Source organism: Tasmannia lanceolata, unplaced genomic scaffold (genome assembly GCF_043159265.1).
Source record: "Tasmannia lanceolata isolate RefF3 unplaced genomic scaffold, GAP_Taslan_0.1 ptg000020l, whole genome shotgun sequence".
Taxonomy (NCBI): domain Eukaryota; kingdom Viridiplantae; phylum Streptophyta; class Magnoliopsida; order Canellales; family Winteraceae; genus Tasmannia; species Tasmannia lanceolata.
The window spans coordinates 19,850,040-19,922,128 of record NW_027518697.1 but is presented as its reverse complement, the minus strand read 5'-3'; the positions used below and the strand labels follow the sequence as shown (position 1 = coordinate 19,922,128).

The 72,089-nt window shown below is 39.5% G+C and overlaps 4 protein-coding genes across 4 annotated transcripts; all 4 read right to left on the bottom strand.

Annotated features, from left to right (window-relative positions):
• Window positions 1–10,298: 10,298 nt before the first annotated feature.
• Window positions 10,299–10,924, bottom strand: LOC143854188 (SAUR-like auxin-responsive protein family). The gene has a single exon (XM_077364026.1). The coding sequence runs from the start codon at window positions 10,841–10,843 to the stop codon at window positions 10,523–10,525; it is 321 nt and encodes a 106-aa protein (XP_077220141.1). The 5' UTR covers window positions 10,844–10,924; the 3' UTR covers window positions 10,299–10,522.
• A 5,419-nt stretch (window positions 10,925–16,343) lies between these two features.
• On the bottom strand, window positions 16,344–44,844 carry LOC143854630 (transcription initiation factor TFIID subunit 14b-like). Its single transcript, XM_077364679.1, has 7 exons — window positions 44,678–44,844; window positions 35,124–35,251; window positions 27,065–27,153; window positions 26,684–26,905; window positions 26,037–26,224; window positions 25,835–25,956; window positions 16,344–16,769 (listed from the first exon to the last, which is right to left on the bottom strand). The coding sequence occupies exons 2-7, from the start codon at window positions 35,235–35,237 to the stop codon at window positions 16,680–16,682; spliced, it is 825 nt and encodes a 274-aa protein (XP_077220794.1). The 5' UTR covers window positions 35,238–35,251; window positions 44,678–44,844; the 3' UTR covers window positions 16,344–16,679.
• A 1,485-nt stretch (window positions 44,845–46,329) lies between these two features.
• LOC143854607 (putative pentatricopeptide repeat-containing protein At3g13770, mitochondrial) lies at window positions 46,330–48,085 on the bottom strand. Its single transcript, XM_077364646.1, has one exon. It carries the CDS (start codon window positions 47,950–47,952, stop codon window positions 46,531–46,533), a length of 1,422 nt encoding a protein of 473 aa, XP_077220761.1. The 5' UTR covers window positions 47,953–48,085; the 3' UTR covers window positions 46,330–46,530.
• Window positions 48,086–50,412: 2,327 nt separating this feature from the next.
• On the bottom strand, window positions 50,413–52,921 carry LOC143855118 (heavy metal-associated isoprenylated plant protein 45-like). Its single transcript, XM_077365310.1, has 3 exons — window positions 52,491–52,921; window positions 52,257–52,332; window positions 50,413–50,831 (listed from the first exon to the last, which is right to left on the bottom strand). Exons 1-3 carry the CDS (start codon window positions 52,536–52,538, stop codon window positions 50,509–50,511), a joined length of 447 nt encoding a protein of 148 aa, XP_077221425.1. The 5' UTR covers window positions 52,539–52,921; the 3' UTR covers window positions 50,413–50,508.
• Window positions 52,922–72,089: the final 19,168 nt, after the last annotated feature.

Here is a 72,089-nt window from a genome sequence, read left to right as displayed (position 1 = left end):
ATCTTAAAGAAAGCTAGTCATAAACCTAATCATGCACATTATGATAGGACTAGTTTATCTAACCCTCATGTTAGATGCCATTATTGTGGAATTAATGGTCATTACCAATTCCAATGTGCATCTAAGATTAGGGATTATGGTGGAACCAAGAAATCTTGGGTTCCCAAAGCCCCCATATGATTATCTTCATATGTGCTTAGATTAGGGGCTTTTGCTTAAAATTGAATATCTTTTTAAAGGTTAGTTTATTATCCCCTCTTATCTTGAATAAAAATTCTAAATAGGGGGAGTTCTAGGTTTGTCTTTTTCCTTGAAAAAGGTGGAACTTTAAATTGAATATTTCATCCCTTTCTTTCTCTTTTACGCCAATCTTTTTGATTGATGCCAAAGGGGGAGAGAATTCTAGTATAAGAAAAAATATATGTGCTTTTTATTGGAAAATCTCTTGTGCTTGTCATCATAAAAAAGGGGGAGATTGTAAGCCCAATGGTTTCCACCTTGGCATTCCCATCTTATTTTGATGATTCCAATACACAAGTGATTTATGATCACTAATGTGTTTGATTGTCTAAGTTGTAGATCACATTGGTGCTAAGATAAGATTGCTTGGATTGAGGCCAAAGAAGCTCTCATTGGACCACATCATGAAGGCCAAAGACATCGAAGTCCAAGACTAATGAAGACTTAAAGAATCGCATTGAACATCGAAATCAATTTAGATTGTAAAAGATCCAATCTTAAGTTAGATTTTAGAGGCATAAATTAGTTTAACTCACACACCCTAAATGTATAAGTGATTGTCCTTGTGGTGTTCCAATACTTCGGAACCCTCATAACAATCACAACTTGGTGTAGAGTTAGAAGCCCAAAAACAGAATTGAAAATCTGCTTGACATAGGCTTCTCGGAACTCCGAGAGAATTCTCGGAGCTCCGAGCTCGGAACTCTGAGACATTCCTCGGAGCTCCGAGAAATGGTCCAGTAGCCTTTTTTTCAATTCTGTTTGTATTCCCGGAACTCCGAGAAATATTCTCAGAACTCCGAGAATTTCTCGGAATTCTGAGAAATATTCTCGGAACTCCGAGAACACTATAACAGTCAGTAAAAGAGCCGTCGGTAATTTTTGCCAGAATACGACAATGCCCTTGAACGGTCATATTTGACTTTTCCTATATATATGGGTATTCCTAACATACCAAACATCAATCCTAACACTCTAAAAACATACTTGAACATCCTAAGAGTGATCAATACTTGTTTATGCCTCTCATCATCCAATATTAGGATTTGGATCATTAGGCTCAATTTGTACATCTTCTACAAAGTTGTAAACCCTTGTGAGGGATTTTGTTTCTTTCTTTCTTATTCAAGAAACGTGTATTGGGCGAGTGTTCGGAGAAGTGTAGCCCACTCTCCGTGGTGAAGATTGCCACCAAGGTTAAAGGCGGTCGGAATTGTAAACGGCATTGATCTTCGCCGAAGTTAAGAAGATCACATAGTGAAGCCATCAACGTGTTTGGTTGGTGGAGTGGAGTAAGCCTCGCGTTTTGAGAACCGAACCACATTAAATCTCGGGTGCACACTCTCTTAAACTCTTGCTCTTTATTTGCATTGCACCTTTAGATTTAACTTGTGTGTTCGAATTTCATTGTTGATCTCTTAATCTTCTAAATTAGGTTTGAGTTTTCAAAAGATTAAAACTTGCTAAGCAACCTAATAATTTTCACTCCTCATTGTTGCCATTTCGGGACCACCCTTGGAATTTCAACTTTTTTGGCTTCGACCAAGAGTTTTGATTTCTAGTAACTTTTATGCTTTCGGGCAACAGTTTTTTGGCTTCGAGTAACACCTTTTTGGCTTCGAATAACACATTTTTGGCTTCGACCAAGACAAAATGATTTCAGGTAACATTTTGCATTCGAGCAACATATTTTTTTGGCTTCGAGTAACACCTTTTTTGCTTCGACCAAGACTTAAATTTCCAGTAACATTTTGCCTTCGGACAAGAGATTTTTTTGGCTTTGAGTAACATCTTTTTGGCTTCAACACATTTTTAGCTTCGAGTAACACCTTTTGGCTCCGAATAACATCTTTCGAGTAACAACTTTTGAGTTTTTTACTGCAATTCGGCGTGAGTAGGAAAAAACGAGGTGAAGCGGGATTTCTCTTTTGCATCCAAGATTCAGAGTAAACGAGGAGGATTTGCCAGAGAAAAGAGAAGATTTCACAGGAGATAAGCGGAGTTTCACTCGTCTTCACTTGTTCAGCGTTTGATTCAAGTAGGAAAATTTTAGGGTTCGAGTTAGATAGGTAAAACGAATGGGTAAAGTAAGCTAGGGGCATTTCAGTCCTTAAATTCTGTTTCTTTTAAAAAAATGGCATTTATTCGAGTATTTTCGAAAAGCAACATTTTCTTGTCATATTTTTAACTCTCTAACGTGTAACAGTCATTAACCCATTTTTTTAATCAAACTCTTATTTAATACAGAAGTGAAAGCTGGCGTCCCCCTTCAGTGGTCAAACTATTTTAGGTTGTGAGTCTTATTAAAACTTTAGTGGGTATGAGCCCTTATATCCAAAAGCTGTTTGGTCGTTAGCTAGAATCTGAAGGGCATGGAAAACCAGAAAATTACCCCGAGGAGGAGATAAACTACCCAAACAAAAGGAAAATGATGTATTCATCCCTCTTTTTCCCTGGGCCACCCCCTTCTACTGTAAAACGAGTAGTCATAACCAAGTTGTAACTTGAGTTGGGTTTTACAGACCCACATCTATCTCGGGTCAGTTTGGGTTTAAAGGTAAAAAAGTCATAATAATTTCTTACATGGGTTAAGGTTCTTCTTAAAAACGTACCTAACCCGCTCGACCCGACCCATAGTTTCTTCTGTAGGGTAGGGTTGTGGAAAATCTAACCTATCTGACCCAAACAAACCCGAGAGTTGCAACCTTAGTCATAACTCATAAATACATATGGGTGCCACACCCCCAAACCACACACACGAGGCTGGGGACATGACAACGCCATACACCTGCAAAGCAAGCTCTATAGGCGTACAAGGCCAGCAAAACAATACCAAAAACCATGCTAAATCAAATATGAAACTAAAAGGTCATACATAATCCAAATAATCAAATCCTGAACTCTCTCATTTCTCCCCAAATCCCCAAATCCTCACTGTCTATGAATATTAAGAAGAACCAAAAAGAGGTAGTAATCAAGTAATCACGCCTCAGCTCCCTTGTCCACACCTCGAGGGTCACAATCTGAGAAGGTTAAACCATAGTCAACCAAATCCCAGTACATAAAATCGTACTACAAGAGTGGGGTCATGCATGCTAGTAAAAGAAAAATCAATAGGAGAACAAATAGGGTACGAAACTGCACGCGAAATTGCTAACACAAGTACAATAAATAAGAAGCAAAGTACATAAAGACATATCTCAAAAGTGTCACAACAAAGAGAGTTACAAATCTTGAGAGATCACTGAAAGCAATCACGCTGGGTACGATACCACCCCAAGGTCAGCGGGTTAGTCCAAATAGTGTTTTATTGCTTATATCGACCGCCCACGGTGTCAGAACTAGTTCCTGATCAACACACTTGTCGACAGGGTCAGCTTATCGACCAACTGACGGGACCCAAAAGCCAACATACTAGCCCCATTGGTATGTGCCCTCATAGTCCACATATAAACCTAAGCCTCCACAAAAGGTGTCCATAGATACACAAAGTCCAAAAGATAAACAAAGTTCCACAGATAGTGATTCACATGGGTTCTAAAAAGATTTTCATTATAGTTTGGTGCACAGTGGCTGAAAAGTTAATATATCTGAGAGGGTCACAAAGGTTTCACAAAAAGTCCCATGTCATGGGGCACACTTTCAATAAGAGTATCATAAGATGTCAATGAGAATAAAGATCAATGGATTTCAAACAATAACGGGGTGAGCATGTAGGAGCCGAACCAAAGTTAGGGGTACGCCAAAGGTTCCAAATATTCAATGAGGTTAGGGAGTTTTTAGACTGAAAAATGGCACATCATCGAATTGTAGATCATTTCACTAAAGTAGTACGCAATTACATTCCTCAAATGTTCCTCTCTGAACTCTTCCGAACTCAAGATCAATCACCTAATATCACAATCATTCCAATTAATTTTTCAATAAGTAACTACAAAGTAGGAACCAAAACACAAATACCTAATTTCCCATAACCAAACGGGGTCAAACGAGAGTAGAATGGTAAGCCAAACTAGGGTCCCTCTAAGTATTTAGAAAATACAACATTATAGAGTTTCCAAACATTTTTGTAATCATTTTTAACAGAAATAATGCGTTTCCGACATGTCCGTAGAGTACAAGAACGTAAAAAACGGACGAGAAACGAAGAACTTATGAAATTCCAATGTTTGAGCTGCCGGGAGGAAACTGTCGTGCCAGACATCTGGGATTTTTGCTGGATATCCGTCTGAAAGCAAACCTACCTCGGGTTGATTTGGGCCAGACGTCCGCAGTTTTGGTTTTTCACAGTTTTGCACAAAATTGGCTTTAACTTGATCGTTTCACATCAGAATTGGGCACGACTGGGCTCGTTGGAAAGCTCAGAGCGAGGACCTTCCAAAGAGGCTGAAATCCTCACTAGAATCCCGCCGGAAAGTGATTGGAAGAGAAAATCAATGTCTAGGTCAAAATCGCAACTATTCACTTCTAATAGTCAAAATATGATGATCTAGGGTTCGATGGGGATCCAAAGACATGATTAAACACATGGAACTCTAGATCCATCAAAGGGACTCTCCCTAACACGATTGAAGATCCAAAATCACATCTCTCCATTCTATAGTATTAGATTTTTAAGGTTTTCAAAGATCTAAGCTCACTACGGACATGATTCATACATTGGTTCACAATCCATGGCTTGCAAATCCCTTTCTCGTCTCTCCTCCTCATGCACTCCACGTTAGGGACCGTAGAAAACATTTAGTTTTAGGTTTTCTCTACACAAAACTAACAAAAGAATGTATTTATAGCCTCTCAAAAGAAGCCCTAACCCATGTTTAACTCGAAGGACAAAAACGCCCTCACTAACTAAGACGAGAAGACGAAAAGGCTTAGGTGTATTTTTTGGATATTTCAAGGGGGTGGCCCGGGTAGAAAAGGAGGCATATATATCACTTCCCAAGACAAAATAGGGCAGAATAAAACATGGCAGACTTACGAGGTGACATGTGGATGTTTGTCATGTGCTCATTCTGGGAATACTAAGAAAACTATACAGTTGCGTTTGGATCGCCGAAATCAGAAATCAGTATCAGTATCACGTTCCAATCCAAATCCAATTCCCCCTGTAAACGGATATTGATTCCAATTTTTGTGTTTGTGTAAGCACTAGAATTTATCTAGGGAATCAATCATGTTCCAATTCTAGTGTTTGGTACTGTCCAGACCAATGCCGGAATGGAATCAAATTTTCAATAATTATTACTTGTTTTTTTTTCCTAATAAAATGTAAAATCATATATATGTGTGTCTAAAACATTGGGTATTGCAATCTCTCTCATGATACTTAAAGCAATCTCTCAGATGAAGATCCCAAACAATTTCTCGTCAGATCCACTTTTTTTAAACAATTTAGTCTAGATAATAATAGATGCAATAAAACAGCAAAAGGACATAAAGAAAGGTATAAAAACCAGATTCATAACTGTACTTTAGAGGGGAAATGGAAAATCTGATCACCTGCATGAAAAGGATATGTGGAAAAAGAACATAAATAATAATATCACATACTTGGGCATGAAGAACATACTGGTAAGTTCAATTTCTTCAAAAAATGTTAGGAAAAAAATTCAATAGGATATCTACATAAAAAAAGAAGAAAAGAAACAAACCGTAATACAAATACTGAAACAGATCCTAAAAATTTTTGTCGGCTGAAACAGATCCTAATTACAAGCAACCAAAGTTGTGTCTCTGAGACCATCATCTTCAACCCTCGGCGGTCAGATGGACTTACAAACCTTCTTCTGTTGCTTTTGCCTCTATCATTCATACAATATTCAAACCCTAACCAAGTAGCCCTATTTTCTTTCTGTTGGGGAGAGAGAGAGAGAGAGAGAGAGAGAGAGAGAGAGAGAGACCCAGATTCCCTACTCTGGGTTTCGAACAAAAACAGAGATGAGAGGGAGAGAGACAGAGAGACCTTGTTCCTTGGTATAGATTTGCAGAGCCGGGTAGAGAAGAAGAGGAGATGAGATGAGGGATATCAGTTTAGGAAAGGAAATATGGGGACGCAACAATAGAAGCAAAAAATGAGCTAAGATTTGACGCTTTTTTTTCCATTCGTTTCTAGGAATCAGAATACTACCCCTCTGCGCGGGTATGAAAATGCTCTTAATATTCCACTGTTTATTCTGAGGGGAATAAAAAATCGTTTCCCATTCCATTTGGCAAATGCAACCAAACAAGGGAATCGCCTAAATCAGTATCAAATATCGATAACGATTCCCAATTCCGGCGATCCAAACGCACCCTACATGCTTTAGTCTATATGGGTATGAAGCCTAGATGAAGCCTGGTTTCAGGTATGGATACCTTCAAAAAGTATAACTTGGAACTCAAGTTCGCATATTTTCTTAAGGCTGAAGACATTTAACTAAAGGGGAATGATATCCCCCCCCCCCCCAACGTTTTCCGTGAGAATGGTTCACTACTTGAGGACAAATTCACCCCCTTCAACGTTTTTCCTTACCTTTGAAAGTTAGCAGATAACGTTAAAGAGGGGAGGGGGAGGGATATCATTTCCCTTAACTAAATCCTTTAGATAGGCTGTTGATATTTGCACTACCATATTTTAATAATTGCACAAATTTAGCATGTCCTTTTTTTTAATTTTCTTATAAGAGCTTTTTGGAGACTCTAATATCCTCCGACAACTGTTTAAATAATAAAATAAGGTAGTGCCCATATCAGTAGCCATTAGATATTGTGGTTTCTTTTGTGGGTTTGCCTGTCAAGTATACAATAGAAGTAGCCGTGTTTTGCTTTCATGTTCTCCAAATGCCAGACAATTAAGGATCACCTTTTAATGAGAATGAGGGTGAGCAGCTCAAGAACATAAAATATGCATTTATATTTTTGGGAGAGGCATCAACACAAACCAAGGAGAAGGGAGATAATAGGAAGGTATTTTTTTCTGAGAAGGGATTCTGTTTGGATTTTGCAGTAAAAGATGCAACAGATAAAATATTCTTTTTTTTTTTTTGGGGGGGGGGGGGTAGGGGTGGCAACGGGGCGGGTCGGGGCCGGATGTTGGGGTCCCCTTCCCCTTCCCCTCTGCGGGGAATTTTCCCCCTCCCCTTCCCCTTCCCCTCTGCGGGGATGGTGGGGAATCCCCCTCCCCTCCCCGCGGGGAATATCTAATCCCCTTCCCCTTCCCCTTCCCCTCCCCGCATCCTTCGGAGACAAAATCCCTGCCCCGCCCCCTCTTTGGAACCCAATCAAACCAGCAAACAGAGCTTCTTTCTTCTACGTCCATTACAGACAATATTGTGATGAATGCTATGATTCTATTCATGTGATCAACAAACAGATGGACAAAATCAGAAATGCATGGATGAGACAACAAACATAAATAACAACAGGACCTCATCTTTCAGCAATTTTCTGCATAAATTATGGAATGATAAATAGGAAATGAGCACCAGGATTACCTTCATTAACAGACAGCCAATGTGCAAAAAGTAACTATTTCAGTAGTCACAATGAACTTTAAAAGTCCATAAGTGGGCGCTCACACACGCAAAATAATGTTCATTAGTTCATTCTGTATAGCATGTTAACCCCCAGATGAGCATGAGAAATGAGAATGGAGAAGAGAACAAAATCAACAAATGACTTATTTCTTTAACTGCAATTCAGTCTAGTGCTGACATGAAACAAATTTCTAGTAGCTAAATTTTTTTTGTTGAAAATTAAAACCTGCAATCCAACCCTAAAATTTTGTTGGCACTACGATTTTTTGATAATTGCATACACTCAGCGTCTCAGGCTCTCAGCTTGTCTTTATTATTTCAACATCTGTGAAAAGGTTATTATAGTTCCCAAAATGCTCTCAGAAGCTAATTAAAAGGAAAAGACAAACTAAGTTTATGTTTGGGGGAATCTTGTAGCCGATCCACAGAGTTTCTAGTAGTTTTCCTTAAAAAAAACACTTAAAAATTTACAAAAAAATGGCATTGATTAGCGGGGCGTAGCGGGGCGGGTCGGGGTGGGGCGGGGCGGGGCGGGGACAACTCCATCCCCTTCCCCTTCCCCTTTCAAATCGGGGAATCCCCTCCCCAAACGGGGCGGGGCGGGGCGGATCCCCGCTTTTTCGGGTGAAATTGCCAGCCCTAGGGGGGGGGGGGGCGCTGAGAGAAGTTGAAAACTTGGCAAAAGCAGTTATGTGAAAGAGCTGAAGTCTTGTGGTTAGAAGCAAAAGAGGGCAAAGGGGTTTTATCACAAGAGAGGAACAAACAACTACTAGAGACAGCCTTTCTTTTCTGGTCCTACAAAGAAAAAGACAAAGCAAGGGAAAGAAATTGTCGGTTATTGTTGTAAGAAAATGAGGGGAGAAGAGGGATTTAAGGAGAAACATGAAAATTCAGCCATGGGTTAGGTTTTATGCCCAAAATTATGTCAGTTTTTTTTTTTTTTTTTTCTACTTTCACTTTTTTTTCTTTTTGAAAAATGAAATTTATGTAAGATGGTTGTTATGTTTTCTCTTGTGGGTATGAATATAAGTTGAAATTAGTGCAAGCTAGGAGAACAAAAAAGAACAAGACCATGTGTGTTACGTTAATTTTGATATGTTAAAAAGTTTCCCTTTTTTCATCACGAAACATGAAATTTATGTAAGATGATTGTTAGGTTTTCTCTTTTTGCGTATGAAAAAAAGTTGAAATTATTGCCAGCTAGAGAACAGAAAAGAACAAGGCCATGTGTGTTATGTTGATTTTGATATGTTAAAAGCAGTTGCAGTCTTGATTGTCTATATGATAAATAAATGTGGGACCACTGGCTGCTTTTCTTCTTCTTTATCATGGACAGCAGATTTTTGGGGTGCAACTCGGGTCAGGTTGGGTTGGGTTGAGGCCTACCCGAGGAACCCATTTTTCCAACCCAACCAGAGTTCCAACCCGGCTGGGTTCAACTTGACCCAACCCGAGGAACAATTTCCTCAACCCGATCCAACCCGATTTCCATATTGTATAGTGTTTAGATCATCTAAATATGTTGGCCCCACTTGTAATTCTGCAGCGACTATTTTTTCCTCATAAAATATGCACGGATGTCATATAATTCATCTAATTAAGACACTAATGGATCCAATATAGAAAGTTAGAAATGAAGGGTCATGATGCACAATTTTCTAGTTAAGACACTAATGGATGTAGAAAGTCAGAAATTAAGTGCATAAATGTCGAAAGTTAGAAAAGGTCGAGTTACAATTCGGGTCGGGCTGCCCAATACCCCAACCCGACCCAACCCGATTTTCAGTTGGGTGATAAATTCCCAACCCGCAACCCAACCCACCCAAAAATCTAGTTGAGCCATTCGGGTTCAGGTTGAACCCAACCCGAGTTGCAGCCCTAACCATCAATAGTTTCAGATATTTTAGGGCATTTTAATCTTTTTCTCATTGTTGTTTCCATGTCTTTTCAAGAAAGCAAGATGAAGAAAAATATAACAAGACAGAAGCATTAAATACAATAAAACTTGAAGATAGCAAATGGTTTATCAAAAAAAAAAAAAAAAAAACTAAATTCAGTATAGTAGCTGCTTTATTTGTTTTAGCTTTCTGCAATTTCTCTGCTTTGGCCTGTGGGTTATTTTACTATCTTGTAATTAGATCTTTGTAAGATATTCTATTAGTCACCTAAATTTTAGTATTCATCACTTGACCATTGTTCTACTGTTAAAACTCCCTTTTCTTTTTCTGCTGGGATTAGATTGCTTTAGGCAATATGATTTCATTTCAATCTTGTATTTGTTACAACTGCATTTGGTTGAACCTATAACTCATGGAACCACAAAGACTGAAAGGACAATCTGAAACATTTCTGAACGAATAAATGGATTACTATTACTAGTTTTTGACATACCCAAAGCTGAAATCCAGTGATGAGTACACAATTTATTCATGTTGATTGAAGATTTCATGAAAGAATGAAGACTTACTGTATTATTTTTCTGGTTTAGTCTGATAAACCAAGGATATAATCAGATAATAAATTTTGTCAATGGACTGATAATCAGAGCCCTGAAACCACACATACCAAAATATATAGAGAAAGAAATCATTTTCAAAACAGGGAATTAACCACCTTCCTCCATTAATCAGCTCTCACAGGGCGCAACAACGCACCACTGCAAGTAATCTCATGCTTAAAATATACAAAACCAACCCAGAAAATTTTCGCGGGGTTTGGGTCAGAATCATTACAAAATTACAAAAAATGACTAGAACATAATGATCTCTCTATCTGAGCATGGATGTTAGAGATCGAAAAACGACCTCTTCGCAAGGGATCGTTAGACCCATATCATGATCGAAGCCGAATTCCTCTTCTGCTCTTTGGAGAAGAGTCTGAAACTCAGGATGAGTTAAGTATGAGATTGGGACAATGAATCTGCTCCTATTCTCTCCAACATATACTGCAAAATGGCCCTTTGGGACATCCATAGGAAGCCCTTGTTCATCTGAATCATAGCCTTGTTTTCTTCCCAAGCTAGAGCATCTCTTGAGGATTTGTTTTAGGGCAGCTGCTTGGGGTAGTTTGTTTGATTTTCTGAGAGCCATTTGAGTATTCTGCAAAGGTGAAAGGTGGGGAGATATTGAGTAGTTTGGTGGAGAGATAGAGGAAGAGGAGAGTTGTGGTGAGGGGAAGGTTGAGATGCATATTTATAGAGAGATTGAGAACAGAGTCATGTGGGGTGTGGGGGCAAAGGACAGACCACGGGTGTTTTGGGGTGTGTGTAAGGAAGGACATGTTGGGAGCTGACCCCATTGGTCTTAATCTCTCTGCTGCCCCTCCAAAGGACAACATGGGTCCTCTCTCTCTCTCTCTCTCTCTATGGAATTTTCATGTCTTGCTTGTTTTATCTCTTTTGGTCTTTTTTGGGTTCTGATTCAAGTTCCAAGTTTCTTAACACCTTGGTTTTTTCATTTTTTCAAGTTGATAACACACCCACTTTCTTTGCCCATTTTTTAGGCTATTGATATTTGCACTATCATGTTTTGATAATGACACAGACTGACCTTGTCTTTTATTGTTTAACTTTTAAACAGATGTCAAGAGCTATTACAATTCTCCTAATGCTCTCACCAGCCCATCAAAAAGGAAAAGACTAGGTGTGGTTTTTTATCATTATCAAAATATGGTAGTGAAAATATCAGCAGCCTTTTTTTAAGGCTATTGATAATGTCACTACCATGTTTTGATAATTGCACTAACCTATTTTGTCTTTTGACAGTGATAAATCGACTCCCAAATATCTTAAATCGACCCCCATGTACCTTATTTTCCTGTTTCTCTCTCTAACCCAGGGGAGAGATAAAGACACATGGGGAGTCGATTTAAGATATATGGGGGTCGATTTGTCACTCCCCTTATTATTTAAACAGTTGTCAAGGGTTATTAGAGTTCCCAAAAAGCTCTTAGAAGCCAATTAAAGAAGAAAAGACAAGCTGAGTTTGTGCAGTTATTTAAACACGCATGTGCCAATATCATTAGCCTTTTTAACCTCTCCCTCTCTCTCTTCAGAAATCCACTGATAATGAGAAACTGTACCGCAGAGTACTAGTCTAGTGTTGTTTGGTTGTTTCTGAATGTGTTGTGATTCTATGGATTGTATCGCTGAAAAAGATTACCTTTCTGAGGTTCCACAGCATACCCAAGACCACAACATAGCAGAAACCATGTGTCTTTGTTACTGCTGGCAGGTATTGACCCAGACCCCTGAATGCCTAGTTAAAGTTGTCATTAATGACCTGAATTAAACTACAACACATTTTTTCATGTAGTATGTATTTTAATTTTAATTTTTTTTTGCCAATGTATGGTTTTGAATTTATAAATTAAAAATAAAAGGGGAGTTACTGTATCATATCTTTAGGTTGTTTTTATCCACATATACACTACCCAGCATACTTTAGTGTTAAGTTTATTGAATAACAATTGAAAGCTGTACTTTGTATGTATGGGAGAAAAAGGTGATCGTAATTTTGTAAAGGAGAGAGAGAGAGAGAGAGTTGGGGGGGGGGGGGGGGGGGGGGGGGGGGGATCCTTGAAAAGTGTAGGGAGGTGAGCCAGATATCCATGTGGCCCTGCTGAAAGTAGCACCACACACAGAAGGAAAGGTTTCAATCAGTTATTAACTCCAATACTGGGGGCCACGTATTCCTCTAGCCTTTGCTATGATGGCTCATAGTTATTCCCATGTTCTATAGCCCAGAAAATAATCCCAATAGTAAATGCCAACCTTTGTGTTTTCCTACTCTCTCTGACTCTCTCTCTCTCTCTCTCTCTCTCTCTCTCTCATATTTTACCATTTAAATTTGAAAAGTTGTTGAAAATATCAATCAGGTTGCTTGTTAAATTTTTGACAGAGGTTTGTTGTACTAAAAAAAGAACCAAAAACCCTTAATATGAGCAAGTTAACAATTTTTTATGTCTAACACTCTCTTCTATCTCTTTTCTATTCATTTTCTCTATTTTTTATGTTTGTTTCTTTTTTTAGGATTTTTACCTTTCATTCTGTTATTCATCTATGGAAAAATTGCCAATGGGGGACACCAAAATACAAGAATCGTCAACGGGGACACAATGTTGAAAAATTGTAGAGAGGGTTGATAACCCCCTTTTGAGAGTTTGATAACCCCATTTAGAGGGTTGATAATCCCCTTTTAGAGACTTGATAACACCCCATTTCGTCCCTCTCTAACAATTTTTCAAAAGTGTGTCCCCTGTTGGCAATTCTCGAATTTTAATGTCCCCCAATGGCAATATTTCCTTCATCTATTCTTTTTCATTTTCCTCTTTTTCTTCCTTGTATTCTAATATTGATTCTTCACCCAAACGGACGTACATGCACCACACATGCATGGGTGGAATTACACTATCAGCTGTGCAGCCGTGTTTTGATAATAGACACGAACTCAACTTGTCCCGTATGCTTTAACCACTTGTCAAATGCTGCTGATAGTGTTTTGGGTATTGTAACATCTGGCAAAGCATATAGGACAAAGTGAGTTCGCTCCTATTATCAAAGCATGGTTGTGCACTTGTGCCTCTATGACTATATCGTAGGCATGTGTCTAAGGAATTGATATCCACATGCTAATGATGATTCCTTTTGCTAAGTATGAAAATAGATAAATAAATATTATCCTGCCCTTATCTTTCGTAGTTACTAAATCTCTCATTGAAGTCAAATCTCACGAGATCTGTGCTCCTTTTTTTCAATAATGTTATTCTTGTCCTTAATTTGTACCTTTTTTGTATAAGCTTTAAATTGTTACAATTTGTAAGATGATATCAATGACTAACAGAGAGTAGTTGATAAAGTATAGAGTGTCATTATCAAAACAAGTGGGGATATCATTTCCCAATGCAGATGATTAGAGAGAGAGAGAGAGAGAGACCCCAAACGGATAATGTTAGCACTTAGCACTTGCTTGATTGGAGGATTCCCGAGGACTGCAACGGTAGACTGAAGAGGAAAATCAATGGCTGAAATTCAATTGCTAAAAGTCCAACAATGAAGTAGACCTTACTGTACAATAGGTACATTTTCTGGATTGTACAATCCTTGCAGGCCCACAAGTACTACATGTGCGGGGATATATTTCATTATTTCCTAACAAATACGTACATGTATGTTAGAGGGAGAGCTCTATATCACGTGTAAAAGTGTTGCTTTTGAAGTGTAGTAAAATGGGGGGAGCACTTTATCTTGTGAAAAAAGTTGCTTTTGAAGTGAAGTAAAATAGGGGTGAATTTGGGGAGGTTGGGACATGAGTCACAGTCAGAATGGTGAGAGGCAACAACCCTTCATTTCGTCCCATGTTCTGTGACTGTAGTTCTTTGGCAGAATGGGTGATGGAAACAGAGGAATAGGTGGTGGGGAGGGGTGGCCCAACTACACCCTACTAAAAATGCAATGACAGTTACATAGGAGCTAATGAACAAAGGTATTCTGTTGGGGTTTGATGCTGACTTTGCCCTTTTTAGCACATGGAATGCCATGTTACTTTTGCCTCCAAAAACCCATATAAAAAGCATTTCTGATATCACCCCTCAACTGTCTAATTCTTTTCAAAGGGCTATGTGACACTCCCACATCAGCATTAATAAGCATCCTGTGTTAAATTGAAAGATATGATGATCCATGATCGTTTTGTCTTATTTCTTTTAGTATGTAAATGATGATTATCTTTGCTCTTAAAAGATGAAATGATTATGGTGTTAGGAAGTAGGTCTCTCTCTCTCTCTCTACTTTTACTAGTGATATGCAAAGGCTAATTAAAGAAATCGTCAATTTGATGAGACCATCATGATAATTGGAAATGGGCCTCTCTCTCTCTCAATAGGAGAATATTTATTAGGATGTCTATCAGCACAACTAAGTATGGATAGAAGATGAGGTTGATGAGGAAGAGAGTGACACCATCCAAAGCAAATAAGTCAATAAAACTAATGAGGGGGCACGTGGGTTGCACATTAAATGAACAGACTGAAAAACCAACGACAATTAGGGTACTTATATATTTGTATAGAAGAAATTTAGGATTTTGCATAGATAAAAGAAATGGGTGAGATGGCTGAATTTTAACGGTGAAGAATCAAAGAACATGACCAACACAGCTATAAACGCCCAATTCAAAACCAACCTCCATTTAGTTATTCTCAGTTTGAAATCTGGTGTTCATTAAAAGCTTAACAAAAGATAGCCTACACAGACTATTGCAACCTTTGGGGGTCGGCCCATTTTCATCAGTGGCTGATTTTATTTCTTTAAAAAAAAAAAATTGAATCGCATGCTCTCAGTCTGAAATGTGGTGTTCCTCGAAAGCTTACCAAAAGATAGCCTACACAGGCTATTGCAAGCTTTGGGGGTCTGCCCATTTTCATCAGTGGCTAATTTTTATTATTATTATTATTTAATGGCAGTCAGTGGCAGATTTTGTTTCTTTTTTTTTCATTGAATCACACTCTTATATGTTCAATTTGAGAATAAATATTAGGTAGATGGATCTGAATAAAAGAGTTCAACATGTAAAAATAGAAGATTTGAGATGTGAACTTGACTTGGGGCAACAAAGCTGATGGCTAGAGAGATGAACATAGTTCAAAATCTAGGAGAACGTCTTTTCAAAATGTCAATTCTAGACTTTGGAGTCTTAAGTGGGTCAGTTTATTAATTGGTGGTGTAGGAAATTTAGTAGAGATTTTGTTATTGGTCCTTACTCTCTCCTTTGTAACATATGTTCAATTTCAGAATCAAGATTAGGTAGATGGATCTGGAAAAAAAGAGTTCAACATGTGAAAATAGAGCACATAATGAAACAACTTGACTTGGGCAACAAAGCTGATGGCTAGAGAGATGGAAGATCGTTCACAATCTAGGAAGCTGTCTTCTCAAACTGTCAGCTCTAGACTTTGGACTCTAAGTGGGTCAGTTTATTTATTTGTATTGTGCAGAAAATTTAGTCTAGAGATCTGTTATTGGGTTAGTTGCTGATTTTGAGTCCATGTGCAAAAGATGTAGGAAATTTAGTCTAGAGATTTTGTTATTGGGTTAGTTGCTGACTTTGGGTCAACATGCAAAATAAAATCATCTTGATTAACGAAAATAGCCATAACGTCATAACGTACGCACGGCACACATGTTTGGTGACTGGTGCCTTGAATCTTTTTGTTTATGAGCAGCACCAGGCGACCTATTGGTGTAAGCCCACGGTCAAAAGAGATGCAATTCGTAAAATCTAGGAATTAAAAAACATCAATGGCTTTGAGACATCTTAAAATAATGTTTGTTTACCCAACCTTGATCAAGGGCCTAAGAAAATTGCATATAACTGAGAAATTTGATTGAAATAGGAAATATAGCAATTAGGATTTAAGTAGTAGTAGTAGTAGTACATTGCTCTATAGAGTATATTTGGTTGCATTAGAGATTGGACATCCCTAAGGGATATAAGTGCTGTTGTTGATTCTAATAGGTGAATTTAATTAATTTTCTTCTTTTCTTTCATTTTTCTCTGTTCCTGTTCATATTCTTACTGCACTTCCAATATGTGCTTTTATTAATTTCTAAGGGTTTTTTTTATTGACTACAGAAAAGAGAGCTCAGCATTCAACATATTTGCTCAAGTACAAGGATTCCCCAAAAGCAATTGGATAGTTTAAAATATTCATTATTAGTCACTCCTTCACTTTACTGGGAAATGCTATCACAAGTACATTTATCAAATAGAAAGAAACCTTCTTCCTCTCTAAACTGTGGCCCAAGTGATCAGGGATCATGTGGATCACCTATGCAAGATCATGTGCAAGATCATGTGGTCAATCATGTCCCATAGCGAGCAGATAATCCACATCGTTGTTTCTAACCATGAAGTGTTTTGAGTAGAATCATTGACCAGAAGCAGTAGATTTTAGCGGCTGCGATTGACCATCCATCACATTCAACTGCCTTCTAAGCTTAACAACACGAGCCTGCACCTGACACCAAGAACAAAAAATATCTGAAAAGTGCTCTTATCATTTGCATGTGTTTACTTAAAAGTGAGATAATTTGATTTCTTTCATCCTAGTGAATAAAAAAACCAAGAAAAGAAAATGACAAAGCATGGGGGTATCCACAAATATAGGTGGGATATTTAAAAAAATACTGATAAAAAAGGCGTTAATCATATGAACCTAGAGCAGTTCATCATGCATACATGGATATACAGTATACTCACACGCATAGCAGTGCACATCTATAGTATATATGTAGAAGCAAGCATTTTGTCATGCATGTACTCTTGTTTGTAAATGTGGTCGTAGAAGCTCCCCAAAGGATACTCACATTTTCCAAATCCTGCAATGTTATGTTCGGAGTTTTCTGACTATGACCTGCATAGTCCACATGCCATTCAAGTAATCCCCCAATGCTCATACTGTAATCACTAATCATCTGTCCCATTAATCATGGTTTTAAAACCATGATTGAAGGGACTGAAATTTAAAACCGAAACCGAAAATTTTCAATTATAAGAGTTTCACCGAAATTTCCACCGAAACCGAAATTGCCACCGAAATTTCAAACCTTGCCTTCAATAAGAGCATGGATGCTGCATCGAAACTACCTATGCCACTTTTGTCCAAGGACTCATGAGATCACTGAAATGTTAGGTCATCTCAACAGTCGTTAATACCTATGATCTCTCTTGTGGTTGAACTCGTAAGTTCTCCACGTCCTACTAAATGAATTGATTCATATGGTTCTGATTTTCATTTGTTTAAGGTTTTGATTCAACATTTGGGTTTGATACAAATTTGGTTTTACAGATTAGGGTTTTTTTTTTTTTTTTCTTTTTTAAGTTGACAGATTTCATTAATATTGAGATAGCATTCGGGACCAGTGGTCCCATCCTGCAATACAATATATTGGACCGGCGTAACGGGACCAAAGGAACAAAGAACACAAATACTAGCAAGACTAATATGTCTCTTTTTCAAACGATCGCAGGTATTAATTTTTTTGTGGATCAACGTCCACCCAAAAGCGACCACTCGCGGTAGGGCCAGAGAGTTCCAAATTTGTCTCTTATCTGACTGTTGTCCTAAATTTAACTCTACAAAGAAAGATTTGGCAGTAAAGATCCCATCCGATTCCCGTGTCCATTCTAATTGATCGTCTACTAAAGTGGAGCAATACACCAATTCTAAATTCAGTAGTAGTTGCTTCAAGTTTTGAATTTCCTCATCCTTTATATTCCTTCGAAGACACATATGTCCCAGAAACCTGCTTTTATCAATATTATTCTCCCCCGAGGGATATATTTTTTTTCTTCCAAGTCGCAAGCTTTCGTTCTACTCTTTCAACAACCGGATCCCATTGAGATACGGACGGTATTCCAAAGCCCAGGGGCAATCCTAAATATGAAACCGGAAAACTTCCTGCCATGCAGCCCACGGACGCCACCAAGCTCTGGATTTGCTGTTGTTCCATGTTAATTCCCAGAAGCATACTTTTCGCCAGATTGATTTTAAGGCCCGAGACGGCCTCAAACCATTTAAAAACTCTTACGACATTGGGGGCCTGAGGAGCGAATTGCGAAAATATCAGAGTATCATCTGCAAATTGCAACTGTGAAACCGTGTCACCACCCGGCACTACTGATAAGCCATGAAAAAGTCTAGATTCCTCAGCTTTTATTAGCATTAGACTAAGAGCCTCCACCACCATGATAAAGAGATAAGGAGCAAGCAGATCCCCCTGCCGTAACTCCCTAGAACTCTTAAAGAAGCGTTCCGTGGAGCCGTTAATTTGAATGGAAAAACTATTGTTTGATATTAGCGATCTCGTCCACATCCGCCATTTGTTGCCGAAGCCTATTCAATCTTGAACAAAATCAACAGCCTCCCAATCAATGTGGTCATAAGCTTTTTCAATATCCACCTTGAGTAGGAGCCCAGCTTTACCGCTTCGCCTTACTGAATCAATAATCTCATTTGCAATTAGGACTCCATCCAGAATTTGTCTAGAGTCCACAAAAGCTCCCTGGAAATGTGAAATTATGTTACCCATGTATTTATTCACCCTACGGGCGAGTAATTTAGATACAATCTTCGGAATACTGTGGATCAGACTAATCGGTCTAAAGTCTTTTGTCCCTAACACCCCCTCTTTTTCGGAATTAGGGCTATGGATGTTTGCTCTGGCCACTTCGCTGATTATTCCTTTCTCCTGGAATTCCACAAAGAATGCCATAATCTCTTTCTTCAGAATGCCCCAGAATCTTTGGAAGAAAGCCATTGGAAAAACATCCGGGCCTGGGGCTTTCTCACTTGCCATTGAAAATATCGCCTGCTCCACCTCCTCCTCTGTGAAATCCCACTCCAAACAAATTCTTTGTCCAAGAGTAATAGTTCTAAATTGGACCCCTTCTAATCTCGGACGCCACTGGACAAGCTTCGAGTATAGAGATTGGTAAAATTCAACGATCGTCTTCTTGATTGAACCCATCTCCTCAATTAACAAGTTCCCCTCCTTCAAGCTCGAGATAGTATTAATTCGCCGCCTTGTATTCGCCATTTTATTGAAGAATTTTGTGTTTCTATCTCCTTCTTTAAGCCAATTATCCCTTGATTTTTTACGCCATCGAATCTCCTCTCTTCTCAGAATTTCTTCATATTTTTCCAGAAGCACTAATCTTTCCATTTTCTCAGCAGACGAAAGAGAACTGATATCTTCTTTCCCGTCCAGAAATTTCAGAACTGTCATAGTTTCCACCTTAATTCGCTTGGTCTCCTCATCCATCGTTTTTTGCCAATCTTTTGTTTTGTGTTTCAAGGCCTTCAGTTTCTTACAAAGGATATAGCCCTTCCATCCCTATATCGAAATTTCTTCCCACCACTGCCTAATCATTTCGTCTATTCCAGGTATCTCCAGAATATCTAAGTTGAATCGGAATGGGTGTGGACCTTCAAAGAAATCCAAAATCTCCAGAACAATTGATTTATGGTTAGAGAGGAATTTGGGGAAAGCTTTCTGAGTGATCAATGGGAAACAATCCTCCCAATTAGAGGTTAGGAGAACTCGATCTAATCGACACATAACCAATCGCTCCTGATTGTTTGACCAAGTATAAAGTGCACCTTCCAGGGGCAAGTCAACAAGCTCCATATCTTGAATAAACTTACATAATTTCCTCATGCTAGTAGATATTGAGTTTGAGGTACTCTTTTCCAAGGGAAACCTGATTGTATTGAAGTCTCCTCCAATGATCCACTCACCCTAGTGATCATCACGAATCAAGCACAACTCCTTCCATAGTTTCTCCCTCTCCCAGGCTCTTACTGTGCCATAAACTACTGTGAATAACCACTGCTCCTCCCATTCCTCTGAAGGAAAGAGAATATTAATTGAGAACCTACCAAGCGTGGTTCCCTTATTAACGAATTTTCCTTCCTTCCATATCACGATAATTCCCCCGGCAGTCCCCGCTGATGGCAGTGCAACCCATTCCCTATGGTTCCGACCCCACAATTTGTTAACTAGCTGATTTGTAACCCCTATTATTTTCGATTCAGTGACAGCCACCAAATCTAATTTCCGCTGATAAACAAAATCTCAGACAAGACATCTTTTTATCTTCCCCCAATCCCCTTTGCTCTGTTTGGTTCTCTTATTTTGAGAGAAATAGCAGCGTATGTAATTCTAGTAATTCGCCGTAACTCGCCCGAGTGTGTTTGGTTGGAAATTTAAGCAAAATGGGGTGTTTGACCGCCGTGGATTTCGGTCGCTTGTCAGTGACGTGGCCGCCTCAAAACTCGCCCGAGAAATTTCACCAATTCGAAGAAATAAGGGGAGAAATTCTCGGCAAATAATTTGGGAAATGTTATCAGCACTACTGTATTTTGATGAGGGCACTCTCACTTTATTAAAAGTACAGTGTGGCCCACGTCGTAGGATGATCCAAACCGTCCATTAGATGGACCACAGCCTAAATAGATTATACGCCAAAAGTTATTTATGTAGGTTGATCCTAACCCTCCGATCTATAGAGGGTTAGGATCAACCCTCTAGCATTCAGATCAGAGGGTTAGGATCAACCTATGGAAATGAATTTTGGGGCACAACCTATTTAGGCTGTAGCCCATCTAATAGACAGTTTGGATCATCCGCGGGCCATACCGTACTTTTCATAAACGAGAGTGCCCCCATCAAAATACAAATACGGTAGTGTTATAGCATTTTCTTTTAATTTTTCTGTAATTGTCATAAGTTTATAACTTTCATGAGTAGTTTTGTTTGTTAATTGTCATATTTTGTTTGTAATTTTCCTTCTTTATTACCATTTTTCGGTCATTTTTCATTTAAAACTTACCACCTATAGCAAGTCTAATAAACGTAATGATTACTTATTTTTTTTCTATATTTTTGCTAGCCACCTTTTTCACCCATTTACTTCTTCGAATCTTTGCATAAGGACGGGCCACAGGCCGAGCAAGTGGAATCGGCGAAGGTCGCTAGCAAATTCCTGTAAAAAGAAAAAAGGGATATGTTATCAGCACTACTGTATTTTGATGTATTTTGATGAGGGCACTCTTACTTTATTAAAAGTACGGTATGGACCGCACCATAGGATGATCCAAACCGTCCATTAGATGGGCCACAACCCATGTAGGTTGTGCCCCAAAAATCATTTCCGTAAGTTGATCCTAACCCTCCGATCTGAATGTTAGAGGGTTGATCCTAACCCTCTATGGATTGGACGGTTAGGATCAACCTATGGAAATAATTTTTGGAGCACAACCTATTTAGGTTGTGGCCCATCTAATGGACGGTTTGGATCATCCAATGGTGCGGGCCATACTATACTTTTAATAAAGTGAGAGTGCCCTCATCAAAATACAATAGTGCCAATAACATTTTCCAAAAAAAATCTCCCAAACCAACCAAACACCTTACGGGAGATTTGCTCTCAATCTCCTCTTTGACTGAATCCCTCTTGATTTACTTTCAATCTCCCTTTGACTTCTGCTTCTCCAAATCCTCCCTACATCTACCGGCATCCAAACAGAGCACTTATGTTCCAAAAACCCATTATCATCGGGAGCGAGGATTAGACTCCCAATGGAGGAATGTTTGGATGTTAGCTGAAAACAGACGGCCTCGAGGAAGAGTTCGTAGAATGAACCCTTCCCTAGGACCGGACTGAGGGTTTGTCAAATGGATCTTGGTATTGAGAGGGCCTTTGTAAGGGATTCTTGAATTTCAAATGATCCAATTTTTTCTTAGAGGTGTTCTCTGTAAAATGAGAGATGTGAGAAGATGACACCTTTTTGTCTCCATTCGCATCTAATTTGCATTTTTTCCTTCAAGACTTTTTTTTAAACCTGGGCCCACCCACACTGCTTCTAAGGATGCCAAGAGCCTTCCTGACCTTATCTGCCAGTCCCTTTGGATCTCTACTCCTAAACTTCTCTCCAGCTGTCAGTTGATTTGAATACTTGATTGAGGTTGGTTTTTGAATTTGAAATTTGAAATTAGACCAATCCACTCCCTGTCGGTCCCTACTTGCACCCTTCCCAAAACTGAGTCCCTCACTGACAACTCTCGGTGCAAAATGGATCGTTGAGGCAAGATTTGGACGCTCGTGAGGATCTTCCCGACGGGACTCTGTCATCGCCGCCGGTGATGGTAGTGATTCTCCGTGCAGCCCTTATGTTGGCGAGTGCAATTTGTTCTGGATCTCCAATCCAATCGTGAAGAAAGAATTTTGGACTTTCAGGAGAAGAAATGGTGCTCGTAATTTCCATTCTGGTGCCAAAATTCGCGCTGATGCATATTCCATGCTCTGGCCATTGCTCTGTTCCATTTTTATTTCTAACACCAACCCGAGACATTTTCCCAATGCCTCCACGGTGGAGGTTGCCCACACGTGAAGGGGAATGCCATAAAAGTTCACCCAAAACTCTTCCTCTCCCTGTTGATATTCCGGATCCCATCGTTTTATAGAAGAAAGGTGGCCACCGCAAGCATCCGCGCCCTTATCAAGGACCTTTTGAGCGAGGTCTTCACTATCAAACATGAGAATAAATTCATTACTGGCCAGAATACTATGATTCAATAGAGACGGAATGCCCCAATCCTTCTTAGCCCAGTTACACGGATCCCCAGCACTCCATTCCTTCTCCCTCGTTCTCCCTATCAAACAAGCTTTCAGAAATTGTTTCCTCTCCTCTATCTCCTTCGCCGAAATTGATAGGAGAGGAAATCCATTCTCCATGCTAGTTGAGACCACACTCGAGTCCGACCACCCTCCCTTTTTATTTTCCAGACCGTCATCGGTTACAAGCTCCACCCGTGAAGGATTCTTCCTCTGATGAGCATTTAAACACCATCGACAGCTTGCCCTCCATTTGAAGTTGAGATACCCACAATTTTTACATCTCCAATCGTTCCTACCTCTCCACCCCAGGTTAAAACGTTTCCCTTCCCTCCCCTCCCTTCCCTCCCCTGGTTAAAGCGTTTCTCACTTCCAAGAGGCACCCGATTCGCTCCAGTTGGGATCCTCATCTTTTTTCTTTTTACACAGATTTGGGTCTTAGGTTTGGATTTTACAGATGTAGGGTTTTGGTTTTGATTTTAAGTATTTAGGATTTTCATTAAGTTTCTAATTCATATTTTGGGTATTGTTTTGGGATTTGATTTCACAGATTTTGAGTAGGGTTTTGGATTTTTGAATTTAGGGTTATAGATTTTATGTAATTTTTCTACTAATCATATATTTTTCCAATAATCCCTATTTTAAAGGGTTTTAGTTCTTCTATTATGGCTTTTGTAGGTTGTTCTTCTTCTTAAGAAGAATCATCCTACTGTTGTTGTACCTAACCTTCCACTAAGGTTTGTTACACTCTACTCACAAAAGTAGCTTCATAATTTTCAGTTTTGGTCTTGGGTTTTGTGGCTGTGAATTTGTTTGTCGTTGTGAATGTGTCATATTTGGAAATGCAGATATGTTCTAGTTGTGAATGTGGTTCCAATCTTCAGTTATGAAATGTAAATTTTGTTCTAGTTTAGGTTTGCATGTTACCTTAAGTCCATCGTGTGCTCGATTTGGGGCTTGTTTTCGTTGTTGTACTTGGTTAAAATATTTTGTTATATTTGGGGCTAGTTTTAGTAGTTGGACTTGTCTATCTTGGGTCATTATTGCTTCAAAGTATGTTCGTTGCTTATTTTGTGTTCTTATTCATTATTAGAGAATATAAAATCCACTTATTTGGTCACATTTGTGGCGTAGGTTCTATGTGGGCCTCATTTTGCATGTTAGCACAGTCACAATTGATGTTTAACAGGTTTCTATTCAGTTTCTATGCAACTAAACACATCTTTCTGTGTTTTCTTTTAGTTTTTGTCATGTTTCCTGACAACGAAACGCTCATCTGACAGGTTTTCTATCAGGTTTCTTTTCCTTTCTTTTCCATTTTGCCACGCCAGATTACTTCCCTTCCCTTCCCTTTCCTTTCCCAACGAGTGAATGGAGCATTAGTGTTTCCTTCACCGTGAAGAAAAGAATATCATCATGAAAGCCCAAAGAATTCAAGATAAAAATCATGAGAAACCTTCCACATGGAAATATCAACACATTTCATGAGTAAAGTTTCAGGAGAATAATGAACGTTCTTACAAATTTCCCACCAGCTCTTTCATTAGGTATTAAACAATGTTACCCTGTATGCCATGTGGCCTGGGAATGCCATCAGTACGGATTTTTACTTAAATTAAACTGTAAGACACAGGATAACACCATTTTCTGAAATGTGGAAGTAGCACAGTACCGATTTAAACATCAAATGTTCTCCAATCCTAAACTAATAGCCTTGAATGCAATAAGCTCTATCCTCAACAAGATAAGTAAGATCACATTCTAGAAAAACCATTAGTAAGTACGCATAACCCTTAATAATTTATTGTGATTTGTGATATTAGTAGGGCTTGATAACTTTCTAGGTAGTGTACTTGATTTCTGTGGAAATCTTGTAAAATCACAGGAACGTATAAAAACATATGCAAATAATCAAATTTTAATATGAAACTTCGGGAAATGCTAGAATAAGCAAAAACACATACTTAGAAACCATCACAAATGCAAGAACGCCATCCATAATGGCTTAATCCAGTGTTTCAAAATGCAGATGCAGATCAAAAGGTGGTTGAAGAAAATCCTAGTCGACTCGACGCAACGCGGTCGAGTACTCGGTTGATGCAGTCATAACTCGGGAGAGTCAAAAGAGTTTTCATTGACTATATAGGGCAAAACGTGGGATGCGGCCAAGGGAAAAAGGAGTCGACTCAGGGAGTCCACAATGATGCGGAGGAGTTTAGCTTAATCACATGGAACACCTAGTAACATGTGTTGTCGAACATGTCTGGAACAATAAACTCAACTATAATGTAATGAAGTATAAAAAGGTACAATAATCAGTCTCCCCTCCAAGGACCCCAACTCTATGTCAATATCACAAAGAGTTATGACGTATTATTGGCCCCATGCCGATCTGACATCCCATGCATAAGATACGGTTACTTTGTTATGCAGTTCAATGATGTTGCCTGTCAAATATCATTCTCTACATTAGTGAAACGAAATGCAAAGCATAAAATCTTTGCAATTTTTGTCATTCCGATCATTTTGGTCGAATCTCGAGAATTTCAGTCGGAAATAATAATGTGGAATGAATTCATTGAGATTTCGTTTCGGTGGGGATGGAAACAGAAACTTTTGGATTGTTTCGGGAAAATTTAAAACCATGCAACAAATTACAAGTCAGTTCTTTTTCTTTTGCATATGTACAATTGCCATCATTCAAATCTCCAAGTCCTATTCATTTATTTATGATTTTCCATTACTTTATTACCCATTTTGAGAGATAATCATTTGTATAGTCATTGTGAATTATGAGCAAACCTTACACTCTCATTACATCAGAGCAAAGCTACAATAAGTAGCATCTCTTATATTTCAGAGTAAACAAATTTACACAGAGTGGTAAGCAATTTGCATTCTGACCTGCTGACGAGCGGCTGCAAGTTTTGACAGCTCATCCGCCTCCGAGAAATTCATGAACCACTGGCTTAGCGAATGATCTTTGGTATCACCTCTTTTGTTTTCACTTGCATTTTCACTCAGTGCTACAAATCCAAAACAAACTCAATTTATAGAAGCTATAGTAAAGCATGAGGTAATAAAATTGAGGAACAAGCAACATTACCGGAAGGAGATAAGTTTAAAGTAGAGGGTAGCCTGGGTACAATTGCAACTGGATGATTCCGGACTCGGGCATAGAAAGCCTCTGTCGGCTCGGAAAAAACAACCTCATCATACGACTCTATGACAACAGGTTTCTTTATTGATTGAGTTCCAGATTCATCCTCAGGGTATAACTTTAGATGGTGATATCTGTAAAATGTATCAACAAACAAATCATGCTCCATACAAGGCAGACAAACCCATAGCCATTGTAACCATAGCAAAATTCTGTTGTAAACTCCGTTATTTTGAAAAAAAAAAAAAAAAAAAACTCATTTTATTGGTTTGCCGTATAATACTCCGTATAAAACTTTTAAAGTAAAAAAAAAACTGGGTTTTTTGAGGAAAATGTTTTAAACACGCTTTTGTTTTTGGCCAACTTTACCCCCACTATATTTTATAAATGAAAAAAATTTTGACGCAATTTTTTGTGTTTCCATTTTTTTGAATACGTATTTTTGAACCAATACAGTATTAAACTCAAATTTTTCCGGTCCCATATTTTTGCCAAATCACGTTTTGCTAACTATGACTGTAACCAAGTAAACACAAATGAGTTCAAATAGGAATCAGCAAAAACAAATTTTAGCATCTTCACAAGGAACTTACAAGTCCAACTGCTTATCACAAACATCGTTATGAAAAAAGAGGGTAATGGCAATCTCAAATTCTCCCCATCCAGTTTCTGACAATTCAAAAGGGGGTGATTCCACAACTCTTGTGGGATTGTTAAAACTAGGATGTAGTTGAAAAACAACACGCTTAATTACTACACTAAGATCCTCATTTGTTGCCCCACGAACATAAACGGTCCACTTATGCGAATGATACCTGCAGGGGAGTAAAACAGATATTAATATCATAGAAAATGACTGACAATGACCTTCAACTCGATACTCTTGAGCCTTATGATATGTACTATAAGGGCATCAGTTCCTAATCCAGAAAACTTAGATGGCAAGCCAGAATCTATGAACTGAACATACTTACTCACTCGCTTTTTTACCAAGCCAAAATGAAATAGTTCCATATACTATTGGAATACTAATCTCAACATCCTTAAGTTTTTTGACCTGATTCTGCAAAAATATGAAGACGAAAACAATTAAAATGGGTAGTATAAATATGACTAAATATCTGAAAACTGAAATCATGAACTGAAGTGCATTCCTGAAATTAGGAAATTACCACCAAAATTTCGGGCAAAACCGAAATTATATGTTTTTTTTTTTTTTTTTTACATAATTACAGCAAAAATTTCGGTTTCGATTGTGGCCAAAACCAAAATTTCAATGCATGATAAAGAACACTAGTATTTCCAATAGTCTTAATGAGATTGTTATCCCTACAATGTTAAGAAGTGAGTTAAGGAGGGACTGTCATTTCACACATTTGTTAAAATGGGATCCATTGTTATAAAAGATATTAGATTTTCTTTCCCAAATGGACAACCTTTAGACCATTTACATCCAAAGGCAGGTATATCACATAGAAATTAAATGCAGTTTCGCCAACAGAGTCATGACTTTAACTGAACTTTCTCCCCAACTTTCTTCTATTCTAGCTTACAGGTTTTCATTGTCCAACTTTTCAGGGTAACATTATTGGAAGGTTGAGGATTGTTCCTGGATATCTCAACATTTATGTACCTATGCATCTCATTGCAACAATAGCTTATTCTCTGGTAAAAATGTCATAACAATAGCTTGCATAATTCACGTAATATGCATTTCTTTCATAAGTAACATATTTTATTGACTATGAGCTCGAGTCTGAAAGAGTTACCTCCTAACTTAACTGCCAGTGTGTGAAGCTTGACCCCACTCAAGTTATACGCATTGGTGCAACAACAAATTATTTTTCTCTATGGATATCTTGATGTATTTTAGAATTGTCGGCCTAAATATATTTTGAAATAATAGCACTCCAAGGATTTTTATATACTTCACTGAAGGAAGAAACGATAACATTCAATGTCACTATCATGGGACAAAAGGACTGAAAGAAGTAAGAAAGTGGAAATTATCCTTTGGAATGTATCTTTCCTAGCAAATATTTTGGTGCTTTGGAAGGAAGGAATGCTAGTCTTTAATGGTCTGTATGGTTGCCGGGTTTTTTTTGTTCCTGGGAGTTATGTGAGAGAAAAAAATACCCTGGGAGATAGGTGGGAAAAAAAAGTCCTAGAAGTATCCTGGTAAAATAAAAATCCCATGTTTGGTTATGTGGGAGAAAAAAATACCCTGGGAGATATGGTGGGAAAAAAAAAAAACCTTTGTTTGGTTGCTTGAACTGTTGTGTAGAAAAAAATTCTTCTCAAGCTTATTTTTGGTTCCTGAGTTTTTTTTTGTTCCTGGGATTATCTTGGGATGGGATGAAAAGGCAATCATTACAAAAGTGGGATTAAAAAATTCACCCCACAAGTAATCATTACAAGAGTGGGATTAAAATAAACCTAGTGCTAAAAGGCAACCAAACATGAGATGGGACCAAAATTTAACTTACTCTCCCACAAAACTCCCAGAAACAAAAAAAACCTGGCAACCAAACAGAGCATAAAGGATAGCCAAGAGCACTTCTTTCCTCCATTTCAAATGGTAGCACTATCGATCTCCCGAATCCCTCCTCACCCACAACCGACCCAAAAGGGAAGGACCTTTCCTTTGCCTACATGGGTAGGAAAATCATGATCGGGTTGCTCAGAGCAGAGGCCCACCATTCTGCAAGAATGGGAGCCCCCCCGCCCCAGGCCTATTGAAGCTCAATTTTGACGGATCTAGCATGGGAAAGCCAGCCCTGCGGGAATTGGGGGTGTACTAAGAGACAAGATGGGGGCCGTCACTTGTGCATTCGCGGGCCCCATAGGGGTCACAAATTCCAACAAGGCAGAGGTGCGTGCAGTACATTAGGGTATAAAGCTACTCGATAAAGAAACCTTAGATAAAGTTGTGTTGGAATGGGACTCCCTGAATGTGATTCGATGGGTTAGAGGTTCGCATGCTTATCCGTGGAGATCCGCTCGGTACTTTGAAGAGATCCAAGATTGAGTGTGAGTCTTATCGATGCCTTTCCAACACTTGTGGAGGTCGAGGTCAGTTAATATGGTAGCCGACATGCTACCACAGTACCAAAGACAGGGTTTCGAAGGAGGGCTTGGAGTTGTTTGATTACCTCCCTCCTTGAGATCTTCTTTCTGTTATTGTCCCTTTTTAATTGAAGGATAGCTATCTTTTCTAATGTTTTTCCTTCTCTTGTTTTTTTTTTGTCATATGCATCGACCATCTCACTCTTCTCTTTCTTTGGTACAAAATCATTTGAATTCTAGGAGGTGAATACTCGAAAACTCATCCGAATCAGTGAAAGATGGTAGGATTTAACAATCGGCTGTAAAAAGTTTAATTTATCTGCAAAAGTTTAATGAATCCCTGAACTTCATTTTCAGATGAATTAGTAAAATAGGGGTTAAGCAAATCCCAATTCATGAATTAAAAATACTCACCTATTTCAAAATAATATTCATTAAAAAGTCATCTATAGATGAACAATAAAGAAGAAAAGGTTGAGGTATGTTATGAATCAGTGTTTCAAAATGTGAATGCGGGTTAAAACACAGCCAAAGCAAATCCTAGTTGACTCGGTGTGGTGGAAGCTAGTACTCGGTTAACACGGTCATAACTCGGCACAAAAAGGAATTTTTTTTTTTTTTTTGACTTGTAGGGCAAGCACAGATTTGGACAACAACTCAATTGGGTAAAAGGGAGAAGACTTGAGCGACTCGATGATTGACATGGGGAGTTTTGAACTGTAAGGCACCTAACCAATACGGCAAAAGCCCCACAAGACTAAACAGACGCGTTAGGCTAATGTCACGGGGAAACATAGCCTTCGCAGCGTGCTCCGTGTCATGGGGACGCAATTGGCCTTTTGGGCCATCAATATCATGGAAATTTTCAGGGGCACGTAGCTAACAACACTTTTGGTTGGCACTCCTGGTTGAGAGGATTGGTAGGCCAAACTCCATAGGGGAAGTCGACCCCGTGACATGCTGACCCCTCCCCTGTTAGGCCTAGCAGGTGTAGACCGGAACCTTGGTGGTTTGCTTATCGGTTGCAAGAGGACTTGCTTGTGCATGTGACGCACACAGTAGGAAATCATACTACAACTCGTAGGCGTGCCCTAAGGGAGCTTTGGGTGCGGACTGCAAGCTATCCACAGGAATGCTCCAGTTTCTTTGGTCGAGGATGGAGGCCAAAGACAGTGCATGTTGGGTTGGGTTCCCACATGCATTGCGCGTACGGACCGGTGCAGGGGGCTAGCTATGCTGTTTGCCCCTTTGCACCGCGGTACGTCTTGTGGGCAGGCCAATCTCTAGGTCTTCCATGAGTTCGTGCAGGAGCGACTTTGGTTGCCCTTGCAAGGTGTACACCTTGCGGATCAGTCCATGGGGCATCTTGCTTCTTGGATGACCAAGCCCCAGCGCTTGGCGGATTGGTGCGTGGCATCGTCATGCCTCATACTCGATGGACTTTGCATTGGGCTCCAGGCCTGATGTTCGATATACTCATGATGCGGGCTGATCATGAGAATGGTTATCTAGAAGCGCATGTCAAGATCTGAGCCAAGTAGCCTGTTGAACAACTTAGAGACTGTGTGCACATTCGAAGCATCAAGGAGTGTTGGCGTGTAGGGCCTTCAGAGGCTTGCACGATTAAAGGCTTGCCCTAGCATCCTGCATGTTGGGGCGCCGCACGGGTTATTCTGCTGCTCAAACATTAGGCCCGAGACACTAGGCCCTTAAACCACTTAGAATCATTAAAATCCACCGTGCTCTATAGTCGATGTCCCTGGTGGCCTTCAATGACAGCTTTTACTTTGGTTGTACTCCAAGTAGTCCTTGACTCAATCATCCGTTCGGCCGCCCACTCTGTGACAACTCTCACTCTAGCTGTTCCCACAGAAGCATGACACGGATGCGGGGTAGGGGAGGGAAGGTTTTAAATTTCAGTTTCGGTTTCAGTCATCAGCGAAACAAAAAATTTCGGTTTCAGTGTGAAATTTTGGCCCAAATCTTGTAAAATCATGGAAACATTTCGCACGAAATAACGGCTGAAATCCAAGCAAGATTATTCATCCTTGTTTTCTTTTAGTTTCTCCTTTTTTAAAAAAAAAATATCTTAAAGGAATCTCTTTGTTCCTCTTTTCTGGGTGTGAAGTTGATTTTTGTCAGAGTTTATGTCGAAATGTCAGTTTTTTATCTAAAAAGTTGTATGTTTCGCATATTTCGACTGAAATTTCGGTTAAAATTCTTAAATTTTTGGCAAAATCTTGTATTCTTTCGAATCCAAGTAAATTTCACTTTTGTAGTAGCCGAAATCAAGATATTTCGGCCAAAACGAAATGTTTCAAACGAAATTTAAAACCATGGCGTGGGAATCTAGAAGAGTTTAAAGGTTGGGAGCGTCATGTGAGTGTAATATTTTCTTTATATGTCTTTCGAAATTCAAGTACATCAAAAAATAATAATTTATAACCATCTTATATATATATATATATATATATATATATATATATATATATATATGAGGAAAGTTTTTCTAGTCGGCGGACTAGAGAACCTTCTCTAGTCTGCCGACCAAAAACACAATGGGCCCATGTTGTTTGGATGATCCAAAGCATTCATTTGATAGGCCCTGGCATAGATAGGGTGTGCCCAAAAAATCAGCTCCATAGGATCATCCTAGCCCTTCGATTTGTGGAGGTTAAAAATGGACATTGGAGGTTAAAAACACAGTGAGCCCACATTGTTTTGATGATCCAAAGCATTCATTTGATGGGCCCTGACATAGATAGGATGTGCCTAAAAATCATCTCCATAGGATCATCCTAACCCTTCGATTTATGGTGGTTAAAATGGACGCTTATAAACTCCACAAATCTGTTCATTTTTAACCTCCACAAATCAAAGGGTTAGGATGATCCCATGCAGCTGATTTTTTTGGGCACACCCTATCTATGCGAGGGCCTATCAAATGAATGTTTTGGATTATCCAAATAATGTGGGATCACTGTGTTTTTGGTCGGCGGACTAGAGAAGCTTCTCTAGTCGGCCGACTAGAAAAACTTTCCTTATATATATATATATATATATATATATATATATATATATATATATATATATATATATATATATATATATATATATCTGTGTGTGTGTAGTGGGATTGATGGGGTACATAAAAAAGTAGCAGTCTCTAACAAGGAGTTTGATACAAGGAAGTTGGTGATAGTGGGATTGATGGAGTAATAGGAACAGGTTGGGAGCACCTTGGGTGTTGTTTCTGTCTCTTCGGGATCGCGACTCTAGCACGGGAGTAGGATCCACAAGAAATATTCTTAATTCTAAGGTTGTTCCACATGGGCCTTTTCATAGGTTGCCCATTCCATCCGGCGACCAACTCTGTGATGGCATTAACTCTAGTTACCAAGGTTTTAAATTTCGGTTTCGGGGGTAATTTTGATCCTCACTGAAACCGAAAATTTAGCCAAATTCCCGAAATTTTGGCCGAAATTCGGTATAACCACCCGAAATGTCGGTATTTTGGAGCGAAATTTCAGTCGAAATTATCGAAATTTTGGTAATTTCGGCTGAAATTTTGTAAAAATAAAAAATTAATATTTATTGAAAATTACGCCGAAATTGCCCAAATTTCGACTGATAGTTTTTGGCAATTTCAGTTTCGGAATGTTTTGATTTCTCTCCTGCCCGAAATCCAAAAAACCTTGCTAGTTACTCAAGGTAGCCCTTTCACAGGTTGACCTTTTCATGACTAGAAGACGAGACGTGGTATTGGCTATCATGCCAAATGTTAGGTACCTAACCAATACCAAAAAGCTCCACGACTGATGGATCGCATTAGGATGGGACCTTAAGCTACTTAGGATCGTAACATTTCACCACGCTCCGAAGCCGTTTTTTTTTTTTTTACCATGAGGCTCTGACCCGATGTCCCCAAACGGACCACTATGTGAAGGAGCAACCTATGAAAATGGCTACCTTGAGAACAACTAGAGTGAAATTTGTCCAAGAGTGGGCCTCCGGGTGCGTTGGCTGCAAAGCAAGATGGGATGTTAGGATCTTAGGTGGTTCAAGGGCCCAGCCTAACATTCCATCTGTCATGAGGCTTTTGGTGTATTGATTAGGTACCTAAGGTTTAGTATTAGAGCACTACATCTTATGTTCAAGTCACGGAAGGGGTGACCTATGAAAGGGTTACCTGAAGAACAAACAGAGTGAAAACAGTCACAAAGTGTGCAGTTAGGGGACATTAGGTGCAGAGCATGTGGAATGTTACGATCCTAAGGGGTTTACGGGCCCAAACTAACTCGTTCCATCAGTTATGAGGCTCTTTGTGTATCGGTTAGGGACCTAACATTTGTTATAAGAGGCACACTACGTTTTGTGTTGGAGTCACGGAAGGGCGACTTATGAAAAGGCTTACTTGGAGAATAACCAATGTAAAAGTCGTTACAGAGCGGGCTGTCGGAAACCGGCTGTAGAGTGTGGTGGAATGTTACGGTAGTAAGTAGTTTAAGGTTCTTGCTTAACGTGTTCCATCAGCCCTAGATGTCAGGCCCTTAAACCACTTAGGACCTTAACTAGTATTTCAAAATGAGGAAGTTGGCCAAAATGCTGCTAACCCAAATCCTAGTCGACTCAGCACGGCATGATCGAGTTCTCGGTTTACATGGCTGAGTACTTTGTTGACACGGTCATAACTCAGGAGAGCCAAATGAGTTTTGATCGACTATTTAGGGCAGAATGTGGACTCGGACAAGAACACGGCCAAGATAAAAAGGAATCGATTCAGGTGAGTTGACAATGGCATGAGGGAGTTCTAAAACTACGACTGTAACAATGCACCACGCTTCACAGCCTATGTCCCCAGCGGCCCACTTTGTGACGATTTTCACTCTGGTTGTTCTCACAGGTCACCCATTTCGTCAGTGGAGCAGCCCACACTGTGACAACTTTCCCTCTAGTTACTTTAAAAAACTCTTTTTCACAGGTCGCCCTTCCATCCGAGAGCCCACTCTGTGATGGCATTCAATATGGCTACTCCAGGTAGCCTTTTCCACAAGTTGGTGACTCAAGAACAAGACGTGATGTTGGCTCTAATACCAAATGTTAGGTACCTAAGCAATACGCAAAAAGACACAGGATTGATGAAATATGTTCGGCTAGGCACATAAACCATGTAGGATAATAACATGAATCAGTGTTACGAATTACGCTATCCTTAAGATACATATCACAACCCTAGTATAGATCATCTAGATGCAAGCGAGTTGATGGCGATTTGCCTCCAAGCTATAACAACCCCCTGCTTGATTGAGCATTGTTAGCAGCGTCCACACACCGACTGAGGATCTAATGAACATGAATCTGTGATTTGCCAATGGAGATAGAAAAGCTTTAAAACAAAGAGAAATCAGCATTTTCACAGTTCAACAAGAGAGGGAAGCGTCTCTTATATAGACTTGAGTGTAACGGTCAAACTTAAAACACTCATAAAAGTTAATTTGGGGTGGTTAAAATGGTAAAAATATTAAACTCTAAAACCAGTTTCAAAACATCAAGTCAAGTGAGGGTCAAATCTCTAAATATCAAGTTAAGTAACGGTCAAATCTCTAAAACCAGTTTCAAAATAACTTCAAAAGGAAAAAAAAAACAGTTTTAAAACATCAAGTGAGGGTCAAATCTCTAAATATAATAACAAATTGAGAAACAAAACTTTTAAAAAAATGACAATTCCAAACAGAATGAACAAGATCATGCATGGCGTAGCATGGATTAGATTATCGGTCAAATTCACATTATGGATCAGTATGAGTTTATTTTATTTTTTAAATGATAAAGATAAAGGTTCATAGACTCAATTTCTCTACTTGGTTCGATTATAAAATTATGTCAGATTGGTTCCAGAAATTTCTCACGGCAAATGACAAAAGAACATTTAGTAATTTTCTCAAATTCTAACGAAACGAAACATACCTTCTTCTCATTGTCCTCTGCAACTCTTCCAATCTTGGCACGTTGCATCTTTTGGGCGGAGCTCCCATCCGAATGTTCCCCACCTTGCTTCCTTCCCGGCAACGTGTGGGGCATTTAGTAGTTCTTTCCTGACCCATCATAACAAGATGAAAGGCTAAGAAAATCTCGTTTGTTTTTAATGGAAGACTGATAAATAGAGAGAAAATATGGAGCACTTAATTATCTTTTAATAGAAAGAAATAGTGGTTCGAGATTTTAAAAAATGTGGATGGATGTAACCAAGGATTCTAATTTCAGAGAAATAATGATTAAAAGAGAAGGAAAACAGTGTGAAAATATAATATTAGTATAAATCTTATAAAATGCCTCAAGTGTAACTGCTAATAAATGGCAGTCGAACAAAAAGGAAAACCCTCGAGAAAAAAGCTTAAAGGAAAATGGAAAACCTGCAAATGAGAGAACGGAAGAGAAAACATGAAAACGAAAACTTAGGGGCTGTTTGGATACATGGATTTTATAATTCAAGATTGTAAAATCTTGGTATTTAAGCTAAAACCTGGATTTTACAATCCAAGAAAAGAGGGTTGAAATTCTGCACATAGGGTCAAAATATCATTTTTCTTTTGTGAAAATTCAACCCTTTAATTCTTAAAATGTATAATTATTATAACAATCAAGCTAGATAACTTGAGCCTCTAGCTCAATTGGTCACGACTTTGTTCTGCAACCTTGAGGTCAGGAGTTCAATCCCAGCTCCAACCAAAAGATTCTACCCCAGTAAATGTATCTCAAATTGTAATTACAAATTTTCCTAAGCATAACCATATAAGATCGACTTAGAAAAAGCATATGGAAGCCTCAATTGGTCTTTCATTGAGAAATCCCTTTTAGGCTTCCAATGAGGTTTCTTATATGTTTTATGTTGACTTTCAATGATGCTTCCCACACACTTTTTTTTAACTCTTTTAGAGCTTTTCGCTTCTGTATTTTCTCTATTTTAAACCTCTTGCTTCCTGCTTTTGCTTCCCGCATCGCTTCTCGCACTCGTTTCCAACTCTGGCAACTATGATATCTACTAATCAAGCTCAGGAAGATATTAGAAAAGTGTATGCTCCGAATAGGGATGAAACACCAGCTGAAATTAACCATAAATGGATGTTTCTGAAACCTCAGACATACAAAATATCAGTCACCTATTCTCTGCGGAAAAGAAAAAAATCCAGCCTAGACAAAGTAACAGCAGATCTCCGGAAAATAATGAAGTCCCGTTTATAGTTTAAAAATGAAGGAACAGATATAAAACTAAAAATTGAAGACGGACCAAAATTGACTTTTGAATCATTTGGAATCCATTGTTGCCCCCATGTTTAGTTATTGTTTCTAGGATCATATGGGATCCATTGTATTACCACTATCTTTTAGATATTGTATCTAGGGATAGGGTTGGTGTTTTGTACTCTCGATTGTAATATCTTTTTATCTTAATAGGCCTAAACGCAGCTTACCAACCAAAAATAAAGAAGATATAAAACGAAAAAGAGGGGAAAAGAAAAAAAAATACCAATTGCAGGAAAGAATTAGGGCACATATTGCTGCATAAAAGCAATATAATCAATGCATAGAAGAAATAATGGGGATTATCTTTCTTTTCTTGGTTCATCGCGATAAAGAGCAAACATAGGGAGACAACAAAGATGGAGAACAGGGGTTTCTCTTAAAGATTCATCAGGGAAAATGTGGCTAAAATCGAAAAGGAAAAGGGAGAATGCTTGTGGAAACCCTGGCAGAGTTTCTCTTTGATTTAAGAGGGAAAAGGAGAACACTTTTGAAAACCCTAGAGGATGGAAAGAAGATACGACGAGGGAGATGAGCAAAAATGTCTAGTCTGGTTGGGATTTTTCCTTGCTCTGTGATGAAAGAATAGCAGAGAGAGAGACGGGAGAGAGATACCTGGTGAGAGAGGATACTCGAGATAGGAGGTCTTCCACTTTCGTTCGGCGAGGGAGGAGTCAAGAGAGGAGGCGAAGGAGAGGATCTCGATCGAAAGAAAAGAAAATGAACCTTGTTTCTTTTCCTTGCTCAACGGCAACTTAACTCTTAAAAGGTAAAAAAATGGTGTTTCCGCCCTTTCCCGTATAAGAGAATCTACGCAAAGAGTGAGAAAGACCCTAAAAAAATACAACTCTCATACATGTCTCTCTAGCAACAAATAAAAAGGGCGATGATAAATTTGCACCAACTATAGGATAATTCGCACCCTTTAAAGGAGGCTATGTGGTAGACTTTAATGCTTTTCAACATCATTTCACGTTAAATGGGTGCAAATTATCCTATAAGGGCTGCCAATTTATCATTGGCCAAAAAAAAGGCGACCCCTATTTGCCACACTAGAGTCGGGCGTTGCTGTCATGGTTGCATCTGCTGTTGATGCCATTGCCACTGCCACACTAGAGTCTATGGTTGTTGCAATCACCAGAGTGAATTCCATCGAAGAGACAAAAGAGTATTTCCTATGTACGTACTTATTTGCAATATGCACTTTGAATAGAATTTTTTTTTTTAGATGTATGTACTTTGACCATGTTTCCTAAGAAGGTGCTATCTTATGTCTTATATTATTGGATTTTTGTTTTAAGCACAGGGATTTTTGCCAATTAGTCTCTGGATTGTAAAATTATTGCTAAATAATCCAAAAAAATTTCATATTTGCCAAAAAGTCCCAACTTTTAGAAAATAATTGCCACGACATCCCCAAAACAAACCTGAGTTACTTCTCTATTTAATTTTTTTAAATGACAAAATTACCCATCCCCCCGCCCAAATGGTACAAAGTACAAACTCCCACAACCAGAGCTCACTCTATCTCTCCATTTTAACCTGAAACCTTGGTGGGACCTTATCTAAATAGGACTTGCTCCAAAAATCATCTCCATCTGCATAGAATGATCCTATTATCTATTTATCCGCCTATATATACATTCAGGATGGGTCAAGAGGCCTACTTTATAGACGAGCCATGACACAAATTGTATCAGTCGGATGATCCTGATTGCTAAACATGTAGCCTAAAAATTTACAGCTGAAACAAAAGGCTAATGTTTCACATCCAATAAACACAACTCCATTGATCAATCAGGAAATCACAGGGATCAATCCTAGGACATATGTGTAATCAAGACCGTTGATTTTGTACACCCTCACATAGTGAACCACGTGAACTTGATGGATAAGGGACTAGGATCATCCAATCAAGGTGGGGTCAATAGCTATAAGGTGGACTTGTGGTCGTCAATCGGATCAACGGATGTGATCACATCAACAAGGCAAACGTGGGGCCAATAAGGATCATCCTACAGATACAATTTGTGGGGTCACCCACATGATATCTAACAAGATCATAACCACCCTCAAATAGGCCTTACTGATAGGGCTATGCACTATTCGGTTCGGTTTGTAAGTGTTTCGGTTCGGTTTCGGTTATCAAAAAGACAAAATTTCAGGTTTCAGTTTCGGCTTCGGTTATTGTTCTCAAAAATTCGGTTTATCCGAAAAACCAAAGTGGCGGGTTGGTAAAAGTTATTTTGGTTTTATCGCAAAATCTTAGTTTTCGATCTCATGGTTTCAAAACCAAATAAATGAGTTATTCACGCCCTTTTTTTTTACTTGGGACAGCCCCACTAAAAGTCTAAAACACTAAGTCACTAAGTCAGGGTGTCCTGAGTAAAAAAACGGTGAATATATAATTTATAAAAACTTAAGACTTAAGTTATCGGTGACAGGTGAGTCTCTCGGTGACGCCGCCCAAAATCTCTCCTATTTTTAACTTTTTATCCTTTAGGTTTAGGGTATGGCTTTGAGCCTTTGAGAACAAAGAACCAAAGAGGGCTTTAAGGTTTTTTGATTTTGCCACCTCCAGAGTCCAAAGAACAAAGAGCCGAAGAGGGTTTGACAGAGAAGAAGAAAAAGAAGTACACGGCCCGTGACTCCAAGTCTCCAACTTCCCCTATGAATCCGAACCACCAAACCTCATTCTTTCAAGTTTCAACCTCATTCTCACGCCACCAAACACAGATCCATCGATTCCCACCATTTCCTTACCATTGATTTGATTGTAGAAGGAAAGAATCTATTTAGGGTTTCAAATAGGGTTTGGCTAAGAAAGAGAAAGAGGGTTTGAGAGGTTCTATTCGGGTTTCAAGGAGAAACAGAGAGAAGAAAGATTTGGATTTTTTTGGAGTTGTAAGAAGAAAATCAAAGGAAACGAGAGTTGGGCTTTCCGCCTTTATTGAACTCCTTTAAACTGGTATTCTTCACGTCTGTGCATTATTAGCTTAATTGCTTACTCATAATTCGGTTATAACCGAACTAACCAAAGAACCGATTTTTTTTTTCGGTTTTGGTTCAAGTTCGGTTAGAACATAATTCGGTTCGGTTTCGGTTATCTTTTTTCAGTATCCGAAATATTTCAGTTCGGTTATTTTTAGCTAATTCGGTTTGGTTTTAACAGAACAGACAGCCCTACTTACTGAGGTGCTATAGCTTGAAAACCAGACACATGGAAGAATGTTAACTACCCAATTTAAGGACTTGAATGTGTATCAATTTTATAGGTTTGGTTTTTAAGACCACAAATGGACAGCTGAGAAGATGCAATGACTGAAAAATCAAATGCCAAAAAATCTAAGTACTCCAATAGTGGCCTGGAATTCAATTGATTCGGATTGTCCATTTGATGAGCCCTACTTTGGATAGTCAAAGGCCGAAAAATCAAGACAACTGGACAATCAAATACTCAATAACATGTGTTTTTAATTGTTGAATCTAATCGGTTGATTGTTGATTGTATGTAATCTTTGATTGTCCACATAAACAACTGAAAATTCATTTTGATGGATGCTATGATTGTCCATTTGGAATCAATTTTCGGCTATTGGAGATCAAATACGGGCCTATGAAATTGACAGTACGGGGGGGGGGGGGGGGGGGGGGGGGATTGTTGTGGGTAATCTTGCCATTTTAAAATTTTTAACGAAGAAAGGTAGCTGAAGTTTGTTTTGGAGACGTTGTGGAAATTATTTTATAAAAGTTGGACTTTTTGGCAAGTATGAAATTTGTGAGGATTGTTTAGCAATAATTTTGCAAACCTAGGACTAATGGGCAAAAATCCAATCTTATTATGCAACAAGATTACTAGCGAACAACATATTAAGCATAGGAATTGAACTCCCTCTCTCTCTCTCTCCCTCTCTCTCTCTCTCTCTCCACTACTTTGTGATCTCTATCCGAGTACAGTCCACATCTCTCTTTCCTTCATCAACTCCTCAATCTCATTCCATAAACCAAAACTTGCATAGAAATTTGACAATACAACACAAATCCCTACATTCTCCGGGTCCAATTCAAGAACCCTTTTGGCAACCACCTTACCCATCTCCACATTCCCAAAATCATTACAAGCTCGAAGCAAAGCACCCCAAGTAGACACCTCATTCCCTACTTCCAAAGGCATCTCATTCACCACCATCAAAGCCTTCTCCAACTCCCCTGCAAGGTTTTAAATTTTGGTTTCGGTGACGGTTTCGGCTACCAACGAAACCGAAACGTTTCGGTTTCGGACCGAAATTTTGGCTGAAATCATGTAAAAATATGATTATGATTTCGTTTATTTTTTTAATTTCGACCGAAATGTCTAAAATTTCGGTGTCAATTTCGGCGATTTCAGTTGAAATTTCGGCTATTTCTATGGAAATTATAACATTTCGGTGTACATTTTTAAAATTTCGGTGGAAATTTTGTAAAAAAGATCCAAAAATGAAATTTCAGTCGGAAGTTTGGTGACATTTTGGCGAAATTTAGGAATTTCAGTAAAATTTCGGCAAAATCTTGTAAAGAAACGACTTTTTGTGAATTTCACCGAAACCGAAATATTTCGACCGAAACGCTGCACCGCGGTACGTCTGGTGGGTAGGCCAATCTCTAGGTCTTCATTGGTTCATGCCGGGGCGACTTCGGTTGCCCTCGCGAGGTGTACACCTTGCGGATCAGTCCATGGGGCATCTTGCTCCTTGGATGACCAAGTCCCAGCGCTTGGCAGATTGGTGCGTGGCATCGTCATGCCTCGTACTCGATGGACTTTGCACTAGGCCCCAAGGCCTTATGTTCGATGTACTCGCGATGCAGATTGTGAGCGTGGGTATCTAGAAGCGCATGTCAAGATCTGAGCCAAGTAGCCTGTTGAACAGCTTAGAGTTTGTGTGCACATTCGAAGCATCAAGGGGTGTTGGCGTGTAGGGCCTTTAAAGCCTTGCACGATTGAAGGCTTGCCCTAGCATTCGTGCATGTTGGGGCGCCGCACGGGTTATTCCGCTGCTCAAACATTTGGCCCGTGAAACGTTTCGGCCGAAATTTAAAACCATACTCCCCTGCTCTACATAACATATCCACCAAACACCCATAATGTTCTAGCCTTGCCTCCACCACAAACTCCCTACCCATCGACTTGAAAAATTCGACCCCGCAGTTCACCTCTCCTGCGTGACTACACGCCGATAGAACTGCCACAAATACCACCTCATCTGGCTCGACACCCTCCGCCACATATGCTCAGTTGAGAAAATCTATTGAAAACTGAGCATATGTGGCTGTTCTCTCATGCAACAGATCATCCGCAAAATTCCTTATACGATGGTCCCTAGCAAATCCCTAATTATTAGATCACAAGTGTAGTTGGGCAATCCAAACCCGTTTTTTCCCTCACCAAAGGGCCTTCTCACTCGCTTTGTGGATTTGCTTATGCGGAAAAGGGCGGAAACTCCCTTTTTTTCCTTGTTAAACTGAGTAACGCTCCTATCGTTTCTTTTTCCTTTCTTTGGATTGAGCTCCTATCTTTCGCCTCATCCCTCCACGAACGAAAGAGGAAATCTCTCGCTCCGACGCCAACAAGTATCTCTCTCTCCTATTCTTTCATCACAGTAAGAAAAGACCTCCACCAAGCTGAGAATTTTCCAGAGGGTTTTCCTCCCCCTTGATGCAGTACCGTGAAGAAAAATTGAGGAAAGGGGAGAGAAATAGACGAAAGAGGATAGAATTAGAAGAATAGGGGAAGAAGAGACGAAAATAACCTGAAGAAGAGACAAAAATAACCCGAAGAATAGACGAATTTAGGGAGAGAAGAGAAGAAATCAGAAGAGAGAAGAAGAAAACCAGAATTAGAGGGAGAAGAATCTTTATTCAATATCAATAATCATCAAAAAGTTACAAAATAAGCTCTAAAGAGGCCTATATGTAGGCAAATAAACAACCTAAGAACTAGAATCCTACTAAAACATGAACTCTTAAAGAAGCCTACTAAAATAAGAACTCTAAACAAAATAAACTGCCTAAAATAGAAAATAAAATCCTAAAAACTAAATAACATGGAAAATAAATCCCTAGACAATCTAAAGGGCAAATATGCCCCCCCCCCCTCCCCCATCTTCTTTCCATCTGCTAGGGTTTTCAGAAGCGTTCTCCTTTTTCATCTTGAATCCGGAGAAATCTGCTAGGGTTTCCACAAGCATTCTCCTTTTTCCTATTCGATTTTAGCGATATTTTCCCTCATTTGATGAATCTTGAAGAGAAACCCCTGTTCTCCATCTTTGTGTTCTTCCTAAGATAAGAAAGATAATCTCCATGATTTCTTCTATGCTTTGATTAGATTGCTTTAATGTAGCAACATGTTCCCTGAGTCATTCCAAAAAAAAAAAATTTATTTTCTCCTCTCTTTAGTCTTACATCTTCTTTATTTTTGGTAGGTAAGCTGGGGTTAGGGATATTAAGATAAAAAAATATAACAATTGAGAGTTCAAAGTACCAACCCTATCCCTAGATACAATATCTAAGAAACAACCCTATCCTTAGATACAATATCTAAAAGTGTTAGAATGTATTAGACCTAGAAGGATCTGACCATTGGATCATTATAGTAGTAGATTAGGAAGTTATTTTAGTTATATATTACGAAATTTAAACACAAGTAGTTATAGGCAGTTAAGCACATGTTTCTCATGTTTTTCATGTAAACTACTAGTAAATCCATCTATAAATATAATTCAAATGCAGCCCAATATGTATTACGTTTTCTCCACATTTTCGTAATCTTTCAAAAAGATAGGGGTCATACAAAGGATCCCATGTGATCCAAATTCGTCCCACTGTCCCTAGAAACAATAACTAAAGATGGGGGGAACAATGGATTCCCAATTATTCAAATTCTTCAATTTCGGTCTGACTTCATTTTTTAACTATAAATGAGCCATTGTTATTTTCTGGAGACCTATTGTTACTTTGTCTAGGCTGGATTTTGTTATTTTATGGAGAGAATATGTGACTGATATTTTTTATGTCTCAGGTTTCATAAACCTCTATTTCTGGTTAATTTCAGCTGGGTATTTACTCTGCAGGAAAAATGGCAAGTGACATTTTTATAACTTCATCATGACATTGCAATAATGACAAATAACCGAGATATCATTACTTGACAAGTCAACAATTAACATATGATTTGATAGAAAACAAACCCTATAAAGTCTAAATTAACACAAAAAAGGAACAATGCTTCTAACAAGAATGTCGTTACAAGATTGAAATAACAACGTTAACCGAGATATCAAAACTTAGGCAAGGGAAAAACAATTGATGAAAAGCCATTTCAACATCAATACAACTCAAAAAGTAAACAATACTAAACTCCACAAATCCATACAAATTAGAAAGGAAACCCTACAAAACCTAAATTCTGCACCATTATGTGGCAAGCAAACCATAGAAAATCCAAATTTTTACATAAGCAACTTCTCGACCCATAGAATGTAAACAGCTCGATAAGAGAAGGATGCATGGGGTTCCTCTTCTTTCTCCCTCCTTCAAAAGTAAACAGTTCAGTTAAGGCCCGGTTTGGATTGCAGGAATTCTTTTAAAAATTTGGAAAAAGAACAAATTTCTTAAATTTTGTACTTTTTTTACACAAAAAATATATATAACTTGAACCATCCCTATTCACATATTAGTTAGAGGGACATTCAATTGAGGAAAATACCCCTCCAAATTAATCACAATCTTATCATTCTCCTCTGAACTATTTAAAGAACAAAATTTTCCAAGAAATTTTTTTCACCCGAAATGATTTTCTTGCAATCCAAACGGCCCTGGAAAACCAACAATCCAAAAACCTGAAAAAGAAATTCAAACTAAAAAAGAGAAAATAATATAGTTTCCGATGCCCAACACATTCCTTACCATCAGATAAGATCAAAACAAAGAAAAGAACAACAGACGATTAGATCAATCAGATCCAGAGAACAAAATTAAGGAAAATAATCCAACACACCTCTCACAAACCCAAACGATAAAGTGCAAAACAATCCAAACCCTAAAGTGCAAAAAAAAGCAACAATCACATGAGAAACACGAAAAGAACAAAATACCCAAAAAAAAAAAAAAAAAAACCAATGATAGAACAGAGCTGAAATCAGAAACCCACTAAATTGAGCAAAAAAAGCACAACAAGAGCTTACCCAAGGGTTTTTTTTTCGAGGATTAGGGCTTCTTCTTCTTCTTCTTCTTCTTCTCTGCGAACAACTTCACTAGATGAAACCCTTTCTAGCTAGGGTTTTATAGCTTTCGAGGGTTTCTTCTTCTCGCTAGTCTATTGTTCTTTTGGGTTTTTCTAAAGAGACGAGAATTACATAGCGCTAAATCAATTTTGGGTATTTATTGGTAATTGGTAAATTCGCACAATCGTAGGATAATTCACACCATTTATAACGTCAATTGTGGCAGACTTTGACGCTTTTTGACGTAAATCATGTGACAGGGGTTGCGAATTATCCCACTGGGTGCGAATTTATTATCGTCCTATTTATTTTCTTATAACTTATTATGCGGGACCCACTTAAAGTTGGCACTCCGTCTCATTTTTAACGCTCAAGCGCAGATAGGCTATTTACGCTCAAGCAGAGAAACAGTTTCCCCTGTAAGGATCGTTGTGTTTGGTTTGTGGGCACTTCTTGTGGAGGCTTAGGTATGATATTGGCCCTACACATGGAGAATAAATATTGGAAATGTTGATCCCACCGATGGGGACTAAACGTTGGCCCTGCAGACAGGAATTGTGAAGGAACGAGTTGCGACGCCGTGGAACCTCGATGAGATATAGCATGTCTTTTAGCGCCGCTAATGGTATGTTATGATCATGGTTTTAAATTTCGACCGAATCCGAAATTTCGGATTTTGGTGGAGACCGACACCGAAATCAATAAAAACCGAAACGGTATTTTATTTCGGCAGAAATTTTGGAATTTCGGTCGAAATTTTTGTTTTTCCGATATTTGACCCAAAAAATCTGTTTTTTTTTATTAATTTAATATTTCACCGAAATTTCGACCGAAATTTAGTATTGAATAAAATATTGGTTTCGGGTTTTGTACAAGATTTCGGTCGAAATTTCAAAATTTCAGGGTCCGAAACCGGTACCGAAACTGAAATTTTAAACCTCGGTTTCGGTACCGAAACCGAAATTTCTATTCATGATCTCTTTTGGTTCTTAACGGATTGTGGCAATATGAATCTTTGACTTCTCATTCTGTGTTCAGTTTACGATAGATCTCTCGAAGTTTGCTTGTGTTAAAAAGGCTTTTACTTTGGGTTGAGAGTGAAACTCTGACATTTATATTTACTTATTCATTATGTTAGTACTTTAATAAATACATGGATTTAAATTTTGGATGAATGGCCCAATTGCATGCGATATCGACTGCCTTGTAACCATGTATGAGGTGTCTGGCACTGTCAAGTGCCTGACCTTGGTTCAATTTGGGGCGACACCTTAACCTTTATCAAGCATAATAAAATCCCTCATCTACTCTTCCTACCATCTCTCTGAATCTCAACTAGTGGTGCAACTATAACATTTCTAAAACTACTGTAACCATTATTTGCAGGTAATGGTCATATAAGATTATACCCAAATGAAATTTCTCCGCATCAAAGAGGCCGCCATGTTTGGCAACCATGAAAAATTATTCCATGGAATAATCATGGGCCCAATTAAGTGAGAAGGGCAGGTAGAGGTAGAGACTTGAGTTGAGAACAACAGCAATTCCTAAAAATAGTGAAAAATTAATAACTACTTAAATTTGGTATTTTATTTTCCTGATTTTTACGAGCTTTTCATGCTCCCTCACTCCCACTCTCATAAGTTTCTCCCTCTTCCACCCATCTCTCACAACTGGGCCCACTCTCTTAAGTTTCTCCGTGGAATAGTTTTTTCAAGGTTGCCAAACATGGCATAAATCTTATTATGCAACAAGCTTACAAATGAACAACATATTAAACAGATGAATTGCTCTCTATCCTCTCTATCTCTACATTATTTTGTGATCTCTATCCGACTACACCCCATATCTTTCTTCAACCCTCTTTGCTTCATCAATTCTCTCAACTCCTCAATCTCACTCCATATACCAAAACTTGCATACAAATTCGACAATACAACATATATCCCTACATTCTCCGGGTCCAATTCAAGAGCCCTTTTGGCAACCACCTTACCCATCTCCACATTCCCAAAATCATTACAAGCCCGAAGCAAAGCACCCCAAGCAGACACCCCATTCCCTACTTCCAAAGGCATCTCATTCACCACCTTCCATGCCTTCTCCAACTCCCCTGCCCTACATAACATATCCACCAAACACCCATAATGCTCTAGCCCTGCCTCCACCCCAAAGTCCCTACGCATCGACTCGAAAAACTCAACCCCTCGGTGGACCTCCCCCGCATGACTACACGCCGATAGAACTGCCACAAATGCCACCTCATCCGGCTTGACACCCTCTATCAACATCTTCTCGAACGTCTCGATCACATCTTTGAACCTTCCATTCCTACCATACGCGCTAAGCATAGACGTCCACAAAACAATATCTCTCCTCTCTTGGACCAAATCAAACACTTGGCGTGCCTTTTGTACTAGGCCACATTTTCCATACATCTCAATCAATGAACTTAGAATGAATTTGTCTCGACCCACATAGATGATCCTACGCAATAGATTGGCGTGCACTTGCCTACCCAATTCGATTGCCGATAGCCCGGCACATATACTTAGGACCCCCGATAATGTGTACCTATCGGGGTCCATGCTTAGTGTGCGCATTCTATGGAACAATTGTAGGCCTTGGACCCATAGCTTGGCATTGGCGTAACCCGATAAAAGAGAATTCGCGCAAACAATGTTCTTGTTAGGCATTTCATCGAACACTTTGGAAGCATCATCGAGTGAGGCTGATTTGGCATACAAATCGATTAGTGCCCCACTCACATAGACACTTGGGGGCCAGATGAATTTTATGACATGGGTGTGGACTTGTTTACCAAAATTCAGCATTTTAGTAGCTGCCGAGGCGTTTAGAGAGCTACAAAGGGCGTAAGTGTCTAAGGGAAGGTTGGTTTTGTGCATGAGAGTGAAGGTTTCAAGGGCAAGGAAAGGTAGGTTGTTGTGAGTGAAAGTGGACACAATGGCATTCCAAGGCAATGGGTCGGTTTGGTCAATGGATTTGAAAAGTTTGGTTAGAGAGCGAAGGTTGTTGTTGTTGGGGCATGTGGCGTAAGACAAGAAGAGTTTGGTGTGAAGGTTGAGGGAGGTGAAGAAGCCGGTTCTTAGCAGGCAAGCGTGGAGGGTTTTGGTAGATTTGAGGTTTCTGGTGAGAAGGCATTGGTGTAGGAGATGGGAAAGAGAGTGGAAGATTTGGGACTTGGGGGATTGTTGGCTTGGCTGTGGGGCAAGCATCTAACAAAGAGAGGGAGGGGCAGGATTTTGGTGTTTGAAGAACATTCAATTTAGTAAAGCATGTTTTCCTTATCAAAGTAAAGCACGTTTTCCTCTTCCCCCATCGCTGTTTTTTTTTAAATGATATTTGCACTCACTTCTCACTTTATTAGCCCCTTGGGCTGCATTAAAAAATTTTCCCTAGCAAAAAAATGTCTACATAAGCATGTGTTTTTTATGTTTGATAACTCATTCTTTTTTTAGGGGGGTGGTAAATTACTTTGATAAGGAAAAAAAACATTGAGATTCAACCATGTGTGTTTGGGTGTGTTTTATGAAATTTTTTCACCAAAATATTTTTTAAGGGAATTTATTTTTGATAATTTCTTTTCAATAGACAAATATGTGATTGGCTGTTATAGCTCTTTTTTTTGTGTGTGGATTGTAATAGCCTTTACAATCAACGAATCCACTTTCGCTTGGATCCACATTTGTCTTGAACAGGATCCATCTGGATCCCTCCCTTAATATTGGTCGGATCATTTTGGAGAGCCCTTTTGGCTAGTTTCTAAGTTTGGGTTGCGATCCGTTTTTAATCGGACCCTAGAACCTAAATACGTCGTACATAGGGCTTAGGACTTAGTTATCAATTTCGTTTCGTTTGCCATTTAGTTTTGGACAGTGAAATGGAACATTTCGGCATTTCGTTTTGGAAAAGACGTTCCTACGGCGGGAGATTATTTTTTAATAGTTAATTTTTAAAAAAAATCCAAAAAATAAAAAATTACTAAAAAAATGGAACAACAATCATTCTATTCATCCAAGGGCATCATAACATCAAAAGGTTGTAACGATCCAACATTTAATTAAAGGAAAATTAATGTCAGCAAAAATACTAGTGTTGACCAATGCCTGGTTAGATGAAACATTTTTAGAGACTAAATAATGAGTCTTTTACAAGACCTTTGAGATTTAATAGTGTTTGGACATGATAGAATTTATGAATTTTTAAAATTACAAAAATATCCCATCGTATGGAAGTCAAGATTTTGACTCGGCCTGAAATGACCGAAAAATGTCGAATTTGTAGTAGAACTGGAAAGTTGATTATTTATCATTTTAGAATTGGGTCTTGAAACTATTATTAATAAATCCAAATGGGGGGTTTTCCCCTATTTACATGTAAATCTTAAGTAAATGTCTTTTAAAAACTGACTTTGCATGTAAAAACCCAATTCTAATAAAAGACATGAAAAAGAGAAGAGAAATAGTTAAGAAGAAGGAAAAAAAAGGTAAAAGTAATTGTTTCGGCAGAAATATGACGAAGTTTCGGAGAAAACAGGATGAAACACCCTACTTTGGTCCAACTGAAACAGGATAAAATGAGGGCCAGGGCACCATAAAAATGGGGGGAGGAAGGTGGTTCCATTCCAGAATTCCGGGCGAAATGAAATGTTTCCACCGTTTCAGTTGAAACAAAACAAAATTTATAACTAAGGATTAGGCTTAAGGGATGGAAGAGGGAAGAAAATTGAGAGAGGAGAATCATCATCAAAACGAACGTGAGAAAATGAAAATTTTATTTTCAGTAGGGTTTTTAAATGTTAGAAAAATGCCCCTCATGAATAGACACTAGTGAACAGAAATATGAAGGATATTTTCATGCATTGACACGCTCCATTTGGATTTAGGATGCACCATTGGATTTTGTGGCTATGTTTGGGGGTCACAATCCAAAATATTTTTGGACTTTTTGATATAAATCCAACGGAAAATAAAGTTTAGCACCTGTATGTGCTACCAAAAGTTGTATTTGAGGAGTTCTTGTAAAATACTTTTTAATTAAAACATTTATGGCTAAGTCATGATTTTATATGATTAATTAGAATATCTTTTAGAGATTACGAGTTCATTATAAGACAAAATGCCAATTATTAAAGTATGGAGGAATGCCATTACATAAACAAAGAAGTGTAAATGTCATTTCCCAATTATTTATTCATTTACAATTCCAATACGATGCTATGCGTAATGTATTAATTAAGATTGTTTTTTTTTAGAGCTACACGAATGTCATTTTCACCAAAAAATAATGTTTAGCATCTGATATATGAGGCTGAAGGGAGCCCTTGCAAAAAAGAGGTGAAAGGGCTCTCCTATTGGCTACACATCACCATCATGCATTAATAGCGGTTGAAAAGTCAAACATGATGGTTATGTGCAGCCAATGGAGGAGCCCTTTCACCTCTTCTTTGCGAGGGCTTCCTTCAATTTAGACTTCCTCCTGATACATATGTTACAATAAGTAGTATTTAGGGACTTCATGTAACTTATTTTCTTAAAAGTTAAATTATTATTTTTTGCTAAATCATGATTTCCTATGACTAATTAGAACATCTTTTCTAGTTTAGGAATTTATACCTCAAAATCCCAAGAAGTGTGAAAGAAAGAGAGGAATCCCATTACATAAACAAAGGAGTTTAATTCTGTAAATACCATTTCCCAATTTTTTATTTACTCACATTCAAAAAGATGTTATTTATCATGTATTAAGATCAGTTTGTACGTGAATCACAATCACATTATCCTGCATGCATGAACGTTTTCATCATTGAAGAATGAGGCCGTATGATCATCTAGCACTGTAGAATACGCAGGGTCAGGCAAGTATCCATGGACACTCGAATTATACCCATGCTTGTAATAGTTATACGTAGAGGAAAACGTCGAGTCTTCATGATACTGTAACACATATGGGTGGTATTCCCCATCGTAGGGATATGGCCAGAACTCTGCCTTCCTCCCTGTACTTCTCACCACCTTGAGGACTTCACGTTGTTCTACGTATCCTGTAACAGTTACCTTTTGTGTATCCATATCAATCTCCACAGTATCAACCCCTGATAAAATGTATGATATTTAATAATTTAATTAACTATGGCTACTGATATTGGGACTACCATGTTTTGATAATTGCACAAACTCAGATTGTCTTTTCTTTTTTAATTGGCTTTTTGGAGCTTTTTGGGAACCGTAATGACCTTTGACATCTCTTTAAAAAGTAAAAGACAAGATGAGTTTGTGCAATTAATAAAACATGGCAGTGCCAATAGCAGCCTAATCTATATCAAATACTACAAGAAAAACCCTTATAGCGAAAGAAAAAAACTGTCGCTATTGTTCTTTCATTATTATAAACCCTTCAAAGAGACAACATTTTTTTCCATCGCTATTACTACTTCATTAGCGACGGTTAAAAAATTCCATTGCTATACGTAACCATTTAGTTAAGGTGTTTTTTTTTCTTCTAATTTTTGATATCCACACACATGCGCGCGATATTGCTATTGGTAGTACCATATGTTAATAATTGCACAAACTCAACTTGTCTTTTCTTTTTTAACTGGCTTTTGAGAGCTTTTTGGGAACTGTAAAAACCGTTGTCAACTGTTTAAATAATAAAAGACATGATAAGTTAGTGTAATTATCAAAACATGATAGTGCCAATATCAGTAGCCCATATATATGTAAAAACTAAAATTATTTGTGTTTTTAATTATATATGTAGCAGCCTAAGGGATATATGTAGTGATAGGTATTATTCGCGACGGAATTTTTTGTCACCCATTCTTCTTTTGTTACCCTACTGCCCATTGGTCTTTTCAATCGTTATACTTGTTTTTTATTTAAAAAATAAAATTAGCAACTGATTTTATCCGTCACTATTGCATAGTAAACAGTGGCAGATGAATAACCATTGCAAATTCCGTCGCTATATACTAATTAGCTTGTGACAAACTAATGCAGCGGATCAAACGTGGAATCGCACCCGAAGCGTACGATCCAAAAATTGCCCTAGAATCCATTAGGAAGAAGAAGAAGAAGAACTCTAGGAAAGAAGAGAGAGAAGAGCGAACAAGAAAGAGATTCGGAGAGAAATTTTGTTCCAATATTCTTGATTAATTATTTTCACATCCAAGCTCTCATATTTATAAGAAAATAAGAAACTAAATCCTACCACATAAAGAAATTAAGTAATGACAATTAGAATAGTAATCTTGCCAAGTAAAAAGTAAAACCTCAGAAGAAAATAAGCTACTAATCCTAGAATCCTACTGGAATTAGAGATCCACTACTAATGTCCTACGTGACGAACAGTTTTCTTTGCTAAATATATATGTACCATATATTGTGACAAACAGTTTTCTGTCGTTAAATATATGTACTGATGGATTGTGTCTTTTGGCGACGGAAAATCTGTAGCGAATGATTGTATTTCTTATAGTGTTATAGATCTATATTAATCACCAATGGGAAGATCTTACCATCTATCTTAGAGATTGCTTTTCTTATCCTTCTTTCACATCCTTCACAGTCCATGTGAACACCAAGTTCCACAATCTGAAAGAAGAAAAGCCAAGACATAATAGTTAAATATACTTGAATCAGTACCAGGGGATTTTATATTTATAAGACCCCACGGAAGAAAAATGATGGAAAAATTAAAAAAAATGAAAATGCAAATGGTACAGAACTTGCTTGAGTTTGATGCTACTTACGGAACTGGCTTTTGGCAGTGTTCTTTTATTTCCAAAACACCCAAACATTTTTGCTAAGTTGGTTTGAAGAACTTGAGTGATTATTATAAAGATGAAGGAGAAGGGTTGGTTAACTGGCAATAGGATAAGTGCGATAAGAATGGGGCCTTTTTTTTTGGTAGGTATGAAAATTCAAAATGACATCTCCACCCCCTCCCCCTGCTTTTCCACCCCATTTTGGGTATGTTTCTTGAAAATGATTGCATTCCCACTCCCTTTTGTTTGACTTTGCTTGAAAATAAAGTCTTTTTGAGGAAAAGAAAAACAAAAACTGAGGGAAAAGGGGGTGGAAATATCATTTCCCTTTCTAAAAATGGTTTTTGTTTCTTGCTGTAAAAGTGGGTCTATTAAGAGTAGGTATATATGCAACATAAGGATTGTTGAGGGGCATAGCTGATGCAAGATCCATGGTTTCTCTATTTGTTTTATATTTAGCTCAAATAAAAGGTTGCAAACTTTTTATCCTCTCCTAGCCACATGATCTGTCTTTGTATTATTGCTTCCAATTTGTGCTCTCCCACTTGAGATAATGTCTGGCCCTCAAAATGTATAGATAACCTTCTCTTTTGAGCAGATAAACAACTGAAATGTTTGGATATGGAAAATTCTTTGAATTTCTAAGTCTTCAAAATGTATGGATAGCTCTATCCTTTGAGCATATAAACAACTGAAATTTTTGGATATGGAAAGTTCTTTGAATTTTTAAGTCTTTTACATAACTTAGCTACTAAAAAAATTTAGAATTGAACTGTCCCAATACAAAAAAACTTAGAATGAAATCCACGCCATCAAAAGCTCCATTTATTCTCTTTCTAGTTTCTACAGATTAATTAGCTTTTAGGCCCACATTGGTGGAAAGAGATGCGGCACAACTTGAAATGATTATATCCACTCTTTTATTGATCATGGAGCTACTAAAGCAACTTGTGAGCTTAGTGGAGATTCGGCCTTCATGTTTTTATTCTATCCCCTCCCTGTTGGGATGCTTGGGAGTTTTCGGGAGCATGTTCCCCTCTTATTGGCCTTTCAGCCCCCCTAGCTTTGTACTATTTTCTGCTTAGTTTTCTGTGGAGGTCTTGCATAACCCCAGCTTACGCATCAAAAAATAAAATACAAATGGAGCTACTAAAGCAACAGCTTCATTCAATCTGCACCCTGTGGTGCTAAAACCCTCCTGCTCTCAATCTAAAGCAACTGCTCTCAATCTTCACCTCTGATGCCAAAGCCCTCCGTTAAAGTATAAATGATCAAATAAGCACCATCTCGAACAGCTTACGCTTTTTTTTTGCGCACCCCAATTTTTAGGGTGTGTGGGACTATTCCATACTGATGAGTGCAATCACTCTTAAACCACACGCATCGGGTTAACCCGGAGGGATTCGAACTCGCGTCAATGGGGGGCATACCCATGACTTTCAGCCGTACACATGTACGAGTTAAAGCTATTGGATTACTTGGTTAATTTACGTGGTATTAGAGCTACTGCCTCACGGCAGGTCCTCGGTTCAAAACCCAACAACTCCTTGATATTAAAACTCAACGTGTATGGTCAACCCAAAAGAGAGGCAACATGTGCCATGTGTACGTCCAACCCCCAAAAAAGGGGCCATGCATTAGGGGGAGTGTTGAAGTATAAATGATTAAATGACACCATCTCTATTAGCTTAAGCTTTTGGAATAATTGGTAGTATCACACCTTCCTGAAGCCTTCCTCACTCTCACTTCTCATTTGAATAGCTCAAAACAGAAACAGAAATAACCAAATTCTGGATCATACTAACGACACTAATTTTCCTATAGTCGCTATTTTCAACTCCCTATACATTCCCCATTTCTTAAAGTAGTGTTCAGTTTGAGAGAACACACTGAATTCTTTTCATTGATTATTGGGGGATTTTTACAACTAAAAAATCAATCTAGACCCATGAAGTAATATTAATTACAGTTGGGGTAATCCTATCTAGGTAAGATCCAATACTGATCATAGCTATCTTGCTAAGATACAATCTTGATCATAGTTGGTAGTCCAGTGTTTCAAAATGCAGATGTGGGTCAAAATGTGGCCAAGGCAAATCCTAGTCTACTCGACGCGATGCGGCTGAGGAATCGGATAATGCAGCCGTGTACTTGGCTGATGTGGTGAGTACTGGGGAGGGTCAAAAGGAGTTTTGATTGACTTTGAAGGGCAAAATTAGTACAAGAACATGGCCAAGGTAAAAGGTAAAAAGGAGTTGACTCGGGCGAGTCAACGATGACATAGGGGAGTTCGGAAACTATGGTTGGTACAATCCTATCTTGGAAGATATGGTGATCGAAAAATTTCATTCTATGCTGAAATTCTTAATTATCACAGTTGTTACAATCATATCTTGGAAGATATGGTGACGAAATTTTTTATTGCTAAGATACAATTCTTATCACAGCAATCTTGGCAAGATACTTTGCTATAAGATATACTTCTCAGTGTAGTTATCTTGGAAATGCCCTATTGGTTTAAGATTATGACAACCGATTCTGAGTCGAAAACCAATTATTGCTCATAATCTTAGAGAACAGGACAATAGATACAATGCGTACAATCCTATCTTGGAAGATAAGATAGAAAATTTTCACATTTATGATTTGCAAGTTGGGTGTTCTTGACATACGCACTTCAAGTTTAGGGAAAGTGTTAGGATTGAGCTTTTTGACATGGTCAGCCAATCGACCCCCTCATCATTACTAAGAATTTGGATGTGATATACGATATTTGGCTGGTAACGGTGAGATAAATGAGGCTACGAACCAAGGGGCAGTATGGAGTGCGGTTAGATAGAATGGCATCCTCAATAGATGTCATCCACAAATTTTGTTCCATGGAGATGGTTATGGATCATGCTCCAAATAAACTGTTAGGGGTAAAATCGCAATGCACGGTACTAACCCTCAAATCCATTCTTCACCGCTCAACCAGGTCAACTCAATTGCCACAAGCAACACTCGTTAACGAGTCACGCCCATAACATTTCTCCTTCGTGCGGTAACGAACTTCAAAAGGAACCAAACACTGCCGCGGGAATCTCGCCATTTATGCTACCAATCCGGACTACCGTTACACGCAAGACACAATATTCAAATTCAAAATGTCCCGCCTAGGCCGCCGTCCAAGATCTCCGCCCGGAATCGCAGGAAATCATATCTCCACGATTTTATCCTCCATCCATCACGTCCCATGTGGGCTAAATCAAAGGCTTAATTGATATCTTCAAGATCCTGTAAATAAGGGTCTACACACTCAAGCAAAGGCAATGGAAAACCAATTCTCCCTTTCCTTCTCTGGCCTGGTAACTTGTCTTGGTCCTCCCCCCTTTTTACCGTCCACTATATGTGATTGCCTATTTCTGACTTGAGTGTCGAAGTGGCCGTCCGAAGCCACAACTCCGGGCTCGCTGACGCTTTTCCTGTGAGCACATGATTACAGGTTCTATCAAGCTAGTATGTGCAGTCAGATTTAGGGCGTCATCAGATTGGCGCCATCCGTGGGACTCGTCGATGTCAAAATCGAGAGTTCCCTCTCAACCTAACGGTGGAATGGTTACGAGAAACCAAGCAAGCCAGCAAGGCCAAGAACAGCACGCGGAGACAGGAGAAATGGTTGTCTCTGGGGATGCTCCGGCCACCATGAACACACTCAATCAGTTCGGACAGCAACTCGAAAACGTGGCCAAGGCCCTTCAACAAATACTCCAAAGACTCCCTATGCAACCAGTAGCACCGCCTCCACCGACGATTCCGATCATCGGAGAAATTCCCCCCATCGAAGTCTCTGAGGAGAAAGAGTCTACCGGAGGGTGAAACCCTCGGAGTCGGAGACCCCGTCAGGGTCAACAAGGATCCGCATCAGTCACCAGCACGCCCTCCAAACATCACCTTGATGATCGACGTCGAAGGCATGATGACCCAATTCCGGAGCAGACTTTAGCGAATCCAACTCGCCATACCGATGGTCATATGCCTCCTCCTCCGAGAAGTCCGGCGAGGAAGATCAGGCAGAACAATACCCTACAGTTATAGATGACCTTCAGCGCCAGATCAGAGAACTCTAGTAGCAGATAAAGGCACCTTGTGACCCGGATCTCCTAGCAGAATGGGACAGTGAAGTAGCCTCTCCATTCGTTCCGAGAATTGCCAACGCCATTATCGCCACAAACTCCGATATGCCTCGGTTGGACCTCTATGATGGATCATCCGACCCTCTAGAGTTCCTCCGAGCGTACCACCGAGCGATGGTGCTCCGGAACGCATCTGACGCTACAATGTGTAAAGCTTTCCTCGCCTATCTGAAAAGAGACACGAGCAACTGGTATAGCCGCTTAAAACCCAATTCCATTGAGTCGTTCCACAAACTCAGAAAGGAATTTGTCGCCTACTTCGTAAATAGTCGGCCTCGAAGGAAGCCCGCCGACGCTCTTTTGGCCCTACGACAAGGAAAAGATGAGACACTCCGATAGTTCATCGGTAGGTTCCATACCGAACTCCATCAAATCAAGGAGCCCAACTTTGACATGGTCACCGCCACGCATCGTCACTCCATCAGAGACCGAGACATGAAGGTGGCCCTGAACGTCAACCCCCCTCGAGATCTCCAAGAACTTATGGCCACTGCAGACCGATAAATCAACAACGAAGAATCATTTGCCATGGAAAGAGAGTTGGACAATGTTCGAGGAGGTGAGAAGCGAAAGGATGAGTCACGCTGGGGACCGAGTCAGAAACGAGAGCGACGCAACGACCGTCCAGCTAGCCATGCCCTGAATCCCCAATTTGAAAGAGTGAACTACACACCGTTGAACACCACTTTGTCAAACATCTTGTACAAAATCCGCGACAGAGAACCGATCCAGTGGCCCGAAAGGATGAGAAACGCGGGGAAAAAGAAAAACTCCAGCAAATATTGTCATTTCCACCAAGATTATGGGCATACTATTGATAGTTGTTACCACCTTAAAAATGAAATCGAACGACTCGCTGGGCTTGGTTGAATCAACCATTACCTCTAGAATCCTCCGAGGAATCAACAGTGACCTAGGTCCGAAGTTCATCGGCCCGTGGATGAACGCCATTCCCCCGTTCATCAACGCTCGCCTGGTCCCCAAGCACCGAATAATCGTCAAAGAGCCCCAGAGCCTGAGGAAGCCCCGAGGATTTTTGGCAACATTGATACGTTCTACGGCGGCCCCGCCTCTGGAGGACCTACCGCGGAAGGATGCATCCTTTATGCAGAACAGATCAACTCCGTGGAGGCTCCCTCGAAAAACCAAAGACAGACCTAAACAGCAGCCAACCCATCACCGTCACCTAAGCAGATTATGGAAAAATGGACCGACAGCATGACGATGCTGTAGTCATCCAGCTCACCATCACCAACTTCAACGTGAGCTGAATCTTAATGGATACCGGAAGCTCGGTCAACGTTCTCCACCAAGACGCCTTCACAGAAATGCACATTGCTAAAGATAGGCTGGAGCCGGTCGATTGGTCCATCTACGGGTTCTTCGGGGGAGAGATCAAAGTAAGAGGGAAGATTAAACTCCCCGTAACGTTCGGAACTCATCTAGTTCAACAAACCATTATGCAGACATTCATCATAGTCCATGTCCCTTTTGCCTATAATGGAATTATCGGAAGGCCGGCCTTGAATGAATTGGGGGCAGTGGTTTCCACTGCCCACCTGAAAATGAAATCCCCTACAAGGCACGGTATAGGGCGACCAAGAAAAAGCTCGTGAATATTACACCACCCTGCTGAAAAAGAAGAAGGCTGCTAAGGAAACCTTCTCCATTGGAGGCCCCAACCCACGAATCGAGGTGAAGGGAGGAGAGCCAGTCGAAGAACTCTCGAAGGTCCCTCTCTTCATTGGATCTAAAGAGCACACTGTCCAGATTGGTTCCCTCCTCCTAGGTAAGCTCAAAATCGAGCTTGTCAATTTCTTAAGAACTAACTCGGATGTCTTCGCTTGGTCCACCGCCGACATGCCAGGAATCCCCTCCGATGTAGCTGTCCACAAGTTGAACGTGGATCCCAGTTTCAAACCAGTGAAGCAGAAAAAATGTAATTTCGCCACCGAGAGACGGAAACATATCAAAGAAGAAGTGAATAAACTCCTTGAAGCAAAGTTTATAAGAGTGATTCGTTACCCAGAATGGCTCGCTAACGTGGTAATGGTCAAGAAGTCTAATGGAAAATGGCGATTTTGCATAGACTTTACTGACCTCAACAAAGCCTGCCCCAAAGATTGTTACCCGTTGCCGATGATTGATCATCTTATTGGTGCCACCGCCAAACATGAGATGCGGAGTTTCATGGATGCCTTTTCCGGCTACAATCAGATTCAGATGTTCGAGCCCGACATTCCCAAGACCTCCTTCGTCACCGACTAAGGATTGTTTTGCTACGAGGCCATGCCTTTTGGCCTCAAGAATGCCGATGCCACCTACTAGTGCCTCGTCAATAAGATTTTTGCCGAACAAATCGGAAGAAATGTGGAAGTGTATGTTGACGACATGCTTGTGAAGATCCTTGAAGCACATAACCACATTGCCGACCTTGCAGATGCCTTCTCTGTACTCCGTCGTAACCGAATGAAACTAAACCCAGCTAAATGCGCTTTCGGAGTCACGTCCGAAAATTTTCTGGGCTTCATGGTCAGTCAGCGAGGAATCGAAGCCAACCTTGAGAAGATAAAGGCACTCCTTGAAATGACCCCACTGAAGGAAATCCGGGAATTGCAGAGGCTTACAGGCAGGATAGCGGCCCTCAGTAGATTCATGTTGAAATCCGCTGAGAGATGCTTGCCTTTCTTCAAAACTCATAGGAATGTAAAAGACTTTCAATGGACAGAGGAATGTCAGATAGCCTTTGATCAGTTGAAGGTGTATCTACAAGTCCCTCCCTTACTCTCCAAACGCAAACCGGGCGAGAAATTGTATCTGTACCTAGCCGTAGGGCTCGCCGCGGTGAGCTCTGTGCTTGTCCGGCAGGAAGGAAAAATAGAGCGGCCCATCTACTATGTCAGTTGAGTACTCCATGACGCTGAGACCCGGTACCAAGAAATCGAGAAATTCGCATTCGTGGTTGTTATCTCAACGAGGAAGCTCCGTCTCTATTTCCAAGCCCACCCAATCACGGTACCCACCGACCAACCCCTCCAAAAAATTCTGCAAAAACCTGATACCTCAGGACGTCTAATTAACTGGGCGGTTAAGTTGGGCGAGTTTGACATTCAGATAAAACCCCAACCAGTGATTAAATCTCAAGTGCTCGCAGACTTCATTGTTGAACGGATAGTAACGATCAACGAACCTACGGGTCCGAGTCATCCGGATGAGGAACCAAACCTGAACCAACTAAACCAAGACCCACTCTGGATGTTGTACGTCGATGGCTCTTCCAACGCTGGGGGCAGTGGCATTGGTTTGGTCATAACAGGGCCAGATAATTTCCTCGCTGAGTACGCCCTAAGGTTGAACTTTCACAGTTAGTAGTGAGCGAAGTCAATGGTTTCAGCAAAGCTAAAGAAGAGCGGATGCTGAAATACTTAGAAAAGGTAAGGAAAGAAATCTCCACCTTCGAGGAGTTTTAGATAATACGAATTCCCCGAACCTTAAATGCCCGCGTCGACGCACTCTCCTAGATGGCCTCGTCCGGGATGTTCGAACCAGGTAATGTTTACACTGAGGTCCTTCCCCGACCCAGTGTCGAGAGAGAAGAGCTCCTGCAACTCGACGAGGAAACCAGTTGGATGGATCCGATAGTCCAGTATCTGAGAGATGGCACTCTACCCTCGGATAGGAAGGAAGTTCGGCGCTTGGTGGCTAAAGCCGCTCATTACATCTTCGATGGACAAACACTATACAAGTGATCCTTCTCATGGCCGCTATTGAAGTGTCTCCAACCCTCGGCCGCTGAGCTCGCCATGAGAGAAGTCCATGAAGGGATATGCGGCGACCATTCGGGCGAAAAGGTCTCAGCCCATAAGATTCTGCGCCGAGGCTTCTTCTGGTCGACTCTCCAACAAGACACTGCCGGCTTGGTCAAAATATGCGAGCAATGCCAGAAATTTGCCACCGTACCTCGCCTTCCCGCGGTCCCCTACAAACCCATCTCTAACCCAGTTCCGTTCGCCATGTGGGTGATGGACTTATTAGGACCTTTCTCGAATTCTACCAATGGGCATCAAATGATGTAGGTGGCAATCGACTACTTCACTAAATGGGTCGAAGCCAAAGCAGTGAAAAAGATCACTTCAAAAGAAACAAAGAACTTTTTCTACCGCGACATCATCTGCAGGTTCGGAATACCACGAATACTCGTAACAGACAACGGGACTCAGTTCGCCAGCCGGCAATTCAAAGCTTTCTGCGAAAAACTCGGCATCGAGCAAAGGTTCACTTCACTCGGACATCCTCAGGCCAATGGACAAGTTGAAGTAACCAACCAAACGCTTCTACAAGGATTAAAGAAGCGGGTAGAAGACGTCCTAGGTTTATGGGCCTAGGAACTACCGAATCTCCTCTGGGCTTATAGGACTACCCCCAAGACAGCAACGGGAGAGTCATCGTTCAGACTCGCCTTCAGAGTAGACGCGGTCATACCCGTCGAAATTGGTGCCCTCTCTCCATGGCTCGAGGCGTACAACAAATGGGCCAACGACAAACATTTGAGAAGCAGCCTAGATCTTCTAGAAGAGACCCAGGAAAAAGCCAGGATCCGAGTCGCAGAATATCAACAAAGAGTCGCCCGGTACTACGACCCTAAGATGAAGGAAAGAGCAGTCAGGACAGACGACCTAGTCCTACGCAGAGCCAAAATCTTCGATCCTCGCAACTCCGGGAAGCTAGCTCCCACTTGGGAAGGCCCCTACCGTGTCTCCCGTATACTCCACCCAGGAATATATCAACTAGAAAACCTAGAGGGAGACCCTGGTCCCCGTACCTGGCACATTTCAAATCTTGAAGAAATTCTACCAGTAGGGATGCATGTAGTTTTTTCTGTTTTCATTTATAATAAATTTATGTATTGTTTTCTTTTTGCAATATTGCAGACTTGTACATCTCCAATAAATGAAATCTCCTTCTTGGTTCTCCACTTGTCGAGCAATCACTCCCCAACAACAATGAATATCCAGGTCGGGCGAACCGACAGTTAACTTAGGTAAAGAAGTTAACGCCCATCGGATGAACCTAAGGGCCGTCCGAATAAAAGGGTTCCCCGAGATGATAAGTGTGTGACCAGGTCTGATCCCCTGGAAATCACCACAGAACATCATGGGTAAAAGCCCCGATCTAAGTCAAAGGCGGGCGGGTCTGTTACCTCCGAACTGATCACTCGAGAGAAACAACGACCGACGTGCCGAAGCACAAAGGTGAGACTAGAAATCTACGCCCCTTGAGGCTCGATAAAAGGTCCACCTATTGATAAATGGTACCATCATAAACTGAAGCCCTATGAGGCTCGGTAAAAGATCTACCTTCGCCAATGAACGGTAGGATCATAAACTGACGCCCTACGAGGCTCGGTAAAAGATCTACCTTCGCCAATAAACGGTAGGATCAGAAATTGACGCCCTACGAGGCTCGGTAAAAGATCTACCTTCGTCGATAAACTGTGGGATCATAAATTGATGCCCTACGAGGCTCGGTAAAAGATCTACCTTCGCCGATAAACGGTGGGATCATAAACTGATGTCCTAGGAGGGTCCTAGGAGGATCGGTAAACGATCTACCTTCGCCAATAAACTGTAGGATAAGAAATTGACGCCCTATGAGGCTCGGTAAAAGATCTATCTTCGCCAATAAATGGTAGGATGAGAAACTGACGCCCTACGAGGCTCTGTAAAAGATCTACGTTTGCCGATAAACGGTGGGATCATAAATTGATGTCCTACGAGGCTCGGAAAAAGATCTACCTTCGCCGATAAACAGTGGGATCATAAATTGATGTCCTACGAGGCTCGGAAAAAGATCTACCTTCGCCGATAAACAGTGGGATCATAAACTGATGCCCTACGAGGCTCGGTAAAAGATCTACCTTCGCCAAGAAATGGTAGGATCAGAAACTGACGTCCTACGAGGCTCGGTAAAAGATCTACCTTCGCCAATAAATGGTAGGATCAGAAACTGACGCCCTACAAGGCTCGGTAAAAGATCTACCTTCGCCGATAAACGGTGGGATCATAAAATGATGCCCTACGAGGCTCGGTAAAAGATCAACCTTCGCCGATAAACTGTTGATAGGAGGTAAATTATGAGAAGAAAGGTGAGACCTACTTGGTCTATGATTCATGCCTATATATACAAGGACCGAAAAATCTACTTACTAGCTTGCTGCTAAGTCGGCGGGTCGTGGTTCACAATTGCTATGTTAAAAGATACACCAGAGAGAAATTTAGAACTGATTTTTAGTAAGAAAAAAACAATGAATTGTTACCTACGAATTTGTTATTGGGACAGTCTATTCTAGCTCTTTCTCGACTAAATAACTCTGTATTTTTACGTACATAGGAGGATTATAGTCTATAGTGGAATGGATACTATTTTGATGGTTAAGACGCGCGCCAAAGTCCGTCCACGGACATCCGCCATATCCCGGACGATCGCCAGTTTTTCGGACGACTGCATTTTCCTCGGTTATTTTCTGAGGTGCAGACGGACGTCCGCCAATATCCGGGACATCCGTAATTCCTCTGGATAATTTAACTTGTGGTTTTTTCTGAAATTTACTACGGACTTGAAATGACTAAAGGGAGTGTGATTCCTATAGGTGTCTAATGTTAATTTAGGACTCCCTAAGTGCCAAAAACACAATCAACCAAGAGAGAGCATACAACGTAATCTTTCATGAGAGCGACTACTCTTTAGGTTGCTTGATTCTTCAATCTTCTTGTTGGCTTCAATCAATCAGTCTTGGATCTTCAATTTGTGTTCACTGTAGTTCCATAGATTACTTAAAATAACCACGATATCTTGCTTCGATGTCTTGCTTGCAGTATTGTGAATAGAACCTGTTCAACTCATATACAAGCAACTTGCCATGATTAATCAATATGGGTTTGGGTTCAATCAAAAGATGAGTGATCGACAGCCATTCGGCTTACAATCTCCCCTTTTTGATTGATGGCAAAAACCCAGATTGATTGTGAGGTGGGAGCTAGACAAATAGCATGAAGTATTTGCTCCCCGTCAAGAGAAGCTCCCCCTAAATATTAGCAACAGTTAAGCATGTAATTTTTGGGAGACTGCTATATAATATGTAAGTGTAAGCAATCAACCAATATCTTCTCCCCCTTTGACATAAGCAAAAAGGGAACAACGAATAAACTGTGAAATACAAAAGATTGTTTATACATTTACGCACAACACTTACTTATCATCCATGCATAGTTTTAATGTAAGAATTATTTATGCAACGCATTTAACTCATAGTGAAACTAGCAATGGTAACGACATTCATATCAAGTGTGCATCCAAATAAACATCTAATAGATCTATGGTATCCACACAGTAAACATCCAAATATAATTGCAGTCATCCACAAAAGGAGAAACCATAAGATAGCTCTATGTCATAGCATATCAACCATCAGATCAAGTTCAAGCTATGGTATCCAACAAACACATAGCAACCAAAATACGGAGCTATAAAGCCCCGAGAATAGTATCAAGTGCAGCGTGGAAAGTGTAAAAGTAGTATGTGAAACCTGAAGAATACATGCCAGAAATATGAAAATGAAAAACAATAAGCAGGCATACAAAAAGGACTCGAAGTCCTAGTCCTCTGGTGGTGGTGAAGACGGCGACGCGGCACCAAAGCGTTCCTCGAACGCAGTGAACTCCTCATGAAGATGTGCCACATCCAGTGATAGGTCCACGATAGAGCTAGTAAGGGCATCATATTGTGCCTTGTTCTCCAAATGAAATTGCTCCACAGAGTGCTGGAGCCTATCATAGTGATGAACGAAGGAGCCCTGGAGACCACGGTAGAGGATATCAAAGTCGCGAGCTGTGACGGTGAAAGTAAGAGGAGCAGGACCACCAGTCTGTGAGAATGGCTGAGAAGGTGCGGGAGCAACAGGAGCATCCGCCTAATCGGCACTGTCTTTGGAACATCAGAAACACCATGCACAGGAATGTTTTCTAAAAATTGAGGAATGTGCATCCTACGAGGTGTAGTTTTGTCAATGTCTATGGTGGCAGGAGAGGACTAACAGGGGTATTGGTAAGGAGAGCAAATGTAAGAAATGCCTCGAGAGGGCGCACCTCATCCTTACACCCAGCTCGAGGGGTGATATTATTGTAAATAATCAAATGATAGATACGGGCGGTCTCAGAAAGGTCATGGGTCTTGACTTGAATGGATGGATCATAGGCTTTACAAATGCCTGAGAACACGGTGAGAGATAGGATACCGGTGGAATCAATGTTGTCATTTGGCCAAAAATAGACTTGAGCACCATCATTGGAAAGTTCAAGTACGCTTGTAAATTGCTTAAGGGTAAGTGTTACCTTTTTATGACGTACTTTGGTTGTGAGAGTCAAGGTTTCAAGCGAAATCTTAAGATTTGTATAAAATTCAAAAACGAGAGTAGGATATACGCACCACAGACTGTAAGAGAGAATACTTTCCCATCTGAGGGAAGTGAAGTCACAGACGAGAGAGAATCGTTCGTAAGCTTCCGTGTCCACTCGACGACCGCTTAAAATCTTCCTGTTGGTGATCTGTTGAATCATGAGCTCCGAATATGTTTGAGGAGGCGGCGGAGGAGGAGAAGGTGATCAATCTTGGTTGTGAACGCGTTTTCCCTTGTTTCTCCCTTGTGAGGAACCTTCGCCTTGAGCGGTGCGAGATTTAGGCATCATGCAACGAATATATAGCAAGAGAGATAGAGAAAAGTCCGCCAGATGAAGCATGCACGCCGGAGGAAGCAAAAAATCTGGACGAATCGGTGCTGGAAGAAGGATGGATTCGAACGAAGTAAAAGAGGAATGAGAGAAGAAAAAGTAAAAAGATAGAAAATGAGAGTGAAAATGGGTTTTTAACCCAAATGTCCGTGCTTCAGGGCTTTCTCTCGGACGTCCAGGAGACGGCGGGCGTCCGTCCGCCCAGAAATATCAAAATATGCAGATTTGATCTATACCGTCCAATTTGAGTGAATACTTGTACATTTTGAATGCACCATACAAACCAAAGGTGTGTGAAGCTAGTGAATCATAAAAGTCATGCAATTGTCACACATAACGGCCAAGGAGACTTGTCCATGCATCAAACAATTTGATTTCAATGATAATTATCAAGTTCGAATACATGAGACACACTCCAAATATTCAAGCCACTACGGATATCATAGAAACGGTCTTCATTAAGAGGTTTTGTGAAAATATCTGCTAATTGATTTTTTGTATGAATGTACTCAATTAAAATGTTTCTTTTTTTAGAGTGATCTCTCAAGAAATGATGTCTAATCTCAATGTGCATAGTTCTTGAATGTTGAATGGGATTTTTGGTGAGATTTATAGCACTAGTGTTATCGCAATAAATAGATACACAATTCATGTTCGGACCAAAATCCAATAGAGTATTTTTCATCCAAAGAATTTGAGCACAACAAGCACCGGCTGCAATATACTCGGCCTCAGTAGTAGATAGAGCAACAAAGTTTTATTTCTTACTAAACCAGGTGATAAGTGATCTCCCAATAAACTAACATGTTCCACTTGTGCTCTTCTTATCTACTCGACAACAGGCAAAGTCGGCGTCAGAGTAGCCTTCTATGTCAAATGAGTCCTATTTACCATACCATAGACCAAAAGAGGGAGTACCTCTCAAATATTTGAAAATTTTTTTAACAGCAAATAAATGGGACTCTCTTGGGTACGATTGAAAACGTGCACATAAGCAAACACTAAACATGATATCAGGCCTACTAGCAGTTAAATATAAAAGTGAAATACAGGTGTGACAATCCAAGAGGGGGGGTGAATTGGTAAATTAGAAGTTTTAGGCTTAATTAAGAGAATATTAAAAATTAATCCTTTAATTAAGCACTAATTAATCTAACCCTTGTTCAAATAATCATACTAGTGAAATCTAGGGATTGGACATTCTAATCATGCACATTTGCTAACCCTTGTTCAAATAGATATTGTAATGCAATTTAGGGTTTAGACATTCAACTTTTACTAACCCTTGTTCAATTAAAGCATAAACAAAAGTAAGGTTAGAGATTACCAATCACCACATGTGCAAGAGAAGGAAATGAAGAGAGAGAGAGAGAGAGAGAGAGATAATGAACACAAGATTTATAGTGGTTTGGTCTATCACAAGACCTACTCCACGCTTCACATCCACGCATGAGTTCCACTATCTCGATCCTCCTTCAAGGCCGGATCAATGAGCCATTACATGACCAAGCTTTTTCTATTCTTAAGGGCCAAAGCGAAGGCCGCTTTTCCATTCTCATGGGCCAAAGCGAAGTCCATCTGCACGAAGCCTTCGGCCAGAGGACACCCTCTCATATGCCGTCTTCACCTTTCTTAACGGGCCGAAGATGAGACCCTCATCTTCACGATTCTTAACGGGCCGAAGAGAAGACCCTTAATGAAGAACAAAGAAAATGAAAAACACTCAATGCCTCTTAAATAAGCGGATTATAGCTTTATTAGCTCACATTCACTCCAAAAGAATAAGCAAAGAAAAGCCCTATGGAATGCCTCTTGAAAGAATGTAGAAATGAAAGCTCAAAGAGGTTTTGCTTTTGATTTTCAAAATGAAGCACAAAGAGAAAAGGGATTTTATCTTTCTCAAATGTTTAAAAGCTTGTAGAGATAGGTTTTAATCATGTATATATAGTAATTTGAAAATATGACCGTTTGGGGTAAAATTGTAAATAACTGGCTTAAAAAAGTCAAGCAAAAAACGCCCCAACGACTAGTTTGCCCGACCGTCGCGGTCGCCCGAGCCACAGGAGTCGCCAGCCCCTATCGGGCGCCCTTTTATATTTTCAAATTTCTTACCGTCACGGTCGACTGGCCTCATAACGGTCGTCCGGCGAGGCTAACCTGTTAGCTCAAAAATTTGGCTCAAAAAGCTATCCCGGTCGACCTAGCCACGGCAGTCGCCCGCCCAAACCCATGACGGATTGTTCCTAGATGTCCAGAGACACCTCCGCGGTCGCCCGGGTTGACCCGGTCGACCGACCCACCAATATCCGGCTAGTGCTGGATTTCCAGCTACCTTGTCGCGGTCGCCCAGGAGACCTCTAGTCGACCGGCCCTAGTTAAAATTCCATTTTTACTTTAAAGCTTAGGGGCTTTTGGGCCATGGTCTTTGGGCTAAAGTCCTAGGTTTTCAAACACATTTTAGGGTGTGTTAATGGTTTTCAAAGATGTAAAAAGTTAAGTATAAAAACCATTTGAAAATCTTTTGAAAGTGCATTTTTACATAAAATCAAGAGGACCCCAAATACATTCTAAAAATAAGAATCTTGAGTCTTCTTGGAATGTCTTAGCTCCTTTGTACTTTCTTGGACTTCTTCGGCTTGAGAGTGAACTTCTTGACCTTGTTTGGCTCTTGTGACTTGTCCTCCAATCTTCAATGCATGATGAGGTACATGAGGTGTCACCATGGCATGTTTAACTCAAAGCTTCTTCTTGACACTTGTTGGGAACTTGTGGAATCTTCATGATGAGCTTCTTAATTTGAACATCTTCAAACGAGGATATCTTCACTGTAGGTGCAAGCTCTTGGTTCCTTTGCTCCTTGATCTACAAGCCATATGTTGTGAAGAGTTGTGTAATGGCGATTATGAAATGAAATTCCTGTATACAACACAACACCTCAAAGCAACACATCAGTCCATAAGTGCTAATTAATTTGGTTTGCTAGCATCAAAACAAGAAGGTAAGGTGAATGATTAGCCCATGAAAACCCTTAGTCTTATATTCTCCCATTTTTTATGATGGCAAACAAATTAATTAGGGAGGCAGGAGATATTAAACAAATATATGAATAAGCATTAAATACTATAAACGAAATTCTCCTCCTCATTATATGCACAACTTGAAAAGGATAATGTAAAGCATGTGGTGCATACAAAATATGAACTACCTAATAATTCCCAAAAACTCTCCCCCTTTTGGCAACAGCAAAAATGAAGGATATGCAAGTGAAAGTGCAAGTGGGGTGTCAAGATAATAATAGCTTATATAAGCTATATATATAGTATATGATATAACATTTATGCTCATAGAATGCTTATCAAAATAGAAAACAAAGTAGAGTGTATGATAAGCCTTTTTTTTGTTTAAATCTAAAAGATTTGTAAGTTAAGCACAATTATGGGGGGCAATTGATCATGTGAGCTATCATAATGATCTATATAAACATGAATATGAAACCATTTGGCTCTCTTCCTATGTATTTGTCATTGGCCCTAGGCGAAACCTATGTTGTAGGGCATGCCACGGCAGACTGGTTGAAAATGTGAGAGATTTGAGCACTTGGGATACATTTGCAACTTTTGAAGCAAATAAGTATCTACCTGAGCAAGGATTTCTCAGATCTATGACAACCATTTAGGTTCACAAGTTGCTTCAAGAAGGGATTCTCTAGATAGTGAGTAGACAAGACTCTTCCAGAGCATGGATACGTTCTGAACTATGATATAACTTTTAGAGTTCATTTGTTGCTTGCCCCTAGAGATTCTCATATGAAAGTGAAAGCTCCCCCTGATTATGTCCATCTAATATGAATGTTAGAGTTCAAGCACATAGACCCTTGGTTCAATTAATCACCTTTAACCATTTTGAGTTGCTCCATTCAAATGAAGATTTCAGTTTGAATAGGAATGGATGGTTATTAGACTTTTAGGATACCATATGAAATGAGTACAATCTAATAAACACATGGACAAGTGAATGTAACCAATGAAGTACTAGAACAAATCGATGGCAACCAAAAGAACATGTATACATAGATAAGAACCATAAAGCTCAATATACATGATAAAAATGGAAGATTAATACCACATTTCTTTAATCACTTCAAGAAATGATAAAAGTGGCATTTGAAAATCTCTCAAAAGAAAGAAAAATTGAACTTTGCATTCTTCTATCAAGAACTCTTCTACTGATGAATGTTTAGAAGAGCTTAGATCAATGCTTGACCCTTTCTTCCATGCAAGGGAGCATCTTTTGACAAATCTTTTTGGATAAAGAGATTGGATACTTATTTTAACTCTTCTCCTTCATCAAAAGGACATCCTTGGGAGGATGCTCATGAAGTGTACATGCCAGCCTTTAGTCATGACCATCTTATCATATCTGGCATGATGGAAGGAGACAAGTACCATGGACAAGCTGCGAAGGACATATGATTTGAGTAGAGTCCTCCGAAGCTGGAATCTTGGAAGAGATGATGGGACATGACAATCTAAAAAATATTTTTAAGTCATCCCTCTTCCAGAAAATTGTCATTGGCCTTTGATAATTCTTATAATGTAAGGCCTGACAATATATAATGGCTTAGATATGAATGTAAAATACAGTCATTGGACCTTATCATGATAATATATTTTTATTCAAAAATACATGATAAGAGATTACTTCATAGACAATGAGATGATCATCTCAAGCATTGTCCAATGAAGAACGGTTCTAGAGATTTTTAAGACTCTAGAACATGATACTTATCATTGGCAGAGATAGAAATATGTAAGTCTAGGCAGAGATAGAAATATGTAAGTCTATCCAAGATAAGTATAAGGCCTAAAAGGATATGGCACTAAAGCTTTAGGCCAAGGAAACTTGTCATAAGATGAGAGATGATCTCAAATTTAAAGAATAAGACATGACCCAAATACCACACATATGGAGCAATGTGGCTCCACATGAGTGTACTTATCATATGTGAAGCACATCAAACATCATATGATAAGATGGATGGACAAACATTGAGCATGTATAGCTCACCCTTTGTAAGTGACTCATACAGAGTATGAATCCAAAGGTCTGTCCAACCAAAGGGACACCAAGGGATTTAAAGGTGAATGACTTTCAAACTACCCTTGGACCATTAATGCCTGATTTGCTATAGGTAGTCATATGATACCAAAAGAGATGACGACAACCTAGTAAACCATGCTCCCCCTAAATATGTGTAAATAATATATAAGTATAACATACACAGCACATATGGCTTATCATGGTTAAGATGTTGGCTAAAAGTCAGATATTAGCATTTTAATTAAAGGTGAGTGTACACTCCATCTTATAGGGTAAGAGGACTAAGAGTATCAATTGAGTGATTTTTAAATTTAAGTTTACCATTCTTACCATGTACCTAGTAGCATACAAGGGGAAATAACTATAGATTATATAAATTATTACTTAAGCTTAAATCGATAGAACTTAGACATTGTAAGAGGGATCAATGTAATCACATGTCTAAGAGAGACATCCATGGCTCATGCAAGTGATAATATATCACTTATGGATAAACATGAGCAAGATATGACCTTTTAAGCTTCCATGGATAGTCTACAATGTTTGGACACATGAATTATGGTCCAAACATCTATGCCTACATCCACAAACCACCATATAAAGATGAGGCATTTAAGCACAAAGTGCAAAAGCCCATGGAAAACCAAAATGTGTGGGATACAAGTGTTCCCATTACAATGTGTTACATGATAATCATAACAATGAGTAGTTGCTTAACAGAGATACTAGATTCCTATAACATTTTAAATTTTACTCAATTGAGTTTCACACATTGAATCTAGGCTCACTTTCAATTCTCTACAAAAAAATATTCATGCTGGACTGTAGAGAATAATCTAAGGACTTCTAGAGAATGTCAAGTGATGAACACCTTGGACACATGCATTCCGAAATGAACTACTATGACTAGATAGTTTTATCTTAGTCATGAGGGAATATTCATTTTAAGCTTTTTGGAATACATCAATTTAACCCATCAAGATTTTTATGCATTTAATGATAATCATTAAGCACATAAGAATGGGTTTGAAGGACAACTAGGTGCATAAACATACTTACTCACCTAGGGCAAAAGAGATGTCTAAGAAAGGATTTGAGTGGATTTTCTTAGACAAGGCTTTTAACACTCAATTTTGCTAGAATTGATATTCTACCTAAGTTGAATATACTAAGATCTAGGAAATGCCAAAATTGTCCTAAATAGAGTTCAAGAATGAAAAGAATAAACTTGAAATATCAAATTGAACTCAAGGGCAAAAAGAATCGTCAATTTGCATGAAAGCACATATATGGTTTTCACATTAAGTTTTCTATTATGGATTTACTTTGTGGACGCTAAGTGCACAAGTGATGTGATTTGCACTTAGATAGGCTTTTCAAAAAAAATAGTCAATAAAGCACAAAAAAAGATGTGATCCTTTAAGCACAAAGAGCAAAGATACAAACTATTAAGAACATGAATAATGATGAGTATTAAAGCTCATGAAAACTAGATACAAAAAATATTCAATAAATTAAAGTAT

Bases quoted from the DNA above. Each gene is read 5' to 3' on its own strand.
- LOC143854188 (XM_077364026.1), bottom strand. From the start codon at position 10,843: ATGGCTCTCAGAAAATCAAACAAACTACCCCAAGCAGCTGCCCTAAAA.
- LOC143854630 (XM_077364679.1), bottom strand. From the start codon at position 35,237: ATGCCCCACACGTTGCCGGGAAGGAAGCAAGGTGGGGAACATTCGGAT. The intron at 27,154-35,123 runs GTATGTTTCGTT...ATATTTTTGCAG, and splicing joins CAGAGGACAATGAGAAGAAG to AATCAGGTCAAAAAACTTAA. The intron at 16,770-25,834 runs GTCAGAATGCAA...TCTTGGTGTCAG, and splicing joins TTGCAGCCGCTCGTCAGCAG to GTGCAGGCTCGTGTTGTTAA.
- LOC143854607 (XM_077364646.1), bottom strand. From the start codon at position 47,952: ATGCTTGCCCCACAGCCAAGCCAACAATCCCCCAAGTCCCAAATCTTC.
- LOC143855118 (XM_077365310.1), bottom strand. From the start codon at position 52,538: ATGTTTGGGTGTTTTGGAAATAAAAGAACACTGCCAAAAGCCAGTTCC. The intron at 52,333-52,490 runs GTAAGTAGCATC...TTCTTCTTTCAG, and splicing joins CACTGCCAAAAGCCAGTTCC to ATTGTGGAACTTGGTGTTCA. The intron at 50,832-52,256 runs GTAAGATCTTCC...ACATTTTATCAG, and splicing joins AGCAATCTCTAAGATAGATG to GGGTTGATACTGTGGAGATT.